Consider the following 64,480-nt stretch of genomic DNA (forward strand, 5'->3'; position numbering starts at 1 on the left):
CAGGCAGAGAGGAGAGACAACAGACAGAGATGAGAGACATCAGACAGAGAGGAGAGACAACAGGCAGAGAGGACAGACAACAGGCAGCGAGGAGAGACAACAGGCAGAGAGGAGAGACATCAGACAGAGAGGAGAGACAACAGACAGAGAGGAGAGACAACAGGCAGAGAGGAGAGACCAACAGGCAGAGAGGAGAGACAACAGGCAGAGAGGAGAGACAACAGACAGAGATGAGAGACAAACAGACAGAGAGGAGAGACAACAGGCAGAGAGGAGAGACAAAGGCAGAGAGGAGACACAGACAGAGAGGAGAGACATCAGACAGAGAGGAGAGACATCAGACAGAGAGGAGAGACAACAGGACAGAGAGGAGAGACAACAGACAGAGAGGAGAGACACAGACAGAGAGGAGAGACATCAGACAGAGAGGAGAGACAATCAGACAGAGAGAGAGACATCAGACAGAGATGAGAGACAACAGACAGAGAGGAGAGACATACAAGCAGAGAGGAGAGACAACAGACAGAGAGAGACAGAGAGACAAACAGGCAGAGAGGAGAGACAACAGACAGAGAGAAGAGACAACAGGCAGAGAGGAGAGACAACAGGCAGCGAGAGAGAGACAACAGGCAGAGAGGAGAGACAACAGGCAGCGAGGAGAGACAACAGACAGAGAGGAGAGACAACAGACAGAGAGGAGAGACAACAGGCAGAGAGGAGAGACAACAGACAGAGAGGAGAGACAACAGGCAGAGAGGAGAGACAACAGGCAGAGAGGAAAGACAACAGGCAGCGAGGAGAGACAACAGGCAGAGAGGAGACAGTCAGAGAAAGAGAGAGAAAGAGAGAGAGAGACAGTCAGAGAGAGAGAAAGAGAGAGAGAGTCAGAGAGAGAGAAAGAGAGAGAGAGAGAGAGAGAGAGAGAGAGAGAGAGACAGTCAGAGAGAGAGAGAGATAGAGAGAGAGAGAGAGAGAGAGTCAGAGAGAGAGATAGAGATAGAGAGAGAGAGAGAGAGAGAGAGAGAGAGAGAGGGACAGTCAGAGAGAGAGTCAGAGAGAGAGAGAGAGATAGAGCGAGAGAGACAGAGAGAGACAGAGAGAGAGAGAGAGATAGAGCGAGAGAGACAGAGAGAGAGAGAGAGATAGAGCGACAGAGACAGAGAGAGAGAGAGAGAGAGAGAGACAGTGACAGAGAGAGAGAGTCAGAGGGAGTTTTGCTGCTGCAGTAACAGCAGATTTATTAGGAAGCAGAAATGGGACCGGCTGCCACTTCGCTCGCTCTGCTGTGCTTGTGTTCTCTGGGTGTGTGTGTTCCTACAGGGACGGACGACGCTACACAGGTCAGGACTGTTCGTGTGTTTGGACTTCATTTATATAAAACTACATTTTTAATCGGAGATGTTGCCGTTGCTGTTGTATGCCTCTTTGGGTTAGGGTTAGTATTCAAATCATTTACTTCAGTAGAAGTAGCAATATTACAGAACAGATATACTCCAATACAAGTAAAAGTACTTTATGTACTTTAAAGTAGATGATGCATTATGCAGAGGCAACTCTCAGTATTATTGTTGGATTAATAATAAGTGAATAATACCTCAATGTTGTTTGTAAAGGTGGAGCTTCTTTTAACTACATTATTTTTGGTAGTTTAATCTGTAACAAAGGATATTTTTTTATAAATTGAACATGTGTTTTGAAAAAATCTTAATTGAATTGCAAGGAACTATAGCTTTAAATTAATGTATTAGGTAGCATAAAATACTTAAAAACATTACTTGTACTTAGTTACTTTCCACCACTGCTTGTTGTTTGGGTAAAGCACTGAGTGTGTGTACTGTACATGTGTGTAGGAGGGAGTCAGGTCTAGATAAACCCGTCAAAAGATAATAAACATGAAGATAAGGTTTGACAAACATTATGCTGATAAGCTGAAGTGAAAACAACTTAATAATAAAACACCCTTCTCCCTCTGTCAGACCATAAGCCACTGAGGGAATACATTGACAAATATATGTATAATGGTTTTAAGCTAAGATAGATAGAGAAATGTTTTGTATTATTGTATTATTTAGGGACAGTTAAGTAAAAACTGCAAAACAAATCTACAAAACAAACATAAAACTGATTATTCAACAACCTGAGACCTGAGAACATCTATTTACTAGGGCTGTCAAGCGATTCAAAAAATTAATCTAATTAATTACAAGCTTTGTGATTTATTCATTAATATTTGCTGCGAAAAGCATTTCAAAATATTCAAATGGATTTTGGAAGATGAATCAATGAGTAGCATTATTAACTGTCAACATGTATTTTATTTCAATACTATTTCTCCAATATCTTGTGTGCCACAATTATCTTAGACAACACAGACCAGTTTGACATAAAGTGCCATTTCAAATCTGGCATAACATCTTTCATTGCACAATAAACAATACGTTTAAAAGTTGTGTCATGTGACGCCATGTGTGAAGCCTCCGTTAGCCCCCTGTCCTCCACCACCTGCAGTCCATTGCAATACATTTCTGATGGAGTTGTTAACGTGTCTCAGGTAGACGATGTCAATGTGTCTCAGGTAGACCGATGTCAACGTGTCTCAGGTCTCAGGTAGACCGATGTCAACGTGTCTCAGGTAGACCGATGTCAACGTGTCTCAGGTAGACCGATGTCAACGTGTCTCAGGTAGACCGATGTCAACGTGTCTCAGGTAGACCGATGTCAACGTGTCTCAGGTAGACCGATGTCAACGTGTCTCAGGTAGACCGATGTTAACGTGTCTCAGGTAGACCGATGTCAACGTGTCTCAGGTAGACCGATGTCAACGTGTCTCAGGTAGACCGATGTTAACGTGTCTCAGGTAGACCGATGTCAACGTGTCTCAGGTAGACCGATGTTAACGTGTCTCAGATAGACTGATGTTAACGTGTCTCAGATAGACTGATGTTAACGTGTCTCAGGTAGACCGATGTTAATGTGTTTCAGGTAGACCGATGTCAACGTGTCTCAGGTAGACCGATGTTAACGTGTCTCAGGTAGACCGATGTCAACGTGTCTCAGGTAGACCGATGTTAACGTGTCTCAGGTAGACCGATGTTAATGTGTCTCAGGTAGACCGATGTCAATGTGTCTCAGGTAGACCGATGTCAACGTGTCTCAGGTAGACTGATGTTAATGTGTCTCAGGTAGACCGATGTTAACGTGTCTCAGGTAGACCGATGTCAACGTGTCTCAGGTAGACCGATGTTAATGTGTCTCAGGTAGACCGATGTCAACGTGTCTCAGGTAGACTGATGTTAATGTGTCTCAGGTAGACCGATGTTAACGTGTCTCAGGTAGACGATGTCAACGTGTCTCAGGTAGACTGATGTCAACTTGTCTCAGGTAGACCGATGTTAATGTGTCTCAGGTAGACTGATGTCAACTTGTCTCAGGTAGACCGACTCATTCTGCGTTTGAACGCCTGATCGAGAGATGACGAGACAGGTCGCTCACTTTAGCATCATCGCGGTGCTAGCTAGCTCCAAGCTAGCTGCTCAGTGCTTTGCGTTGAGGTGATATTTCAGCTTGAAGTTCTCCGATGGTTCGAACATTCTTCACAGAACAGTTACATCCGGGAGTTTATTAATGTAAACTTTCCATTCACGGGGCCAAGTAACGTTTCTAGCGTTCATCATGTTGACAAGGCTGCTGTGGCCGCGTCAGTCACGTAAAGAGTCAAGGGGCAACTAAGAGCGCGAGTAATCTGCGTTAATTCTTTTGTCGCGCTATTTTTTCTGTCATTAATTAATCAAAATTAACGCGCTAATTCGACAGCCCTAGTTTTAAGCTAAGATAGATAGAAATGTTTTTTTGTTGTTGACAAAATCAAATCAAATCAAATCAAATTTATATAGCCCAATATCACAAATTATACATTTGTCTCAGTGTGCTTTACAGACTGTACAGGATACAACACCCTCTGTCCTTAGACCCTCTGTCCTTAGACCCTCTGTCCTTAGACCCTCTGTTCTTACACCCTCTGTCCTCAGACCCTCTGTCCCTAGACCCTCTGTCCTCAGACCCTCTGTCCCTAGACCCTCTGTCCTCAGACCCTCTGTCTTTAGACCCTCTGTTCTTACACCCTCTGTCCTTAGACCCTCTGTCCTTACACCCTCTGTCCTTAGACCCTCTGTCCTTAGACCCTCTGTCCTTACACCCTCTGTCCTTAGACCCTCTGTCCTTAGACCCTCTGTCCTTACACCCTCTGTCCTTAGACCCTCTGTCCTTAGACCCTCTGTCCCTAGACCCTCTGTCTTTAGACCCTCTGTTCTTAGACCCTCTGTCCTTAGACCCTCGCATCGCACAAGGAAAAACTTCCTAAAAGAAACAATTAAAGGGGGAACAATGGAAGAAACCTCAGGGAGAGCAGCTGAGGAAGGTTAATACAACATTTACTTGTTGTGTGGTCCTCATTGGGGACAGTTAAGTAAAAACTGCAAAACAAATCTACAAAACAAACATAAGACTGATTATTCAACAACCTGAGACCTGAGAACATTTATTTACTCATGCATATTGTAAATTTAAAAGATTTGTGTTGAGCTCCGTCTGGTTTCATATTTTATGTTAAAACAAAGTGAATGAACTTGATTTCTTCTTTTCAACTGTAAGTTCATTGTCCACATGCACAGGGAGGTAATTTGCACATTGGATACATCTGACGCTTGTTTGTGGGAAAGCTGGTTTTGATTTCATTACATCTGACGGAACTTAAATGTGACGTGATGTCTCTCTGTCTCTCTCTGTGTGTCAGGCGGAGTTGAAAAAGGCGAGAGGGGACGTTCCTGATATTCTTCCAGAACCTGAACCTGAACCAGAGCCAACCAGCCCGGTGTCAGACTTTGAAAACTCGTACAACTATGTCTGTGAGTCTCCACACACAGACACGATGACATCACTGTGGAAAACTGCATCATATTAGTCTAAATAATAACGATGAGCACTTTAAAGCAGCCCAGTAATGCTTCATATTTCCTGTTCTTCTCACTTGTGTCCTGTATCGTCTATTATATTCTGTTCCTCAGTGTCTAGACTGGCCGATATGGACCAGGCGATCCACAAGCTGAATGTGGGTCATTACACTCTGGATGTTAAAGTCAGTCAGTTAATAGACCGTCTGACCAGGGTGGATGGTAAGACGATCACTTTCTCCCACAAATCCACATTTCTCTTTCTTTATGGACCTTCCCCCCCCCCCCCCCACCTTTCTTTTTTATCCACTAAGTCTGTCAGTGTCATTGTAAAATGGACAAATGAAGGATAAATGCAGCGTACCGGCCCAGCCGCTAAAAAGTGAAAAACCAGCTGTGAAAAACGTCCAAATTAAGTCAAAATTGGTGTTGATATTACACAGGAGGAGAGAAGCTAAATGAATGAAAAGAAAACAATGAATGGGATGAACTATATTCAGCATTTAACTCCACATAGTGCAATCCACTTAAACTTAACATTAACTTAAAACAAGCACACATTTGCAATAGCTGCAACCACGTTCAGGCATTCACACACACACACACACACACACACACACACACACACACACACACACACACACACACACACACACACACACACACACATATACTTGACCTCCGTGGCAAATTTCAGCCTCCTAGTGCGAAAACTGTGGTCTGTGGACCGAACTGACCGAACGACCGAACGAGCGAGCGAGCTATAGAGCTGCTGGTTGAAGCTAACAAATGTCAAGAGGAAGATGCCGTGTTCTGATATGCAAGCCTTTTTTGTTGTTGTTCTCCACCACCAACATGGCAGTGAAAGTCGAGGAGCTGGAGGACAGCATCCGGGAGGTCTACCAGCACAGCAAGGACAACCGCAAGGAGATGGGAAGACTAGAAGGTATCAGAGTTACTTTCATACAAACATGACTCCAAATTAATGCTAATTAATTAGCTCTGTCTGCTGTGTGAAGTAAGCAACAGTTTGCAAGTGTTCACTATAAACTTTATATGTTGATTATATGTCAAAATTGTGTTTGCAACTTGTTGCGCTGCCCTCTAGTGGCCAAAAACAGAAATCTGTTGATTCAGTTTTTATTTTGTCTTTTTTGGTACTCTTATTCTAAACGTGTGATGAAGCATCCGTCTGGTTTCTCTCTGCTTCTTAGGTTGCCAGAAGGGGCACAGGATGGGATACAAATGCTATCTCGTGTACAACAGCCTTGAGGACTACGCCGGAGCATCCAGGAAGTGTCTAGAACGCGGCGGCCGCATGGCAATGCCCCGCGACCGCAGGGAGCAGGAGTCCCTCGCCGACTACGTCAAGTCTTTCTTCCACCCGGGGAACTGGCCCGTCTGGCTGGGCATCAACGACCTGCAATCTGATGGCATGTACCTCTTCGACGATGGGACGCGGGTCTCTTACTTCCAATGGCGCAGACACTTCCTGTCCAGCCAGCCGGACGGAGGGAGGCGGGAGAACTGCGTGGCGATGTCGTCAGACTGATGGCGACTGGTGGGACCACTACTGTGATCGGACCATGAACTATATGTGCGAGTTTGATGACAGGGAGACACTTTAAATGAAACTATTTTTCAAGATTTACTCTCTAACCCCGTTACTTTGACCTCCGTGATTATTAGAAATAAAAGCCCCCTTATATTTTAAAATAACTTATGGCCCTTTAAAAGACTTACATGGATTGGTTGTATTCATAGTCTTCAATTCTCCATATGAAAACTAGAGTTTCAATACAAAAATCAACTATAATTTCATTTCTAAATGCAACGAGTGCAGCACTGCTTAAGTACAGTCAGTGTCTTGCGGGATAAAAACATTTTTATGAAAATATTTCACGTCAAACATACGTCTCAAATGCGCACAAGTTCACGTATTTCTATTTAAATGACTTCATCAGACTATCCCAGTATTATAAATATTATAGTATTCATGCAGCTGTGTTGATATGAATGTACTCTGGTGTGATCTCACACCTGGAATTCTAAATATTTGTTCAAAGTTTCCAAATAAGAAGGGAAAACATGAAAAGCTGGTACGCTCTTCTTCAGAATCAGCACATACTGAACCTCTCGAGGGTATAAATGAATGTGTGTTTGGGCTTAACGGGAATTAAGCAGTGCTTCTCTGTTACTTCTGAACTTTAACAAAGTCTTGTCTCTGGCCAGATCACTTCATGAGTTCATGACAGCATGATGACTGTATGTGAATGTATCCTGAGTCCTACAGTATGTTAAACAAAACAGTTGTACATAAAAAACTGAATGAAAATGTTTTTCATGAATCTTTACTACGTTTAAATAATTGTGAGTGAATACCAAAATGTAACACAACAAAGGAGGAAGTTCTAAAATGCTTATTGATGTCTACAAACATTCAGTAGCAGAACTTTGCTTAAATAAAACCAGCCGGGATCATCAGAAATCTCATTTTATTTATACATATAACAGATCACATTTGTAGAACAGCAATCTTGTCCCTTCCAAAATTAAAACGTTTATCTCTCAATGGCACACAAATCCAATTAAAGACATACCTTAATAAATGCCAAACTGTCTGACATTACAGATTACAGTAATATTGCTAAAGAAATGAACATAGAATTAACTTTATATTGAATTACACCGTGATCCAGCCGCACCATCACAACACTGACACAACAGAGGAGATCAGTTGTCTTCGCTTCACAGTTCTGCATCGGCCACATTTCTTCATGGTGTCATGAGAGCGAGACGTGACGTCATAAACGTGACTCAAAGAGCTGCTCTTCTACTGCGGTGTCAGTGATGTGCCCCCCCCGCGATCACCCCCCCAGGCTCAGTGTCTCCAATGTTCACGGATCAAGTGTCCACGGCCTGCAAGGATGGCCTTCACAGTCGGCCTGTCCATCGGGATTTTAGACCGGTGAGAAAGAAGGACATTCCCTGCTTCATCCAGCAGGAAGTCACCTCCCATCTGAAGAATTACATAAAAACACATTAAAGCTGCATCATTAAATACTTTTAATATAATATCAGAATATTAAGCTATTATTAACTTATTAGCTAATATCAAATCAGAATTAAAATAGTATAAAACAACATTGGAAAGGAAAGAGATCAGAGAGCCAGCTCCTACATGTCAAAGTGTTTGCTGTGGTGTCCATGTATACCTGGTAGATGTCTTCCAGCAGGCGAGCGGGGACGTCGGGGAAGTCTCTGTCCACAGCTCCGTACTCCGAGTACCGCAGCAGGCAGCTGAACTTCAACACCTTGGAGTAAGACGAGCCGAGGCCAAAACTCCTGTATACCTGTGGCAGAGAGGACTTCTACTGCGTTACAAAAGAATGCACTTTTCTTTCTGCAGAAACACATTTTGGCAGCAACATGAAGAGTATTTACAATTTACGATCGCGTCTGTGACATTTGGAATTTCATATTTGGTTCTTTGCCCTCGTTTCCAGCTCACATCTGGTGGTTGACTTTTCAGAATAAATGTTTTGGAGGCTTCAGCTTACTGCGCTTTCCTGACACATCATCAAACAACTGCTAAATCCTCTGCTTCCCTCAGCTTGTTTGTACTGAGTCACAGCCTTTTCTAGTTTCCTGCACACTGAAATAGACAATATAATACAAAACAGACAGACAATCTACTGCAATCTGAATTTCCCTATTATGTTATGAGTGGATTAGAGTGAAGACACGCATCCTGACCTTTCTCTGTGGATCCAGCAGCATGTCGAAGGTACATCCAGTCTGCTCCCGCCACACCTGAGCTCCCTCCACACCGCCGAACGCTACCACCAAGACCTGCACTGACCGAGCCTCCAGGACCGCCTACAGTCACAGAATAAAAGATTGAGACTAAACACTGATTACAAGCCACCTGAAGAATGTTCTTTTGCTTCTCGAGGATCTACTATACTCACGCTTCCACATTTTTAAAAGTCATTTATTTATAGGAAAGAAAATGGCTGCAAGGTCATGGAAATAAATGTTGGATCACTTCGTCGCCAGAAAAGAACATTTAGGGCTTTCCTGCAGAGTGACTGGGGGCTTTCTTTCTATTTAAATTATTCAAAGCTCAGAGGCTTCAAACGCAGCGAACACAGCGACATCTGGTGGCTTCAGAACGTATACAACGCCTCTTTATGATGGTGCGTATTTATGTAACATTTCACATGAGTCATACGTGATGTAATAAGGGAATGACATTCATTTAATGAGCTTAATTCATTGTATTACATGGCATCAGATGGAAACTTCTCTTACTTATGATTATGTCTTTTTATTTTGCTTCCTGATTTGACACAAGCTTCATGTCATTCATCCATCTCTCGTTCGATGAGAAGATCACTCTGTAGGGAAAGTATGAAGCTAAGCAGCCGGTTAACTTATTTCAGGAAGTCACTGCTGCTGCTGAACAATTAGTCCTCGTAAAAACAAAACATCTTTTTTATACATTTTCGAAAATGGGAAAATATTCACATTTTTATTTGTCAAAGTATTTAAGTCGCTTAAATGGTTGCGGCATTTTGGATCATTTGTAGGCGGTTTAGGGAAGTCTTGCTAAGGTAAGTGAAAAGAGAACTGCAGAAGTAATAATAAAATAAATGCATGAATTATTAAAGCCAGCTCAGCTGAGGAGTCAGGACAGAAGAGGCTCATCGAGTGACGGTTCATCTTCCAAACCAGAAGGCATTTAGCAGTAAAGGGATGCATGTGCATGTGCATGTGCATGTGCATGTGCATGTGCATGTGCCAGTAGCAGAAGGAAAGCGGTTTCTCTAAACATGAATGATTCGCATCAGATTGAGGGTGGACTGACCTGGTTGGACTTTAGCTCGGCCACGTGGTCTCGTCACGGCAGTCATCCGTAGTGTCTGATGAGGACAAGCAGCGGCTTCTGCCCCCGACCCAGGTACTGACCCAGAGTCACGCTCCTTCCAACGACAAGAACGTGACAATACTTAAAAGTTGCTGATGAGAAACATAACACTGTTTTTTAATTAACCTTATAAAAACAGAAAGTTAAGGGTCTTTGGCGTCATGTCAGGTGGAAATAAGTAATAAGTTTGTCTTTGAGTATTTTACTGAAAACACTCGACTGCTTTCTCCCACAATGAACACCTAGTGCACGTCATCTTGAGGTCGTAGCTTCTTTTATGATTAATTAATATAGCATTTAATCTTAGGGATATGAAGAAACGCACACAGGTTTCGACTGACAGTGTGTGAACTCACTTTCCACTGCGTCCATCAGTGAACGCAGTATCAGGGCTCAGGCTGCCTGCGATCTGTCCTCCTGACAGCTGTCCGTCTGTCGTCTGCAGACCTCTGTCCACGCTCTCCAGGAAGGAGTCCCAGTCCCTCTGTGCGCACGCACACACACACACACACACACACACACACACACACACACACACACACACACACACACACACACACACACACACACACACACACACACACACACACACACACACACACACACACACACACACACACACACACACACACACACACACACACACACACACACACACTTTATTGGTGAACTTAAACCATAATGTGCAACATTTAAAAACGGTGAAAGGTTTCACACATACAAACCTCCAGCTGCAGAAATTCCGTCACCTGATCTCTCACCGCTGCATGGCTGGAAAAATATACAAAAGCTTGATGAAAATTAGGCATCACCACCACGACAATGATTTACTACATTCACTGTAAATGTTTTAACCGTAGCGTGGGAAACAGGAACGCCCTTTATCAGGTATTATAATGTGGTTTGCACAATAGTCTGTGTTGTGTTTTTTGGAGCCTGGATTTATGGAGTTATAATATCTGTAATATTAAAATGTAATCATTTTGCCCAAGGCCTACTGCCTATTATACTTGAACATAACAACCTGCGTGGTAAAATGGCTTTTTTATTATCATTTTTATCATCTTTTGATGTGATACTCACTGATATGACTTCTGCCAAATGTCCTCCGCTTCACTCTGCTTCTTCACGCCGAGGCTGCTCAACAGCAACGAAACACACAATTATAACATTTTGATTAAAACAGCAGATTGATTTAATTACACTTCAGCCAGTGCGAGATGATTCTGCAGGTGTTGTGATCACTTCACCTTTTGTAGAAGTCTGCGCCGGCTGTGATCAGGCCATATAAAGTGGAGATCTTATGTGGGACAAACCTCTCCAGGGAGTCTGTGTGAGAACAAAAGGAACATAGTTATGGGTCACGCTGCTTTGTGAAATGTCACGGTGTTGGCAATAAGCATGACAGGGATTATATTCCAACTTTAAACAAGAAGCATGTGTTGTAGCCAGTTTAGAGACTAGATTATAATTCATTATGTAATTTAATGTTAAATACATAGTAAATGTGGGTGATTAAAGTGATAACAAATACTTAAAAATACGTTATTCAATTTATTTAAACTAGATTTGACACTTTATCTTAAGTAATGACTATCGACCAGCGGACTTCAATTACATTTCTTGCATTTTAATGCTGCTGTGCTTCTTGAGAAAAATATATATAAAATAAAAATAAAACAAACATCATATTCCAAATTGATATTATCTCTTCTTCAATTCGGCGTGCATATAAGATATTTAGAAAAACGATTTTGAGTAGAATTCTGTCTTTCATTCGGGGTTCACGTTATTCCTTCAGTCATCTCCGGTTTAATTGCGCACGTAAAGCACGTACAGCATTACTACGTTGCACGTTATGTACGCCGTTAGACATAAAACCAAAATAATACACTTTACATAAAAGTCATAATCAAGGTGGTGTCTTCAAACAATAAAGTCACAACAAATACATCCAGATCCGTCTTACCTTCTGCCTCCTGCTTGGCCTGTCTGTAGAAGGACTTTACCCAGGTTGACCAACAGAGTGAGAGCACTTGTTAAAGTCTCCTCTGACACAGACACATCCTCCGCCATGATGCTCTTCTCTCACCTGCACTGGTGACAACTGACAGCAGCCCGACGGTCATGCGAGCTAAAAGTGCACGCCCAGTGACCACGTGACACATCATGTTACTAGCTAAGCTAAGCTAGGACAGGCTAAACACATGGTCACGAGTGGTGACGTTATATTTGATTAATATTATACGAAATGTGTCTGATGTAGCATTGTTCATTTTACATAAATACTATTATAGAAAATAATGGAAGTTTTTATTTTATTTTTTAAATACCTTCCATGTTATAAGACCCGGTGAATCAAACTAAATAACAAAATGTTATCATATACACACTGGACAAACAGGAGACACTTCTTCATATTGGATTATAATGTTTTGGTTTTTTTATTTAATGAAATGTCATGAATTTTTCAAAAAAAAAATCTTGCTTTGAAAGTGTTAATGATTACTGGGGCCATAGAGAACATCTAATTATTGATTTTGTTTATGGCCCCAGTAATTATTAACACTTGCAAAACATAAACACAACTAAAATCCTGATTTTACGTTTTTTAAGTTAAAAGGTTTTACGATTAAAGTTGCTCGAAGCTACACTTATAGATTAATTTACGAAGATAAATGATGAAATAAAGTAAAATGTTTGAGATGCAGACTCAACATTTTAATTTAATAAGTCAGAATGTTGACTTACTTTAATTTCACTTTAGTCATCTCAGTATTTCTATTGTCTCTTTTGTCATGACGTTTTTCCCCGCTCACCTTCGCAGTGACTCCCGTAATAGATTTCACTGGAATATTAAAGGTTTCCCAAAAGAAAGGACAGAGCCGGTTCAAATTATCAACCAGTTTTATTGACTGCTGAACATCCATTCACTCCTTCAAGTTTAAGCTTTAAGAGCGCACCATAGCACTTATTGACCGGGTCAGCCAGTGCAAAACTACAGAAAAGAAAATGACAGTCAGCACAATCATTGACATGAAAAGAAACAAAGCAGAAATAAATTAGATATGTCATTGTACAGATCAGTTTGTTCTTACTCTGTGGATCTAATTAAACCTGGACATTTAATTAAGAACTCCTGCAGCATTGAGATGACTTTCACTGACGACACTTTAGCATTAAAAGGCCTCCAATTCAACAAAGTCGCAAAGAAAGAGAAAAATTGTTCGAATGTTAAAAAGCCAGAATATTTTGAGAGGATTCCAGGTGAGTTACCTGCCGAGCTCGTTTCCTTCTTGTGCTTTCATTGATGTGTCATTAAAGAACACAGGCAGCAGTTGCATTCACGTTAATGTCGCCTCAATATCACAAGTATTTTTGTTTCATAAGTTTGTAAACAGCAAATAATGGAATAACTTCCCCTGAAGGATTACCCCATGTTATCTCGAAAAAACAAAACAAAACATCATAAATGTTAGAATTTGTATCTGTGCGAGTTCAATTTCCAAGAAAGCGTCTTTACTTTTGTGTGGCAACAATTCCATTTAAAATAAATAAACTTTCCCTAAAGAGAACGCCGAACAGACAACCACACAAGTCAAAAACATTTTATAATTTATAGCCAATTTAATGCGTTTCTGAGGATTTACGATCTTTTTATCCAATTATTTTTCTCTAGAGAAATGTGTCCATGTAAAGGTAGCTCAGTCACATATGTAGGGAACAGGGGGGGGGGGGGGACATACAGACAGTATTTGTATGATTAAGATATTTGAGCTCTTTTCTCCCAAAGTAATGATCTTAAAGATCGGCTCGTACAAGAACATTTAATCCATGAGATGAAAAGAAAATGCAGCGCTGTGAGAGACAGACGGCCTCTGATGCGAGCTAAAGGAACGATAGCAAAGACGATAACAGTACGTGGTGTGCTTTTACCGCCTTCTGTAATTAATCCTCTACAAGAGCCAAAAGTCAGAGATGTCAGAGAACATTCAGGAGTCCATATTTCTGTTTTACTCATTATACTTTTAAAAAGAGTGCAGCTTATTAAACTTATTTAAAGTACATAGCTAGAAGAGCATGAAGCTAGGGGTGCAAATTATTATTATTTATTACAAATAATAAATAATTATGAGATTAATCAATTTGTTTCAATGAATCTATAAAATATCAGCTGTTGCTCCTATATACACATTGATTTTATATTTTATTTTGAAAATCTGTAAACATTTTAATTTGCTTATTTTTGATAATGTCCCAATTTCAAAAATATTTGATATAATTTGTTTTATATCCGTCAATGTACATTAATATAATTTTAATATAAAATTACAATTATTTAAAACAAATGGAAATCAGCATTGACAACAATATACTGAATGTATAATCTTTTGGCATTAGAATATAAATTTAGCAGCGATGAGCTTTTATTTCTCTGCTGGATCAAGTTTTAAATGTAAAAGAAAGTATTAAAGAAAACACAACAAACTATTTAAATCAGAAAATATGCAGAAAAGGGAAAGAGACATTTCTTTTGATGTTATGTCACAAAAAGCAACAAGTGTCTCTGAAAACTCTCTAAAAACCTCTGACTGTTGCTCTCATTGTAGTTCAGCAGCCAACCCATCGTACTACCAAACCTTTATTGGTCACTGTTAAAAGAAAGCGGGGTTCAATACCCGATAAGACATAAATGACACGACCGGCGAGTGTCGAGAAAACTAAATAGAAAAAGAGACCGCTTCAAGTATGCCAAGTGGAATTCAATAGCCCTGAAGGTTTTTCTTTTATATCGTTTTAAATCCCAGAACTCCCTCTCTGCTGTGTGTGTGTGTGTGTGTGTGTGTGTGTGTGTGTGTGTGTGTGTGTGTGTGTGTGTGTGTGTGTGTGTGCAACATAAGACCGTTCATGCTGATGGTTCATGAGTTGGAGGAATGTGTTGTTTCAGCGTGACGGCCTATGAAGCAGAGGAACAGAGAGCGAGAGGATGGACACACTGGCTTCTGCATCCCAAACTGTGACGCTAACGTTCTCCGTCATCTTCCCCCAAACTGCTGGAGTGTAGAAACATTTGGGACTAATTTGAGGTAATGTTGTCGCACGCGGGGGGAAAAAAACATTTCAGTATTTAATTATTTATTTTTGAGTCAATATTGAACTTTCTAAACATTACATACTTCAAATCAAAAGGTCTTCTGTGAGCTGAAGTTCGATTATTAAATAGAAATTTTAAAATGTCAGCCGGGACGTTGACAGTTGGAAGAATATTAAATCTACTGCAGAGAGTTGATACACAAGCGTCCAATTAGGAAGACACACGTCAGCCCACAGAAATCCACATTTAGATGGATCTAGATTGTTTTGGTGCGAGTTGCCGAGTGTTGGAGATTTAGGAATCTGTATTCTCTCCAATATCATGGAACTAGATGACACTCAGCTCGTGGTGCTCAGAACATCTCGTTGTGAGCAGTTTCACGTAGGATCTATTTTCTTTCTACTGAACTACACCCGCCTACGAGGGCCACACCTTCCTTCTGCACGGTTGGCGGGTGTAGTTCGGTAGAAAGAAAATAGATCCTACAGGAAACTGCGGACCATAAGGGGTGTGGATTATCTCGAGTAACCCGGTTTGCTGTTGAGTTTGAGTTTGAGGCGCTTTGAGCCCCACGTAGTCCCATTACATTGGAGAGAAGGCAGACGTGATGTGCTCTTGTCCTTTTAACACGTTAACACAACCGAACACAGTGTCTGTGGGACTCTGCACCGTCTGTCGTGGTGCGTACAGTTAACTATGTGTTGTACGAATGATAGAGCGGCGAGCAGTCACCCGCGAGGTTGTGTGACAACATTGGATTTAAAAACATCCAGTAGAAGTGCTGGAAGAGGATACCAAAATAAGATTCATTAAAGCTTTCTAACTTTTAAAAATATGGTTTTGAATTCGTATCATCTCATTTTCTATGGAAGACCAATAGACCTGCTTTCCAAGTGTGTGGGCAACACTAGGGATTTAAAATATAAGCCATTACTAGTGTAGCTCAGAAGCTTTTGGAGAACAGTTTAGTTTGGGTTGCAGAAGCAGATCTTTGTTCTGTGCAGCGGCTCCCTTATTAAGACTTGAAGTTGTGTTAGGACTTCTTTGGACAATGTGAAGACGAGTCCGTGTTGAGAACCTCGATCATCGTTCTGGTGGACGGGAAGGTCTCTGCTACGGACGGAAGACTCTGGTACCAACTGGGTAAACTGTTGAAGGGGGGGGGAAGTATTTCAAAATAAAAGTCTCCGAACAAGAAGAGGAATAACTAAGAAAGAAGAAGTTTCGTCTTCTCACCTCTTTAGGTTCATCCAGTTCTTTGCTGTTTTACTGAAGCTGTCTGGACTGGGTGTGGTCATGGCCTCAAAATCCACCAGCTGAAACATTATTAAACAAACAGTCAGAGGACACAGACTGAGGATGCATGTCCATATCAGCACACCTACACACCTCCTCAGAATGAATTCATTGTTATCGGTTCAAATCTTAAAATAAACAATAGAAACAGATGATCAGTTCCTTAACAGCCAGTTCTAAAATCCATATTCATACATCCCTTTAGAGCAGGGGGGTCAAACTCATGTTAGTTCAGGGGCCACATGCAGCACAATGTGATCTCAGGTGGGCCGGACCAGTAACACCACAGCATGATAACCTGTAAATAACCACAACTCCACATGTTCCCTTCGTCTTAGTGCAAGAAACATTCTGAAAATGTTCAAATGTAAAGAACTATCTTTTTACAACCTGAAAGTTCTTAAGAAAAAAAGTTGCAACTTCAACAATATTATCAGTTTATAATTTACACATGTGTGTTACAACGTACAGATCAGTGTGTCTACAAAGACACAACACATTTAGTCACAGGTATCTGGAACAGGATTTTACTTTATGATCAAAACAACTCATTTTTACATCCCGCGGGACGGTATGGACCCTTTGGTGGCCCGGTTTTGGTCCCCGGGCCGCATGTTTGACACCCCTGCTTTAGAGAAATCCGTAGTTTGACGCTAACCACTGAAATATAAATCTGCTTTAAAAGTAATCTGTGCACACTGAGGCTTGACTAAAAACAAGCAGGACTCGACTCTGTAGTGCAGAGCTGGAGGAAAACAGCCGTTCTAGAACGATGACGTTTTACCCAACTATGGTAACATGTTGAGAAACCACATTTCTGTTGCTGCAAGCTCCCACTCTTTATGTTCTATATACGACACGTGTGTACAGGACACATGGCACACATTGCCGTACATTTAACTACCTTGTTTGGTAGCAAACTTAATTGTGGAAAGGCCGAACAGCATCAACACCAGGGTCACAGTGATTAAGGAAGGTCAGGATCCACAGGACGTCATGCTTTCTACTTTTTTAGTTTTTCTTGTGAAGAGAAATCTACTTCCTCTAAAAATCATTAAAATATAAGAATTCTCTTTTGAATAACCCTAACCCTCGAGACGCTTATAACATGAGCAGCATGTTTCCATGTTTTATTCATCCCTTACGATATAAACTCCAGCTCTCCGACACCTGATCTTCTTGTTTAAGGAACAAAGCGTCTGTTATCAGCTGCAACATAGGTGAGAATTTCAGCCACGCTTCTTTCCCAGACGTCTGGAATAAATGTGTTAGAAACAATCCTTGGAGGAGCTTTGTATCTCTCAATAGAGGAGCATCGGAGGCGGTTATGTAACGTACACCTTTCGTTTGTAGACAAGAACGAAAAGAAGGAGTCACCGATACTAAACAAGTCTTTTCTGTCCTGTCGTTCTTCCTCAGACTAACGAACGCCCTTTCCAGGTATTCAACCACGGCTGGCTGCATGAAGCTTTCTGTGCTTCAGACATTTTACGTAGATGTTGCATAAAGTCTTTATTCAGATAAAGAGATGTGTGTATGAGCAACATTTAAGCATTCTGCTGGAAAAAGTGTGTTATAGACCGATGAGAAGAATCTCATTCTCAGTGTTTTGCAGTTTATGCAGCAGATGAAACATTACTAGGACGGACCGAGGAAGCGCCGAGGTGCACGTCTGACTAAGTTGTTTACGTTTACCTTTCCTTTCGGGATCCTGCCGATGACCTCCTTCCCGCTGGCCATCAGAGCCCCCATCACGACCGAGTAGGCCACCACACTGAGGAGAAGCAGACCAGGAAAGCATCACACACTGGACGGCTCTTTAGCACGCTAAGATCAAGCTCAAGCATTTAGAGCACTAAGACGTGCAGCCTGAAAGATGCAAGAAACACGTTTAGTGTGTAAATGGTTGTATTTATGACAACGGGGATCTCACATGCAACGTATTTTAAAATGACAGTTTCTAACCCAGGGGTGTCAAACATGCGGCCCGGGTTTGTCCCCCGGGCCAGAGTCCAGGGTCCAATCCGGCCCGCGGGACGACTTTGCAAAGTGCAAAAATGAGTTGTTTTGATCATAAAGTAAAATCCTGTTCCAGACACCTGCGACTAAATGTGTTGTGTCTTTGTAGACACACTGATCTGTACGTTGTAACACACATGTGTAAATTATAAACTGATAATATTGTTGAAATTTCAGGTTGGTCATTAGATTTGAACATTTTCAGAATGTTTCTTGCACTAAGACGAAGGGAACATGTGGAGTTGTGGTTATTTACAGGTTATCATGATGTGATGTTACTGGTCCGGCCCACCTGAGATCACATTGTGCTGCATGTGGCCCCTGAACTAACATGAGTTTGACCCCCCTGGTCTAACCTGTCGTATTTAAAGACACGCCTGCAGGCCGTTTCCATGTAGAACTTACCTGGATCCTCTGGAGAGGGGCATGAGGTTGCAGAAGTAATAAACCAATGAGAGGATCAGGTTACACACGGCATCTGCATCCTGAAAGAACAAAGGTTATCGCAGAGTCAACTGTAAAGTCACAACCTGCAGTTTTCCCAGAGCAAGAGTTTGTTCATTTTTTGAACTGTCTTCATTTTCAGTTTATTGCCTCAGGGGAGTCAAAACACAAAGGAGGGGATTCATATTACAAATACCACAACAGGGACAATGTGGGGTGTGCGAGCAGCTGTCAGTATAAATCAAGTCACGCAAAGCTGAACGATAAGAGAACTTTGTATCAAGTCAAAATGTGTCTTCAGTGGTTCAGTAATAGAAGTCAGTCGGTGTGAAAGTCTTCTACAGCAGCTGGAGAAAGCATTCTGCCACAACCCTGTAACGTGGCACTATAATCTAAAGACCAGTTAAACTAATAAAAACATAATTAGCTTGTGATAGATAGAATTGCAACACGAGCTGCCGCTCACAATTATTCTCCCTGTTCATCCATTTATTGTACGTAAAGTGTCCAATCTCTTAATGTCTAGTTTATAAGTGTCAAGCATCTTTATTGCCATCGTTTTAAACAGCGACGCACCTCCCTGAGCCTCGTAGAGCAGAATATAGTAAGAAATAAAGACATTAAATAGAGACATTTATGTATGGAAAGGAAAACATATTGCAGCTAACAGTTACCCCGAGTTCAGTGGACAGCATTAAAGCCTTCCCTTTGGCGGTGAGGTCTTTGTAGATGGACTCTATCTCTGACTGGTACTGCTGCGTCCGGTCTTCTGTCGTCTGAGTCTCTACTGAGAACAACATGTTGCCCACCCTGAAACACAGAACACCATTCACACGTGGGAATTAGTAATACAGTTAATATCCTTCTGTCATCATAGTTCAAACTAAGTGGAAACAACTGGTCACTGCCTGCTGAGATAATGACTTTTAAAATACCTGCCAACATATTTCAATGTCATCAACTCTCCTTTCATTTACATTCATTCAAAGAATGGCGTATTACAGCTATTGTTGGTAAAAAAACAAAAAAGGTTTTTAAAAATGTGGAAGAGAGGGGTTTCCAAGAAAACTCTGAATTTTAAAGATTTAACGAGTAAATCAAATAGAAAAACGTGAATATTCTCTCAGATTATAAAGTTATACCTTATATCACTAATGTGTGAGAGGAGCACTTATAAGATATATATATATATATTTTTTTTTAAAGGAACCACATTGCTTCACTTTGCAAGGTTGGATCACCACAGACGTCGGTACAGGAAGTGCTCCTCTCACACATTAGTGAGAAGGTGCGACCAAATCAGTATGTTGTTTTCTTCTAATAATAACAGCAACATTAATATTAATAATAACAATAATATTAATAATAACAATAATATTAATAATAACAATAACAATATTAATAATAACAATATTAGTATCAATAATAATAACAACAATAATATCAATAACAATAATATTGATAATACTAATAACAATAACAATATTAATAACAATAATATTAATAATAACAATAACAATAATAATATTAATAATAACAATAACAATAACAATATTAATAATAATAATAATAATAATAATAATAATAAGGTGATTCTGGGCTAAAATCACAAGTATTTCCTTATTGCTAAATCTGATTGCAAAGTATAATTTGATTAGTTCGACAACTGCAGGCAGTTTTTCTCACATATTTATGAGTTTTGTTTCTTTGTGTTTTACAAACATTTGTTGTTATGTTTTAACTTCAATCAATAAATGAAATGCTCCGACAAAAAAAGGAAATCAATGATTTAATCTGAAGTGTTTCTGAGCATATTACCTCCACCTGCTCTACAATTTCATTTTATTTCACCTACAATAGCACTTATACAAAACCAAAGTGTTATTTTATTCTCTTATACAAAATATCAGCTATTGATTTAACATATAAATAATAATCTAGAATAGAATCTAGAATGTACTTCAGACAGAAGGGCAGAGCGGGATGTCCTCGTACCTGTCTCCAGTGATGGTGATAGTAAAACCGTCGTACTCTTTCCCAGGATCCTTCATGCTCGGCACCTTGGAGTTGACCGTGAAGCCATCTCTAGTTTTACTATTGAACTGCTTCAGGAAATAAACACACATACAAACAACCATCCTGGGATCGCTGAACTGGCCACGAGACATAAAACAATAACGAGATGTTGCGACAGTAAAACGCTTGTCGTGATAAACCAACTAAATGTTGAGTCGAGAGCGAGATGTTTAAACCTTTTTATACGTCGCTAATTCATTTCGACATCTGTCCCGCTCCACTAATGTTCCCGCTTTTCGTCCTTACCTTCATTATAGGAAGCAGATCTTCTACTTTATTCACATTCTCAAGAGCCTGACGGACGTCTAAGAGTCCTCTGGGGTTGTACGCCCTGACACACAAAACAGGACAAAGTGTGTTAAAGTGTGTAAAACTGATGAAGAATAAATATTCATTTATACGTTGTGCATAAGACACGACCTCAACACCCTCGTGCAGCATTAACAAAGCCGGGCGGATTCTGCTTTGTAGGCAGCACACAGCAGGAAATAATATTAATTTAGTGGAACACGCTGATGCTGGCTGCAGTTACTTTGATTCAGTTTATCAATGAATGCAAAGAAAAGAAATAACAGAACACATTGATGCAACCGAGAAAGAATATTACGAGATAAAGACAGAAACTGGATGAAGTGTTGGAGTGTTTTACCCGTGATACACCAGTATTCTGTCTTTGATGAAGTCGAGGATGTTGTCAAAGTACGCCAGGTATCTGATGTTGATAATCTGTCCCCTGAGGCAAAGAAAGGGAAAAAGGATTTCAACAAACTTTCGGTAAAGCTCGTCAAAGTCAAGGCGACCTGAGTTAAAAACTGAAGAAACTGGGTCGTATTACAAAGAGTTAAGAGAAAGAAAACCCCCAAAGCAAGGCCGCGTGGAAATTCAAGTCGGATGACGGCGTCTGACTCCTTCAGGGACGAAGCTGTTACCTGATGAGATTGATGTGATTGTTGAAGCCTCGACTGAGACTCCTGGCGGGCATCTGGTCCAGCCACAGAACCGGCTGGTCCGGATCTGCGATCCTACAGGAAACAGGAAGAGCCCGGTTACTCTCTCAACACTGAAATCCAAACAGCTGAGGACAAAAAAACTCTTTGCTGGAACGTTCATGACGGAGGAAAAGTTATTTTTGTGAATGGATCAGAGTCTATAGAGTTCCTTACAGCGCACATCATCAGGAGCAAAATAGTCGTTTTTAAGGCACAAGGAATTTCCTTGGTGTTTGTTGCATACAATTAATATATTTAGATTAAATACAAATACAGGCAAAATACTGCAAAAGTCAAAAAAATAAAAATAGAATAAAAGAATGACAATATAAATGTGAAAAATATGCTTTAAAAAATACAACAAATATGAACAATATAAATGTTTTAAAATGAGACTTGTACAGTTTGTTTATTACTGTTTATTTGTCTTTTTCCAAAGAATATCCAGTAATAAACATAAACATAAATATAAATATATATATATATATATATAATATATATATATAAATATATATAATATATATATATATAAAATATAATATAATATAAAATATTTATTTAATTAATATATATATAATATTATATTATATTATATTATATTATATTATATTATATTATATATATATATATATATATATATAAATTACTTGTGTTTACCCTGTATGGTTTGCTTATTATATTACAATAAACAAACCAAATACGGACATAAAACAAAGTAAATGTTATTTCTGGTACTCTTTAAAAGTTCTCACCTCCTCCATTTGACAGCTATGTCGAACATGTCTCTCCACTGCATTTGCCTGGTCTTGCCGTTGACTCGTACTTTGGAGTTGCTCCATGTTCGATGCATGGCCTGCATCACCTCCAGAGTTGCTAAACCCATGGCTGAAAAAAGCACAAACTCTTATTTTTCACTGCTGTTGTTAAATACTTCACATATCTGTATGAAGTGTATTCATCAGTGGTACCTCTGTGTATTCTCCTGTTAGGTAGGAAACCAGGAGTGTCGTATTGCATTAGCGCCCCCAGGTGGTCGGCTGTGCAGATAAGCTTCTGAACTTCACTGCTGTAGCTGTCAAAGTTCTGCGGCAGCACGTCCCTGCAAACCACAAACACAGGGAAACATAAAGGACGAACTTCATCAAAGCTCTCATGCTTTTCTTTTCTGGACTGTGGCTTCCTGTCGACCTTCTCAAACGTCTTTGTAAAGCAGAAGGAAAAAGTTTCAGTCTGCTGACATTGGCATAAAGCAATCTGCCTGAAGGACAGTGGAGCTTTCATACCTTGTAGAAAAGATGGCAGGTGTTAACTTTCAACCACAAGCTCACTCAGCGCTGGGCTCGCGAAAATGGCTACAAACTGCAGCGCAGGAAATTAGGGAGGTGATGGATCCTGATTTCTGAGATGATGACACACCTGAGGTGAAGTGTAAGACGCCCGATATTAACTTAAGATGAAACCAAGAAAATGTATGAATGTTATCCGTTAGTAGTTTTGGTTTAAACTCATTTGATATTAAATCTTCAACAATATCTGATGTTTTGGTCTCAGAAGGATATTTACAGGACTGTAATCATTGAAGCTTACTGTCGTGAATCAGCTGTAACGAACCCGTCGAACCTACTTGATGTGTGGCTGCAGGCCGGGCTGCTCTTCATAGTCTTCTATTAGGAAAGGAAGATTCTTGGCCCAGTGGTTCTTAAAGTTTCCTGGTAAGTCCTGGTCCACGTTGTACTCTGCTACTGGGATGTCAAGGTGGGAGTGCAGGTAGCGGGAGTACTCTGGTAGAAAAACAGGGAAAGACCTTTAATTAAATACCGAAATATATAAAATAAATATATAAAATAAGTGGTGCAATTCATTTAAAGTCACTTTTGACAAATATGCACAAATAATAATGCATAAAATACAATTTATTAATAAAATAAGTGTATATCTGTTAATTATTGCTCTTAAAACAAGTCGTGCATGATGTTGTTATGCAGAACAAACATTTATATCAAAAGAAATAAAAATGTATCCACACCTGCCAGCCAATCAAAATCTGACACTCAGGAGGTTTACACAGGATTCAATACTGAACATACACAAAGTATCTCAGTTGTGTGAGTAAAACATGTGCAATAAGATATTTGAATGTGTCCATTGCGGTTTCTTCTTCTACGTGTTAATGTGCGTGCGTGCGTGCGTGCGTGCGGGGAAACCGACCTCTGAGGTATTTCACTTTGAGGTATTCAGAGCTGGCCTTCTGTCCCAGCAGCGGGTCGTTCAACATGACTTTAGTCTGAGCTTTGATGCCCTCGTAGAACTGACCCATCGCCACGTGACTTAAGCCCTTCATGTACTGACACACCTCGTTGTAGGGCTCCAGCTGAAGACACCTCTGGAGGAGAGGAAGTCAAAAAGGAACCAAAAAACAGAAGAAAGGTGAGAAGGGTTGGAGTGAAAGTCTCCTCATCGCCAAAACAAACGTTTGAGAGTAAAACAGGTAAAAACATTTTATAAAGCAGTTTTGCATAAAGAAATGTTGTGTGTCTGCGACGCTGTTCGACGGACACAGGACGTCCTGCAGGGGAACTAATCACTAACGCTTGCTCAGCTTCTCTGATGACTTAAGATCCAGACGTCCGATAAATAAAAACCTTCAGCTTCTCTCACACATGTTTGAAATAACACAGCCGTGGATTCCCCCACCTTGAAGTTGCCGATGGCCTCCTGCAGCGAGCCGTGGTGGTACAGCATCATGCCTCGGAGCTGGAGAGACTGGATGTGGTTCTGGTTCAACATGAGGGCTTTCTGGAAGCTCTCCATCGCCGACTCAAAATCCCCCAGCTCTCTGGAAAGAGGAAGAAGAGATACCGAGAAAGCAACAGTGCACATGCTGTTAGCAAAGCAGAGGGGAACGGTAGGTACTCTCAATTCCTTAAATACAAAAAGGACATATTGTGTTCATCTGTGCTTTATGTCACGTAACCAGGAAGTGTACCTGTAGGCCTGTCCGAGGCTCTTATAGGCGTCTATGAAGTCAGACTTTAACTTCAGCGCCTCTTTGAATGTCTCAATGGCTTCCTGGAGAGAAAAGACAGCAACCTTTCAGGGTTGACAGGAAGTTGCAAAAGGGAACATGTGGATAGAGCTCAGACTCAGACTCAGCAGAGCGTTCAGATACCAGATACAGACCTCACACTGTACTTCACAAATGTCATCACAGCGTGACTCACGCGGGGCACACTGCAAAGTATTTCCATGTAGACGTACAAAACAATGTTGTGTAAATACTAATTAAATGTCACTCTGTAATCGTTACCAGGCGTGGAGGAAGTATTAAGAGATTTCATTTCACGTAAAACAAACGGTTATTTAAATGAAAACATCCAAATCTGAAACGTAAGTAAAGCTGTTAAATAAGTGTAGTGGAGTAAAGAAAGTACAATATGTGAGATGTAGTGGAGTAGAAGTAGCATAACATGATACTCAAGTAAAGTACAAATACCACACGATGGCATTTAAACACGCCTCTTAGAATGTAAATGTCCTTGTGTTAGTTGATCCTTGCTCTCATGACGTGAACAGGGAATTGTGCACCTACTGGGTCAGCAGACAAAGGGCGCGCGCACACACACACACACACACGCACACACACACACACACACTATTTAGATATCAGTCACAGGTCGCACAGATAAAAAGCAGATTGTGCAAAGTTGATTCTGTTAAGGACGACATGCCGCAGTCGTATCTGAGCATCAAATGTACGACTGCCTCTTTATTCCAGTATGTTCAGAGTGTTGTTGTTGTTTGCAGTCAACTGTCAGCTGCCTGTGGGTGCTGCACAGGGTTTCCCCCCAGGAAATCGGTTAGCCGAGGGTAGTCGAGGCGATGAAAAAGCCCAGACAGACATGCGACCGGATAAAACACAGCAACTGAAGGAGCTTTGCAGACGAGCCTTGCAGCAAAAACCCCACAGATTAACTGAACTCCACTTAATCAGACATCAGTTATCAAAGCATGAGAAACACTATAAATGTGCTGTAAACTAAGTCTAGACCGACGACACAATTAAGAGCTAGCGATATTTTATCTAGAGGATTTATCTTGAGGCAGGATTGGAGACTTTCCTTATGGTGCAGACAGCGTTGGCTTTATTTGAGCTGCTGCAGGGTATAAGAAAGAGATTTCTATCAAAGGACTAACTGTCCAGACTGAGATGAGCAGTCTACTATGTATCTGCCCTGCACAGCACTCAGGGAACCCTCGTGTCATCAGTTTACAGCAGCACGCATTTCAAGTACGGCCTCTTAATGTGTGAAATAACCCCCTGAAGGGTCTTTGAGGTTTCTTATGACATTAGACGACCTCCACAACAAGCAGACGCTCTTGATATTGTAGATCACGCCTCTCGATTTAATCTCAACTGTTGTAAACATATTAGCAATAAGAAAGTGAGGAAACAAATGGGAATGCAAAGCACAGAGGAAGTGCTGACTATGCACTCGAGTACAAAAACAATTAAATGGGGAGTTTGTGCAACGAACGGTATTTAAAAATGATATTCAGCTCTTTTTCTTTATTCATAGAATCACAACATTCACAATCCCAGATTTCTGCTGTAAAATAAAACCCCCCACGTACCTTGAGCATGCCTCTGTGGAAGAAGGTGAGGCCTTTATACAGCATGGCGATAGGCTGATTCTTCTTCAGCTCTAAAGACTGCTGGAAGTCTTCCATAGCTGCCACATAGTCCTGGTGGGAAAGCAAAGCACAGACTCAGCACATGGAGGTATGCGTGAAGGTATGCGTCTGCGTACTGAACATTTGATCGTCAAACCTCTGAAATGAAGAGAAGTGTTCCTCTGTGTCTGTAGAGTCGGGCCGAGGGCTGCAGCTGGATGGCTTTGGTCAGATCACCCAGAGCCTCACTGATACGACCCAGAGGAGACAGGATCTAAACAAATGGAAATAAATAAATCAATTAAAAACAAAAACACAAACACCCTGCGTGCAGAAATCCTGTTTTTATTAGTTTATTTAACAGCAGTCCCTGTGCAGGCACATCCACCATTATGGTATAATATTATATTTTAATGCAATCACACGAGTCGTTTTACTATTTAATTGTCAAGCTCAGTTAAATCAGAGCGTAGTCTGCACCACCTCAAGCGAGCGCAGAACTTTTCTCAATTGTTAAAATGTAAAAGTCCACACAGCTTTTCTGATGCGATGTGTCAACATCTGTGTAAAACTACATGTATGGAAACACGGTTACTGATGTGCAGCTGAAGAGGACAGACAGATGAGATCCACCGCTTCTGGTCCTCTGAGACGACTGAAGAATATTCTTCTGCAGGAAAAAAGGTGTAGGATCTCGAAGAATAGGATTTAAGGACGGCTCAAACTAATCTAAATCCTTTGGGTTGTACAATGTTTAATACGTTTAATAAAATGTAGCTGCAGTGCATTAAGTGGCACACAGTCAGGATGAAGACGGTGTTGTGTAAGCACTTTTGTGCGACTTGATGTCACATTGATTTCACCAGAGATGTATTCAAGAGGCTCACAAAGAGGAAACAGCCCATTAAAGCCTCAGAGTGAAACCTGGGGGAGAAGATGTTTTCTTTTAAACTGGCAGAATGATTCTTCAGACTGATGATGAAGCATAAACTCACAGCATACGTTTCTTCACAATCCCGTACGCGTGTGCTCCTGTGCACAGGATTACATCCTTGTAAGGTTTCCCCAATTAGCCACATTTTAATGCAACATCTCACACACCAGCTCGGGCTATGACTGCCTCCTTCTTTGCCACACTACAGCTTCTGACTGCATCAGAAATAGACATCACATGTCACAGAGAAGCAAGTCATGCTGACGGACATGTAAACATGAAAGCTTCAGAGGCCAAACCAGGATAAAGAAAGTGACTCTCTGTTCACGCCTCTCTGCACGGGGTCTCACCTCTGCTCTCTGTTCGTAGACCTCCGGCCAGTTAGGCTCCAGGGTGATGACTCTGTTGAGCTCGTACAACGCCAAGTCAGCATTCTTTATGTCCTGGCGTGGAGAGGCGGTTACATTTCACTGACATGAACCTTCATATATAGTGAACAAAAGTAGGAGCAAACGAGTAAAAAGACAAAGACTGCCGTGCAGCCGTTTCTCTGGAGGGCACACTCTCGTAAGCGCAGAGTCATGGCAGGTTGCATTTGTATTCATTAGATGACACACTGAGACATTCTGCGCTTACCTGAAACTGCTGCTGTCACTAAACTGCAGGAGGAATGAATACAGACAACTTCTTATGCTGCCACATTGTTTTTAGGCTCAGTAAGCTGATAAACTAAGGTTTCAAACAGCAGAATCACCTTTCAATGCAGAACAAGGAAGTCGATGAATATAGAAAACAGACAGCAACATGTAACTTGTAATGTAAAGTATGAGTCATCTGCTATGAACAACCTGAAGACCTTCACTGCAGCACAATATTAAATGCTGTTTCTAATCAATAATCAAGCTGCAACACATTATTTAGATTAGAAACCCTTCATAGCTTCATGAGGTTAATGATAACTTTAATTATTTTATTGATGACACTGTAAAAGGCTGCTCATAATGCTAACTAAGGAAGTAAACTTTATTTTTATTGCACATTTCTGAGCCAGTGTTACAAGTTGCTTCACATGTGCAGCGAAATAAAATCACTCACCTGTAGACTTTTCTTCCCGTAAGCGATCCCCCTCCCATAGATGGCGCTGACCAGCTCCGGGTCGCCCTTTAATATCAAAGACAAAACACGTGAGGAACATATTGTTGGCTTCCACGCAAAGAAAGGATGAAGCTATGCAGAGGGTGACAGAACACACCTGTAATAAGAGGGAGAAGTGTTTGATGGCTTCATCATAAAGACCGTTGCCTATCAGAACGTAGCCTATAGCTGCAAAGATGAAGAAGATGAAGATGAATAACAAAGTCATGGAAATCCACAAATATGGTTTGTATTTAGAACAACATGCAAACTTACCAAGTTCTTCGTTTGTGTTGTGGTTATCTACGGGGAACGGGATTTTCTTCTGCTCTATAAACAACTTGGCCTGATTCTGTGAGAGGTGGAGACACAAACAAGTGAGTGAGAGAAGAAAAGAGGCAGCACTCACACGCAAAGCTAATACAACTATTTAAACAGCTATCGAAGCTTCCTGTGTGAAGCCAGACAGATCGACCGCATGGAGCAGAAACACACACCGACACGCTCAGAGGGGGACCAGCTTTCACCTGTTTGTGACATTTAGAATCTAGTAGCGACGCTTTGCTATGTAAACAAAGTACATTTATAAAGCAGGAATTAAAACCTTTGTCAAGAACATTTTCATGAGTTAAAAACAAGTTATCCAGCATCTCTTAATGTTGCTGTGAGAAATCTACCCCCAGAGAAGAGAGAATAAAATCCTTAAAATGTCAAGGACGTTCACGAACACCAAGCTAAAGTCTTTTGCAGCAATACATATTCAGTGTATCGCATCGAAAGGCTTTCTTCCTTTCTCCTCGTGCTTAATCCCAAATGGAGAATGGCAGCATGACATACGCCATCACAAGATGCAAATTTGACAGCATGCAAATGTTGCTGTAGGCAGCATTTTGGGTTTACAAAACTGCAACAAGAAAGACAAATGTTGGCCACAATAATATCATCAGACAGCCTCACATGGAAAGTTGCAACATCATCAAAATGACAAACTCAGTTACGGGCATTTCGTCAGAAGATAGCAGTCCTGCTTTTCTTATCGCTACATTATAAAGCAGATATTCTCTTCAATGCCCAGATGTGCACATTACAGGGTTTTTGAATTGTGTCAGACTTTTGTGGGGAAGAAACGGCTCCAAGTCTTCACCATGATACCCTCCAGTGGGGCTCACCTTGCAGCAGTGCTGTACTCAGAGTGTGCTCAGTACATTTTGACATCACTGTTGGGTGTGGCTAAATATGCAACAGACTTCCAACTGTCAACCGGACGAGGGTATCGTCTCTTTACAGCTTGGTGATCAAACATTATGCTTATTAATCTCTTTGATGTACGTTTGTTGTTGTTGTTTTTCCTCAGAAATAAAGAGATTCTGTGTCTCACAATTTTTCATTCATCAGTATCAAACCAAGAATGTGAACTGAAACATGAGCATAGTGTACTGGTTCATCGGTACAGCTGAGGAAATAAATTATTAATGAACAATAGGGTTTCCCGGTTGTTGTCAAATGAAAGACTGCGGAGCTTGTCACACAGAGATCTAGAACAGTGCGTAGTGTTGTTGTGCTATCATGAGAAACACAAGCTGTTAATGCTCGACTAGAAACCACACTTTTCCCCCCAAAGCAAACAGATAAAGACTGAGTGTGAGTGTGTGTGTGTGTGTGTGTGTGTGTGTGTGCGCGTGAGAGATCTCACCAGGATCTTCTCTGCGTTAAGTGAGAAGACTGACTCGCAGGGGGGGTTGCTTCCCTCCTCACAGTCTGGGTCCTCCAACTGTAAAATGGAGGACTCTGAAAAGGCAAATATTCTGAGCATTTATTACGGGAAACATTTAGCACAATAGTTATTACCTGTAGGTATTTCAGACCATGCAAATGTATATGCAAATAAATGTTTCATCCTGCCAAACCATAACCTTTTAAATTACATTTCAACCGTCTTATGTTTCAAAGACAATAGCCACAGATGGCGAGCAGACCTGACCTCACTTATAGTTCAAGGTTAGCAATGTGGTTTGAATGACTGCACAAAGTTCTTCACCACTATTGAGTAACTCATTCATATGATGTTGGATTCTTTGAACACTTTTCACTGCACAGTTTTTGATCTTCCTTTAGAGAGAACCACACAGCAAGCACCAATACAATCTTGGGAGTTCAAAGTTACATTTTCAGCTTAGAAAGTAAATGACTTAAAAAAGGGCCAAGCATGTTTTAGTCAATTTCCTGCAAAAGCACATTCAAGTTTGTGGATATTTCATGACGCCATCACAGTGAACACCATGTCTCTTTTAGATTTTGTCAGAGTGATGTAATTAATGAGTTTAAAGCACAGACAGGGACTTATTTGTTAAGTCTCCATTGCATTACCACAAAAAGATAGCCTGACTGAACCTGCTGATTGCCTAGGAGATTGAAACGGTCAACATTTGTGTTGTGCTTGAGCTAAAACATGCAAGAACGCAGCTTTAGATCCTTCAAATAGTTTAGAAAACGCACAGAATATCTCTTCAGTTCAGCACACACATGCATTAAGCCAAACAGCAGTAAATTGAGCACAATGTCAAGTTGTACAACCAGTTCACCTGTCATTTATCTTAGTCCTCTGCCATCTCCATGACTGTACAATCCAAATGCTCTCACCATACATAAATCTTTCAACATTTTTAAATGGTCTGATCCATATCTGCACTACCTTTACAGTATAATTGCATTACATTTTGCAATACTTGCACCATGTCCACCTCACATGTATGTATATACTGTATGTACATTAAGGTAAACTATATAGCTGCATCAGTTGTATGCGGAATCCATCAGAAGCTAATTGCCATCACACAAATGTTTCAGTTATGCTCTGTTAAATTTTAAATTTAGCTGTCGAACAAAGAAACACCAAAATGATGCACTTTCTGAATGGAGTTTGGTGTTGACCTCTTGGGGTAATCTAAAATATGCAGTTTGTAAATGAGTTTTTCGTTGACTTTCCTTACTGGTATGTACACATGAACATACGCTCACTCCTGCGTTAATACGCTCTTTCTTTTATCTCTAGTTTCAAATCCTATTTAACCTCTACGGCAGTAAGAGCACGAGCTTATCTCCCATTATCTCTTCTCGGCTGTCACCGTTTGTTGTTATTAGCTCATCGGAACGTTAGCTTACAAACGGTTAGGCTAGTTCCACAGTGACAGTTGAATCGCGGAGGACGTGGCAAAGTAACAGCGAGAAAGAGAGACTTTTTTTACCGCAGTCAGCCGCGTACTCTTCCCACTCGGACAGCGAGCTGCATCCCTGCTTGTGGAGCTCATTGTTGAACAAAGTGAGAGTGGAGAAATACTCGGAGGAGAAAATTTCCCGGCTCAGGTACAGCAGTGAGAGCGCTACCACAACAGCCCGGCTGGCAGGGGCCATGTTGTGCTACATGTGTGACGCCAGCGAGAGCGGAAGCTGCGGCAGTTCGATCAGAAACGAACGGACACGCCCCCCTCACGCGCGAGGGAGGTGAAGAAGAAGACCGCAGCCGGGTAGAATGATTAGACTACATTTCCCAGCATCCTCTGCGGCTGTCAAACCGGTTCGGTGTCAGACGTGTCAAGCCGTCAAGACGGACAGAAAAAAAAAAACTTCTCCCGTTATGACTTTCAAATTAAAACCAAACTCCACAACTTTCAGTTATAAAAACTTTTAATTAGATACGTTGGCAAATAATCTAGAACGGTTCAATGCTCTATTTGATGTATACATATAGTATTATTGTATAATATTCAAACCTCCATCTTTGGTACCGTATGTCATTATGTAGGCCTACATTTCTACTATCTTATCCAATTATCGAGGTATTAATTACAGTTCATATTGAAGGAACTCATTTCCGTTTTGTTAGATTGTTTAGATAGAGTAAAGAATAATCAAATTAAAAAATATATTCTACTGGTTGTAAAAATGAAAAAATAAACAACAACAACAAATTAATAAATATATTCTCAAAAAGCTGACAAATCTGCAATTTTATTTTGAAGGCGGATCTGTATTGAATCCTCATACTTCCGCTTCGATTGGCTCACATGCTAGCTGTGTTTTGTAGTTAGTTAGCAGTTTACAGGTTGAAGAATGGGGAAAGATGAGTTTAGGTGTGTTGAATGTAACGAAAAAGCATCGGAGTTACACCGGGATTACAGTAACGAGATCTTGAAGATAACCATATGTGTGCGTTAACTATTAACTTCTTAGATTTGAGTCGTTTGGTTACTGTTTATGAAGAAGATGCTAGCTAACATGGGTAGCCTCTAAAATGTAACAGCTAACCTCTTATTACTTATCTCTGAAACTAAAGTATTTGTGCATCTATATAAGGCTATAACAACTTGGACAACGTCCTTTAACGATTTTTCTTCACAATTATTGTCATTCCAAAGCTGCAAAATGAAAATCACAGATTCATTAGTAATCTTTACTAGCACGAGTTGACGTTACCTGTTTGTGTGTGTCTGTGTGTGTGTGTGTGTGTGTGTGTGTGTGTCTGTGTGTGTGTCCAGGAGTCGTGCCAGAAGCCAGTGGACAAATACATTGAATATGACCCAGTTATCATCCTGATTGATGCCATTTTGTGCAAGACGCAGGCTTTCAGACACATTTTGTTCAACACAAGCTTGAATGTAAGTCTAACTCCCTTGCACATGTACACGTACATTAATAGATCTAGACTATGTCATACACACTTAGTAGATTTGTGCATGCTCTGTGTTCACAACAGACACTTTTACTTAGTGGAGTATTTTCACAGTGTGGTATTAGTACTTTTACTTCAGTAAAGGCTCTGAATACTTCGTCCTGCACTGGTGTTCAGGGATGATTCATGTGTGTGTTCATCTTCTCCAGATCCACTGGAAGCTGTGTGTGTTCTGCCTGCTGTGTGAGGCGTACCTCAGGTGGTCTCTGCTCCACGGCGCCGAGCAGAGCAGCGACCCTGCTGACATTATCAGGTACACCAAGGAATGGGAGTTCTACGGCTTGTTTGGACTGGCCGCCCTCGGTAAGATCATAAAAGCGGAGCTCCTTTACACATCTGTTACTGTTTGTGTCACTATGGTTGTGTGTGCTGGAGTGTCAACACGGAGCAGCAGAGACATCGAGCCACTGGGAACACATGGATGATGACAGTCAGTGGAGGAATGTTACTGATGAGGTTCTACATTAGTTACTCTGCAGATTCAGATTATTAATACAAAATATAAATCAACTAATACATTGTGATGTGTTATTACCGGCAGTATATCAAGTAATTAAAATGAGCTGCACCATTATATATTATTCTGGTGTACGCTCTTTACATATACACTACATGTCACTTTACCCTGTAACTTTGTCTGTATTTGTTCTTGTATAGTTCATATTTTTACTTCTATTCTTTTGTTTGTTTAGTCTTTAAATCACTTGTTTCTACCAACCAACATTCCAAGTCCAAGATATTTAATTTACTATTATATAAAACAGAGAAAAGCTGAAAAACATTACATTTGAGAAGCTGGAAGCACAGAACGGTTGACGTTTTAGCTTCATAAATGACTGAATCAATAAAAACAAAATGTATTTATTAATTTTCTGTCAGTCAGTCATTTAAAAAGTCCCCTTATTGTTTCTCTTGTTGGTATTACAGATTTAACATATTGATGCAGATCCTGCTGATAATACAGCTTCATCTACACCTTTTGTGCTAAAAAAAAGTATCATTAAGTATCATTAAATACACGTATCTGTGTCTGACATGTAGAGCTGTCAGCGTTCTGCGGCGGCGTGCTGTGGTTCCTTTGGGTGGCGGTGGGTCGTCTGCAGGGAGGGACCCCCGAGCTCAGCCTGCTCCTCCGAGCCCTGCTGCTGTCCTGCTACGGCAAAGTCCTCCTCATCCCCGCTGTCATCTGGGAGCACGACTACTCCCCGCTGTGTCTGGGCCTCATCAAACTGTTTGTGCTCACCTCTAACTCGCAGGCTATCAGAGGTGAGAGAACATCCCTCACTCTCCTCCGGCGTTATCAAGTTTGTTGATAGTCTTTTATAGAACAACTCTAATGAAGAACACGTGAACATATTTGGCAGATAAATCTTTTACACACTGTTAAATAAAAGTCTTAATACTGAACAAGAAAATACCATCATTGAAATTAGAAGTATTTTCTTAATCTGAAAAATGACTTTGTCCCAAGGTCGTATAGTCCTAATGTTTAATCCTTCAAACAACATTTGAAAGCTCCAGCAGGTGGCAACTAACTCCCTCTTTGTTTGAATCCACCTCGCTGCTGCTGCTCACTACAAAGACCCCCAGACATCTAAAATAAATACATTACATAAGCGAAAGGTTTTAGTCCACGATTCTTGTGTCTGTATAATTATTTCCTCGGCAGCAGCAGCAGCTCTGGAAACATAAATCTGCTCCTTGTATTTGGCAGCTCGCCTGTGAGCTGCAAACAATGAGATATTGTTGAGTGAGTTATGGTCTGCTGCTCTGATGACATGTTTCTGTACATCACATTCATCCGGAGCAGAGTGATGTCTGATAAATGTAGCCTTCATTTATCCAGGAGGTCACGACCCCCGGGAGACAGAATCCCACAGCCATTACATTGTGCAATCAATGCAAACTAACATGAAAACAAATGATGTATTCACCATTTTCTTCTTCGTCCCTCTCTTCCGCAGTGATCCTGAACAGCAGCAGACGTGTGTCGCTGCTGGCCGTGTGTTTCGGCCTGCTGTCAGAGACCTGCGTCGCTCAGGCGTGTAAAAAGCTTCCATGGAGCATCCAGGACATGTTGACATTTGAGGGAACATCATGAGACCGAGAGAAATGTGTGTTATCTCAGGGATAAGTGGGCTACCTGTGGCAGAGAGAGGACACAGAAGGAATGTTTTGCACCTTTCTATCGGAGCAGAAGAGACTTTAATATCTTTCTGTCCTCGTTGTAGAGCAATGATCCATCTTCACTGTGGAGGGATATTAAGCAGGTGGCAGTGTTCCTCCTGGTTCTAAAGTGCACATTGACCTCAAAGTGACCTTTTTCTTTGATTTGATGACTTCATTGGGAACAGACGTGCAGCGAGGAGCTGCAGCGAGGGAATGTCCCGGGATATAAATGTTTCTCAGGGCGACACGCTGCGATCGACACGAACACAGACCCCGAGGTTGTGATGCGACAATAACTGCTTCTCTGTTTGGACGAGACCCGGACAACACTCCTCACATTCATTTGCTCATTGGTCAAATGCTTCGCTTAACTCACACACACACACACACACACACACACACACACACACACACACACACACACACACAGAATTGACTTTCCCATTATTTATTGCAGTGCTGAAAGTATACGTGTCACTGTGACAGTCGGGACAGTCACAGCTGATGTTTGAGTTCAGTCAGCACTCTTTTGTGACAGAGAGTGAAAGATGCCCTTGTTTCCTTGTTTTGTCTGACCAACAGTCCAAAACCACCAAATATGTCATTTACAATTCTAAGAAACACATAAAAGCATTTTAGAAGTTGGAAACAGAAGAATATTCAGCATTTTGCTTGATATTTGACAAACTGTTAATCCTCCTCCTCGTCATCAGCTGTTTATTTGTTGCAGGTTTTACAGAAATAATTGAGATAAACATTGTTAAGACCAGTTTATGCCACTGATGTAAAGACATCAGGGTTATAGTTTGGGTTTTACTTTTTTCTTTTGGGTGTTTGCTGTCTTTATCAAAGAGATAAGAAAGTGCCAAGTTGTTTTATGGCGGTGTTAAGAGCAGTTATGTAAGCGGATTTCTCAAAAAATAATAAATGGGTGATAAAAGCCTTTTAAATTAAATTAAATACATTTTCAAATGACCTCAAGCTGCAATAAGTTCTCCCACTGCGCCTCCTGAATATTTCTTGTTAAAAATGGACTTTTTCTGTATTATTATTTACCTCTGTACTTGTAGAGCGAGTTTGTTACTGAATGTGATGAATGTTGCAGGATGAGCTCTGAACCGTCTGTTTGCATCAAGTGATGACGAGACTAAAGACAAATATTTAGTATTTCCACAGAGTAGACTCGTGATTTGATTTTGTGCATTTATGTAAGTGTGTGTGTGTGTGTGTGTGTGTGTGTGTGCGCCGCGTCTGCACATGGATACATGTTATTACAGGCCTGTGAATAGTTGAGACAGCACACGAGTGAGGAATGTTTTGTTAGGTGTCCTCACCCTGGGTGGATCTGCATCACGGTCTCTGCGGAGAACAACACCGTCTGGATTGTTTTAAACTTCATACAGAAATGTAACACACTTGTTGTGCAGGAGATAATCTGCTGTTCTCATGGAACTACACAGTAACAGTGTGGTCCAGTTTGGAGCTCAGTTGTGCAACGTGGAGCCTACATACAGGCCCAGGGAGCCCCGCCGTTACGGGAGACTCTTCTCTGAAGCGTATCGGCACAGCGACCGCCCTTTCAGATGTCTCGCCTACCTGTTTTTAATCCCATCTTTAATTGATGCAAACGTGTTGTGTGTGTATAACTTGTTGATGTAGTGTTTAATTGTCTTTGTGAACACACCTCTGAGGGAGTTTCTAAATGTGGCATCTGGAAAGTGTCTGTCAATTACTGTGGCATGCAGTGGTTTACTCTGACTAATCAGATTACTGCTTGTTGAACAGTCTGGACCAGAGGGAAGCGAGGAGCTGAAGCTGGAGACTGTAACTCCAACCTCAAGTCAATTTACCCTCCCGGTGCGTCGCCTGGAGTTTTCCTTTCTAATAAATTCAGACTGAAGGTTGATGTTCATTGTCATCCAATAATCCCTCATTATATTCCCAAATAAAAGAAATGTGGGCAACAGTGAAGCTCAATAAAAGCGCATTGTAAAGAGTCTTAACGAGTTTACGCTTTGAGCTCGCTCGTCAAATGCTGATAATGTTGAGAAGCTGTAACGCTCATGGCTGCCATCTTCACCACTTTAGCGTGCTACCATGCTAACGTTAGCTAAGGCACGGTAACTTCATTTATATACTGTAGCACATTTCATACATCGGGGCCTCCATTGTGCCCCTGAGCAAGGTACTTAACCCTGAGCTGCTCCAGGGAGGCTGCTCCAGGGAGGCTGTCCCTGGAGCTCACTGTAAATCGCTCTGGATAGACCGGCGGCCATTTGTCTCTTAGTCAAAGAGACGACAAGAAAGATCAACACAAATCAACCATTTGCAACTGTGTGTTATTCTGAAAGTGAAGCTGGTCCACACAGCCCGGCTCTGATGCGGCAATCTGTCCCACCCCTCCCCGCGGAGAGAGTGATGCGCACCTTGGATTTGCTCTCAATCAAGATTATGTTAATCTGCTCTAATCTCCCAACAGACGCTCAGACGGGCAGAGACCAGAGAGATGAGCTTCAACTGTCGGCTACAGAGGGCCTTTACCAAGAATATAGAAACACCCTTTCATGAAGCATTTACATGTTATTATTATTATTTAGTGTTTATTAAGCTTTAACGTCCATTTGGAGTTTTTGAACACACGTTTTATTTTTGCACTGAAATGCGTAAATATATTGTTGTTATTGCAGAACCAGAAATCAAACAACAGTAAAAAGATAAGTAGAATTATTCAAATTATTAATAAAGTATAGAAGTAAAAACATGTGTTATGCATGCGGAATGCCCTCATGTCCACGTTACATTATTATACATTATAAAACTGGATTATTAACATTTTATTTGACGTATTTTATATTTTTAGATTTAATTTGCTGCATAACAAAGCCTCATATTCTTTTATATATATTTATATATCAGCGTTTTGTATTCTTCATCTGAAAAGTAATCAGTAAAAGGTCAAACATTGACCTTTACACCGCTGGTTCACTACAACAGGCTCCACTGCCTTCACCAGCCGTCTGTTAGCAACATTTAAACGCTTACATTTACATTTGAAGAGCGACCATCACACACACATTTGTCAAAGCAGTGGCACCACACCATGCCTGACCCATTTCTTCAGTCTCACAGGGAGAATTTAAATAGAGTCTCCGAGTATGAAGATATAAACAGCGTTATCATCATCAGTAATTCATCTGAAGCTCGCAGCATGAGGAGGAGCTGCTGCTTCAAAGCCGTCACATCCTGCTGCAGTAATGATCAATTACAGCGGAACTGCTCCAGCACGGCACACACTCCAAAATGCAGATCGGTGCATTGAAATGCAGGTCAGAGGGAGATGCATTCAGGAGGAAGACACAAGAAGTAGGGCAGCAGAGAGAAGAGGAAGAAGAGGAAGAAGAAGGCTGCAGTTTGGGCTGAGAGCGAAGATGACGGTTGATATGTATGAAACGTGATGCAGACGTTTACTTTGCATGTTCAGGAAGGAACACTTACAAACCTAATGTATTCCCAGTGGTGGAAGAAGCACAGATGTTTCACTTAAAGTAAAAGTACCTCACACATTTAGCTAAATGTCCCATTTCAGATGAATATATATTATATTAGTGGATTATTGATGCATTCATCTGTTGGTCAGGTTGCAGCTGCTAATCTGAGTCTGCAGAGTAACTGCAGCTGTAATGTAGGAGTAGTAACAGTACCTCAAAACTGTAATTAAGTGCAATGTACAGAGTTATCCCAGCTGTAAATACATACAGGTATACACCTATATTTAGTTTTCCTTTCTCTCCTGACTTATGGCCAATTTAACCCCAAAATATTGACCCAACTAAAAACTTCTTTTGGTTCAGCTTCATGTAAAAGAATAAAAGAGTCCAAACCTGAGAAGTATGGAATCACTTTATTAAACTCGTATCAGTATAATAACTGTTTGTATATATATATATATATATTTATTGAGACTAAAGAAACAGTAGTCTGGTCATTCATGGAGTAATGATGGACGGTAACAACATGACACATTTACCACTCGAGTGATTTAATGAACGATACACAGCGTGAACATGAAGTCAGATCCAAACAGACTCAACAGCCGGTGATTAGAAAAAGGTGGATAATTACGAGAACATTCAGTTTGTGGAGGCCAATAATCGGATGTTATTCTTAAGACCTCGACGGCTCTCGTGTTTTTCTTGGCTGATCCACGTGAATTAAACACAAGTGAGCTGAACGGGAATACGTTTGTGCATTTTTTGGGGCTTTTAACAACACGTGTCATGAATAAATCTCCCCTCTGACTCATTTAGTGTCTCCATATTTCCCAGAATGCTTAGCACCAACCACTAATTCAGGGGTGTGAGAGGAACACTGAGGCGTGACAGTGATTACAGTAATGCCCCTCGCTTTAGTGCAAAACACATCTTTGTGGTTGCATTGCATTCTGGTCCGTTGAGGCCACTTGAAGTAGAAAACGTCCCGTCTCTTCTCCCGATTGATTTCTTCATGTGATTGTTCAAAGCTGGTGCAAAATGGCGTCTTTGAGAGACTCTCAGCAGAACTTTCACATCGACGTAGAAATGAACCCGTCGGTGAGAGAGTGGGGGAGGAACATTTACAATCGTGTTCAAAAGGTTTTAACATCCCTCCAAGGTAAAAAAACATTTGTCATCAGGAGCCGACAACAAAAACATTTTGCCACGTTTACCCTGAGATGACATCGCCACATTACACATCCAATAATCACACGAGGAGGAGGGGGGGGGGGGGGGCTGTGGAAGCAGGAAACACAATTTGCTGGTGTTCAATTTAAAGCACGTTTCTCTCTTGTGCTGGATCTAGTTACAGAAGGAGCAGCGTGTCTGCGTAATGAAGACGTGTAAAAGAAGGTGTAAACCCCCCCCCCCCTAGTTGAACTAGTGGTTAGTGCACCCTGCTGTTGATGTTCAAGTGACATGCCTGACTGATCAATTAAAGCTGCTTCATGTAGGAGATTAAATTAGATTGTGTCGCGGTGTTGACGTGTGCAAACGTCTGGAACACATGAAGCAAGACAGGAAGAGAAGTGCACGAGCAACTCAGAGGGAGGAAGCGTCAGGAAACACACGCCTCCTCGCTGCTACAGCTGCTTCCTCGCCAATGAAATGAGAAAGGAGCCATTGACAGCAGGGACCTGGAATTATCTTCGCACACCTTTTTAAATCAGCTCCTTCTGGGATTCTCTAGATTTGAACATTGGGTTACCCAGACGCTGACTTCTACACGCAGCAGCTTTAAGAGCGCAGCGCAGGTCAAACGAGTCCAACAGAAACCACGAGTCTGAACCCCGATGGTTCACAAAGGCACTAACTGTGTAAAAACCTCTGGGGGTCAAGTGCGTACACAGATGTTTTACACTGCATCAGTCATGTTGCGTGAGGAGCTTCAGATCAGGTTAAATGGGTATTTCATTTATTGCATTATGACAACAGCACAAGATTTAAAGTGAGGAAGAAAAACGGAAGTGATGAAGATTATTATTGTTTGGGGGGTAATATGCTGATTTGCTTTGTGTCTAGTCCTGCACAGCAAAACCATGTTTTTAATCTTAGTTTTTTGTACAGATTAAACAAATGAAATATAGTGTTAATTAGCTAAGTAGGTTCATATTTAAAAAGATATAAGAGACGCTTTGATCTCTCGGTAAGAAAGCAAATTAACGCATTTTGTAAAATGTTTTCCTTTAATGCTACGTCTGTGTGATAACTACTGACTGCAGGTCACTATGACATGATGGTTTGTAGTGACTGATATAATTGTGACACACACACACACACACACACACACACTTCAGCACCTTATACCAAATACATTTCATTTTGAGTGCTGTACTTTCTTTGGTTTGTGTTCCAAGAGCCAACAAACAGGTGACATCACACGAGCTACACAGACACAATAACACTGACACTGTCCACACTCTCTCAAAAGGTGTGTGTGTGTGTGTCGACAGTCGTCTCACAGTTTGAGTGACAGAGCGGCTGCTGTGTCGCCCGCTACAGGTTCAGCTCAAACCTTTGCTGTAGAGTTTTACAGGGAAGACCATTGATGTGTGTAGCAGAAACATTTGCACATCCAAACGTCTGTTGCAAGATAGACGGTGCAGGACTTCAGAGTAGAAAGAAAGGCTGCATTTGTGGAGAGTTTCAATCAAAACCAGCAGATGCACCAGGATCTCTTGGATTAAATACATTTGCGGTTACAATCTTGTTAGTGCGCAGGACTGCGATGGAAGCTCCCCATCTTCGGTTGTCAGATGAGGCTCCTGGAAGGCTTGTTGAAACGCTGTGATATGACCTCACATCCCTCCGACGTGTCATGAATAAGGTTCAGCCTGGTGTTGCTGGATGTGTTGTTAACGTAACATCGGTTTAGTATTATAAAGTACCCTGTTTTCAGCGTTGTGTTTACACTGCGAGCGACATTTGAAGGCCACAGTGAGCGGTCGCAGAGTCCAACAAAAACTGAACCTTTTGAACTCGTTCACAGTCACAAGCCGATCACATTTATGTTCTGTTCCACTTCTCCGTCTCTGTGATTCACGATTCATTCAAGTAGCACGTGCAAGTCACTGAGAAGTTGATCAGTTTCTCAATTCTTTGCAACATTTATTTGAGTATATGAAGAAGAAAAGTCTCAACGCTGGTGTGGAACACGTCTGAAGTCATCTTTCACTCGATGCTGGCTACTAAGCACTTGCTACCTGGCTGCTGTTATTGATTACAACGTGAGCATCATCTTCATAGTCAGTTATGATGACATTGCATACGGCGACTTAACTTTCCCCGTCTGACTTCCCGATCTCAGAGAAACTAACTTTAACAGCAATATTCTTATCGATGGGAATGACGGCGGCGGATCGAAACCATCTCCTACACCAGTGACACGTGGAAGTCGCCCGTGTTGCGTCTCAGCACTAACAGCGTTTGAGGGTTCAGGTTGAAACTGTCTCCAGCATTTTGAACATTTGACAGAGCAAACGTCTGCTCCATCTGAAAGAGGCAGAAGAGTGTCGCTCTCTCACTCCTCCTGTACCAGGACCAGGACTCTCATGGTTCCACTGGACTTCACCTCTTTCCTCCATTCTTCAGGTCGGACAACTTTTGTTCTGGATTTATGCAAATAAATGATTTCACACACACACGTACACACACACACGTACACACACACGTACACACACACACACACACACCGTCTCCATCAGCAGTCGATCGTCTCTTTGCTCCTGCAGAGTTCAGAATCGACTGCGTTCACGTTTGAAGCCCCAACTTCTGGGATTCCCAACCTGTGAGTTGCAGTACAAAACGTCCGTAGAGAGTAACAGGAAAGCAAATATCTTGTTATTTATATTATAGAATAAATAATACAACTTTGTTCATATATTTTGTATATGTAAAAAAAAAAAAAAAAGTTCCGCCAAAAAAGGTGACCGGCAAAACCACTTGATATAGAAGCAGCAGTTGAGCCGTTTATAAGAAGAAAGAAATATATATATATATATATATATATGGCCTAATTTTGAGTATGTGGAGTCTTGGAATATAATCCATCTCAACTTTGAGTTTGAGAAGGTGTCGGCAACACCCGGCCTCTCAGCTCCGCAGTCTGATGAAGCTCCTGGTCACGCAGCAAAAAGACTTTCTGCAGCACAAGCAGGGGCGTGTTTCACCTGAGGAGGAGCTGGACTGAAGCTCGAGTCTACTATACAAGCTGCTACCTCTAACAAACCAGTTCCTTCTTGGACTTCAACTTTTCCTCCAGCTTAACTCAAGTCTCTCCCCCCCCCCCCCCCCCCCCCACCCTCCCCCGAAATACGCATCCATCTGCAGAAAGATGCTGAGAAAGAGGCCTCAGATGGTAATGTGAAAAGAGTCCCAGCTGTCGTCTTTGCCGATGCTGCTGCCATTCTTGCCCGCTGCCATTGTTGCCGTCCCGTCTCCGAGCTCTCCATCCGGCTTTTCCCCGGTGGGCGTGGCGCCAGGCTCCGTGTAATACTCATCATCCTCGTCGAAGTAGCCGTTCTCCATCAGGCTGAGGCTGGAGGCGGCGCTCAGGTCCTGGCAGCTGCCCTTGTAGTCCTGGATCGACTCGTGGAGCGACCACAGCTGGCACAGCAAGGACATGTCCTGCTGACGCAAACCCACCTGGAGGAGGCGGCATTAAGATCCGGATTAATACACGATACCTTTGACTCTTTTAAAAAGGAGTTTTCCTTCTTTTGAGATAGAGTTTGCTGGTTCACAAGGAATAATGCAAAACAAACTGCAGAAATCAAATGTATGCACATGCATGACCACAAAGAACGGAAACACCTGAGCTAAACAACTAAAAGTATACTTTTCCACAAAGCTTAAAAATGTAAAAGTGATACAAGATCTTTCTTGAGACAATCGGAGACTGAGCCGGAGCTAACGTTTCATTATTTTGTCCAAAACCTAACAACACTTAAGAAGCTGGAAATAGCAAGTTTTGGAAACTTCACAATTAATTGATTATCAAAAGAATTGCAAAACAAAGCATTAAATTGATTAATAGTTACAGCTCTAGACAACTATAGGGCCAATAACATTAATAAAATGACATCCCTGCTAAAACAATTGGTCGATCAATTGATTATCTGATCAAAAGCCAAATTGTAAACAAAGTGCTGATGATGCTTTAGGTTATTTAACAAAGAAAAACACCAAACCTTGACTGGTTGCAGCTTCTAAAATCTCATAATATGCAAATGTAATATATATTTGGGACGTTGGTCAGAGAAAACAATTGAGGCCTGTTGGTCATGATTTTAAAACTATTTTCTGTTATTTAAAAAAACAAAACAATGCATTAATCTCTAAATGTAATCAACCAAATAAATAGGAGAAGAGTATAATCCTCAGCTGCGACCCTAACTGACTTCACTAATTCTAGGGAAAAAACAAATATCTACTGGCTGGGTTGAAAAGGGAATTTGTACTGCATACCACTGAGCTGACCGTGCAGTGTGAACTCAGGGTCACTGCATTGTCTTACAGCAAGCAGACCTGCAAGTCAGAGTCTGTTCAAAACAGCTGAAACCGAGCACTGTGCTCCATAAACTGGGGAGCGGCTTACAGATTCCAACATATAGGACGTTGACAACTTAGACAATGTGAACTACAAAGTAATACATTGACAGCAACAAAGCAATACGCCTGGAGTAAGGGACATGCTGCAGGGAGAGTACAGCATGTGAAGCAGAAAGGGGATTTAGTAAAGCCTGTAACAAAAAACCAAATGGCAATTATCAGTTTTACCCTTTTCATCTACATTACTGGGGAACAGGCTGTTGATATGTATGGGGGAGTCTATATAAATACTGAAGTCTATATACTGAGTGTCTAACTCTGTTTACAATTAATGTAATAACATGCATCAGATCACTTCAAGATTTTAGGCTAGCTCATGAAAAAAAACTTTTATAGTGGAGCTACAAAAGGTATTAAATTGAGCTTAGAGTATAAATCAGCACAAGCCTAATGGCTTAATTTGTCTCATCCACTGCAAAGCTGATCCTGATCCTGGTTTCTCTTGTATCTGGTATTCTTAATGCCAGACTCCATTTTTTTTATCGTGTTTTATTTGATCAAGCTTACAAACGACTTTGTATTCTGGGTAGCATATACAATATACACTTTGGGAATCAATAGGGTCTTTTCATAACCTCGGCAAACATACAATTCACTAAACTGAGCTGATAAATGCACAACAATACTTGTCATTTTGGGGCATGTACTATCCATCTAAAACATTTAAGTAGTCTGCTGCGAAAAAGCAAGATCCATACCTGAAAGTTGATATTTTATTTATGTAATGTGGTGTATGGTAAATGGTATGCGTGCCGAATTTACCAGGAGACTGTAATAATTTGTAAAAAGCCTTAAATTGTGTGCTAAGAGGTGTGTACATATGACGAAACGCCAAGAAACATCAAACTACCAGAGTTTCTTTGGGGGGTTTGGCTGTATACAAATGTACAGCGCGGAGGGATTAACGGTCGACAAACCAAGGGTGAAACATTAAGCACTTTCTTTTCGTGTAAAATGAACACTCGTTGAGATGTTACCATTTCTTTCCGGAGGAGAGCCAGAGCAGCGTCGAGGTTGGCCGGCTTGTGGGCCAGCATGTTGTCGGTGTTCCTGCCTCGGCTCAGGTCGTCCTGGATCATGGTTTTCTTTACGTACATCCTCTCCATGTCTCTCCAGGAGCCGCCGCTTGAGTTCAGCAAGCCGCTCAGGCTCTTCGGCAGCGGGGGCAGACCCTCGATGCAGGCCATTCCCCCCAACGAACCGTTGGTTGACTTACCATTCATCGTCCTGTGAGTTACTAACCGAAGAGATGTCGGTATTAACACTAAAGTTGACTGTTCAGTCCTTAAATCCTGTAAACTCTGAGAGTAAACAGCCGTCTCACACACACACACCAAACAAACTGAGCAACAGCCGTGGTTTTCTCTGCCCAGGGCGGACAGCGACGCCAAGTCAAGGTACCCGGATTAAAATAATTGAATTTCCGGTGTGACCATCAAAATAAAAGCACCACTGCTGAATATAGTGTATTTTGATTTTTTTAAATGTGTTTTACTAAAATATATAATCTATGAGTTTTGAAAGCATTTTTTCCATTCTACAAAATGTTTCATGTTGGTTTGCCAGTAAACCGTTGGATATATATGATATAGTATAGTTTGATTGGATTCATATAATTTAATAATTTGGGAGCTGATCTCGCTGGATGCATTTAAATGAATTTTGAATGACTTGGAGACCGACACATCTGGCTGTAGATGTTTTAATTAATTGGCTATGTTGATGACGAATGTTGATTAATGTTTTTGATATTTTATGATTATGTAATTTGTTTTTTGTCTTCATTTTAAATAGTTTTGTGTTTTTGTGACTGCAACATTTTTAATTGTGATGCTGCCTTTCTTGGACGTGACGATCTTGAAAAGGAGATTTTTAATCTCAATGAGACTTTCTTGAATAATGGTTAAATAAAAACAATACTGATACTGAATAAAATTAACTACTTAATTAGAAAATATGGACTTCAAGTTTTATTTATGCAGTACTTTGATCACAATCCCACTGACAAATAAATCGTAATTTATTTTCCAAACAAATACTCAATTACATAACACAACTAAAAAGAAGCAAAAGAACAAAAGGCAATGACAATTAAAAAAATCATTAAATTATTTGGAAAAAGAACAAATTAAAAGATCAAACCAGACTTTGTAGTACAGACCATACCATAAACAATACTCCGCTTTTATTTAGAAATGTAACTTCCGGTATTGTTATAGTTAGTTGTAACTTGACTTTGCTGGATTGTTTGAGAAGTAAAATCCGCTTCCTGTCCTTTTAACACACTGGCTGCTGGGCGTCTCCCTGCCAACACTTAACAGGCAGGAAAACATATAGAATCAAGTTCATTCATGTATAATTTCGTACTATATATACATTTTTATTACTATACAAATGTATTTGAAAATCAGAAAATATTTTTTTTATATATATATATATATATATAAAATCAGGTTTGTTGTAACCAGACGAGAAAAGATTACTGACAAATATTTACGATGAGAAATAAGATACATAAATTCCTTCTGTGAGTAAAAGACATTTGGCTATAACATCTACAATACTGATTAAATGATACCAACTTTCTATTTACACACATTAATAATGAATTGAAGAAACATAAAAATGACCTAATAAATCCAAATAAAAATGACTTCTTTACACTTTGAAGTAAATCTTGAATGAGAAACTAGTGTTTATAAACACAACATGTACAAATATTATCAATAGATGCTGTCTTTTCATAATTCATTCAAGTTTATTGAATAAACTCTGGAGTGTATGATCTTTTGAATGTGTTCATCTTTGTTGCCTGCCTGCCTGTATGTTCTGTATCTAATAATGAAACATTGAACAGTCAATACTTTTTAGCATTAATTTAAAATCCTGTCTATCAGTTTATTGTAAGATTGTAGACATCTGAGTCCCGACACTAAAACTAATTGATAGATTTCCCCCCAGGAGAGTGAGGATAGGGGGTTTGAGGTCATTATGGGAGTGTGTGTGTGTGCAGGACAATAGTTTGGAGAATAATGGACAGATGGTGGGCTTCACTTCCCGCACCCCCAGCCTGCAGCCCCGTCACAACAATAACACAACAATAACCTTGAAATCAACATCACAAAAGCATCACACATGCTCCTCTGCAAAAGAGCAGCATGTGCTGTACCACACACACACACACACACACACACACACACACACACACACACACACACACACACACACACACAGATAGAGTGCTGCCTGAAGCCTGGTATTTCCAATCGCTCCACTGATATGAATTAAACCTGACTCATTTCCTGCAGACAAATAAGACATAAGCTCTCATCATGTGCTTCTTCTAGTCACCCAACAGCCAGGTTTCAAGCTTAAAAAAAGACACTTATCGCAAAAAGAAATTATAATTTGATTACATTTTGGTTTCATATAAGTAGGCTATTGGTCAAAATGGTGCATCTGTCAGATATTGTGATTTATTTTAATAGTATATTCACTTTCTTTCTTGGGAGTGAGATGAGAAGTTTAATATTAATTTTATATCTGTGGCTGTTGAAAGACGTGAAGTTGTTAGCTATGGAGCCCTGAAACTGACAGAATGTTGTAAAAGGTCCTGAGACAACAAGTCAGAAATATAACTTAATAAAATATTAATAGTTGAGTAATTAAAACAGGAGCTTAAAAAGAAATATAGCTTTATCCCTTTCCTCAAACCTCAAATCGGTTAGTAAAGAACAAAATAAAAGCTATACAGCTAATGCTACTTGGAAGAAAACGCTAACACAGTTACTCCCTTATGGTGTGTTCACACCAAACACAAAGCAAACTTTTGTTCGCAAGTTGTGATTACATACAAAGTCAATGCAAGTGACTGCGTGAATAGATGCGAAAAGAAATGAAGTTAATAATATGAAGAAAGAGGCACAGAGTCTGTGAACTTCTAGTTAGCCTTAGCTAGCTAACTTGGTTAGCGTTAGCTTAATGGCAAACATGTTTTAGCTACTGTTAACATAAATCATACCATAATGCTACAGTATTATGCAATACAGTATATTAATGATTAACATTACATGCACTAGGTAGTGAGGTTTTATGAGTAAAATGAGCTAGGTGGCTAGTTAGCCTTTTTATTTATTATTTGTTCGTGTTAGCTATTAAAATAAGGAGCTATCTGCAGCTCAGTGTGTTAGCTAGCTAGTTAGTTAGCTTGTTTGCTCCACTGATGCTAAACACATGAACCTTTTACTCAATTTAGTCAGATCCAACCCTCAATATTAGGCTACCTGTCATATTGTTTTATATATATTTATTGTTGTGGTTCTTATGTAGCGTACAGTCCTGTTGTACTTTATGAATTAATTGAATGCTCAGTGTTGACATACAAAATAAAACTCCATTTACTACTTAATAGGTGTGTTTTGGGATGGATAATCAACCATGTGACTTTTTAACTGTTAATTCCATGCTATTAGTCGCAGCAGTATCATATGTTATATTTGCCCTTGAAAAGCATCTGTACAGCCTAATCCTGCTCTCAAAACAATTAGCTGTCAGCTGACCACAGCTGCAGACTGATCAAGGACAATCTGTTTTGTGTGAGGGTTTTATGAGCAGAAGGACCCCTCTATAAGCTTTTATCACCACCAGCACCACCACCATCACTGCCTCCTGAGATGAAATGATTAGGCGTATGATTGCACCCCCTGGGGATGCATGTAACCATAGTAGGCTCGTGTTAATCTGCCTTGCTAAAAAGCATCATTTATGGTGTATGGAGGCTAATAATGTTTTAAAGATATCCGCTTATGTCTCTGTTGGAAAGCGATACATCTTGCTAAAGGCCAAAAACAAATTACAGTAAGTACTCATGTACTGTACATGTAGGCACAAAAGCAAACCAGACCTTTGCAATAATAGATAAAAAAAACATTTTGCTGAGAAAAAAATAGAACTTCTACCAGAAATAATCACCCTAAAGCGTGCTCCAGTCCTATCTAGCTGACGGATCAACATTGCATTGAACTTGGAGCTTGTCTAGGATGCATCATTGTCAGAGAGACACAATAGTGTCTGAAGGGAAAAAGGGAGGGTGTGTGTAAGTGTGTGTTTGGAGTAGGTCAGCTTCCTATAGTGTGTCAGTGTACAGCAGGTCAAGGAAGAGGAGTGTCCGGTAAGAACAGCTGCTGTGACTGACATGAGTTTTCCTCTGCTGAGGGGCCTCTGGAGGGGATGATGAGAATGAGGTATGGTAATTGTAGTGACAATGGGCGTATACTGCTATGTTTAGTAGTTGGAAATCACAAAGAAATCTATGTGGAAGCCGTGTCAACAATAAAAATATAATAAAAAACACATCAATGGTGCGTTCAGGTACCAATATGTATCTTAAAAGCTCCTGCCCAGGGGCTACTAGATTGTAAAACAGCCTCTTCCTCTTGTTAAAGACAGGAAACAATGAGTAATTTCTCACCGTGGGAATGTGTGTGCTCCCCGTCATCAAGTCAGTGGGATTTACTGCTTTTTACTTCTACTTTAATATATTTATTTGTCTCTTTCTGCCTCAACTCAAGCAGTAAAGACTGATTTACAAACTGAAATGTTGTATATTCCAGGCCCAAAGAGGTACAATAATCCATTATTTCACAGAGAGGAAGATATTCAGTCTTTGCTTTTTCGTGAAATATTGATTAATTTACCAAAGTTAAAGAATTAAATACAAATTTATGCACTCTTTTTGAACCCATTCATCTCACGACTCCTAAGATTAATCTTGTTAGCCTTTATCTAAAATAGATACATTAATTACATATTATCCTTAATAGAGGATATAAAGTAATTAAATCCTCTAGTGCATATAATATACAGCACTAATATAATATGTCAGTCAGTCCTTTTACTTTCGATAGACACATTTAGCTGTTATTGTTGTAATGAGTATTGTTTTTACATTGTTGTATTTGTACTCAGTAAGTAAATGATGTCTTCTACACCATCATGTCATATTAACAGCTGTGTGGGATTAAAACCTCTTGACTGAGATAAACAGAAAGTCCTTCACACTGTTAACAACAAATCAAGTGAAAATTAACTTTAACAAAACTTGTTGTGCTTTCAAATTGTAATCTGTTACTTCCGAGTGCAGAAGTCAGAAATCCAACTTGTTATTCATTCAAGCACTGAAGGAAATAACAAACATCAGAGAAGATCCCATGCTTTCTTTCCAAGATCAATTCCTCACTTCAAAGTGTGATGCACGCGCTGTCAGATGGTAATCAGAGATGTGTGCAGCCGCAGCAGAATGTGGTGACAGAAATGGGATGGGTGTTTGCTGCCAGGCTTTGTCACCGTCCCTGGCCTTGCTCCAGTCTGTCCTGCAGTGCAGGGACAGGAGGGCGTAGTCCTGATCAGCAGCTGGCCTCCCGCTGTCTGACCTCTGCCCTCACGCTCCTCCCCCTCTGTATGCTCACCCACCTGCTCTGTTACACCCACTTTCTGTTGGCCTTTTCCTCTCCCGTCTCAAGTACAACTCCTTTTACTATGAACCGTTTAGGGCAGGGGTCTGCAGCGTCTTTCAGAAGGACCCCTTAGCTAAGAGACAGAACAGCCTTACTACATGTATAAAGTTGAGTTGCATATTAAACTGGGCCTACAATAAAGTGAAAAGGTCAAATATTAACTATGCGTCAGAGATTTAGCACAGGTTAGCTTGTAAATGAGATTACACAAGGACTCGTGGGTAACAGTTAGACGATCATCGACGTTGTGCAAATTACATGTGGTTTTATTTTCAGACATATTTACATTTTTAATATGGGGGCGATCACAGCGGGCTTGTTGTTGTTTACATGCATTCTAAAAGACATTTAGGTCTGATGATGCAGATACCTTAAGCCATTTATTATTTTTATCATTAGATGTGATGACTAATTGTTAGATGAATTACTCTCCTTACAAAATATTAAATAGAACAATAAAAATGTTTTATTTGGCAACAAAATCGAAACATATTTCCTCAAAAACAAACAACATATAAAAATGGAATATACATAATAAGATTCTCATGTTGTAGCATTAAAATCCACATTTTGAACTCTAAACATACAGAAATGTCAACAACAGCATCCTCAGAGTTAAAGTACATCAGTATCACTGCAGTACGAGTCACGGTCAGAGGCCCGTGCACGGCCCGACTCCTGTAGTGTAAATGCAAAGACGCTGCAGAAATAAATAGCTGGCACGCTTGAAATCTGATTCCCACAGATCAGCAGAGGTCAGGCAGCACATGCAGATTAGAGGTGGAGGATACATCCCACTACAGGAACCAGACAGCGTAGAGGAAGTAAAAATAACCTTCTACACACAGAACACGGCAGCGACTGGATTCAAACCACAGCTGGTCGACTCTCACATCTACTGAACTCTCATTAATGCGTCGTTGGAATACTGTGATTATAGCTTTCAAATATAGTCCAACGTAAAGGAGACCAGCACCCACAGAACTGATCAGTATGATAGAAAGTAATGTAATGTACGCTTCAGTTTCCGGTACACCAACTTGTACTCGCCCCCTAAAAAAGTTGCGTTTTTTTCCATTAATTCAAGTAAAAGTCAATTAACTCACTGAATTATCTGTTAAACCCGGCTGTTCTCTAAGGCACTTAACGTATGTGTAGTCAGCACAGTGAGGTAATACTGACGACCACAAAGAAAACAATGCAGTCTGTTGCTACAAAATGTCCCTTTGTTGAGAAACTAAAAAGTAGATTCAGATGAAATCACTTAAACTTCCTGCTCATTCAGGAGAGGCAGGAGTCGAGATGTGCGTTGATCTTTGACTCCTGCACCTTCGCTTGGCACGCAGGACAGCTGACCATCAGCGCAGAGGAGGAAGACGAGGAAGACGAGGAAGAGGAGGGGGTAAAACTGTGCAGCCCTGCAGAGGAATGGAGGGAGGAAGTAGAGGAGGAAGTAGAGGAGGAGGATGTGGTGGCAGTTCTTTGCTGCATTGCGGGTGATTTGGTCTTCCCCGGCTCCCTCGACGCGGCTGAATCGCTGCCTAACGTCTTGTGGAAGAAGTCAGAGATGCTGGATGAGTTTCCCCGGTCGTCCCACGGCCTCTTCCTCGACACCTGAGTGGCGGCAGCAGCTCCTGATGTACCGTCACTGTTAGAATGACTGAAATACGTGGACTGTGTTGGTTTAGCAGGGCTGCCTTTGGCTCCTGTTGAAACTACAGAATGGCTGGATTTACTGGGACTAGGTTTAGATGTTCTGAGAGAGGAAGCTGAATTGTTATTTGGCCGTTTAGTGAAGATGGAAGACGCAGAGGTAGCACTCACTGCGCTGCTCGGTGAATCTCTTTTAAGTTCTGTGTTGGAGGTGGAGGACTGACTCGCTGACCTTGTGCTGCTGAAGAGTTCTTCAATGGACTTCTGTTTGATTTGATCTGCTTCTTGGTTGCGGTTGCTGCTAATGTGGGATTTGGTGATTCTCACTGGCGAGCCGTTGATGTTGACAAAAGCTCTGGTGTTGCCGACGGACTTCTTCCTAGGTGGCTTCTTCCCCGTGGAGGTAGCTGGTCTGATGGAGGGAAAGGTGCTCGGGAATCCTTTGTTAGCCAGGCCAACAGGAGAATTGAGAGATGAAGGGGTGAAGAGCTTCTTTGGAGAGGAAGGTGGGGAGGAAGACGTGGAGGACTGCGACTTCCCTCCCAGTAGAAAGCCTTTGCCACTAAATGGAATAAGGTTCCTTATGTCCTGTGATGCAGAACCTGGGAGAGAGCAAAGTAAACATGAGTCAGACAAGAGACTTTCTTTCACATGTCTGACCAAATACATCATTACATTATGCTTGGAAAGGATTCTCCAAAATATGTTTCCTTCATTTTGTCGTCATTTATGGCGATAAGCGGTAATTGCATGTGTTTTTGAATTTAATTTCTTTGTTCAGGCCGTAATAACATTTACTCGCAGAGACCGAAAAAAAAAACCAGTACGCTGCTTCACACACAGGTGAGTTGAAGAGCAAGTCATCTCATTCGCCGATAGATAGTGACTTATTTAAATTAAAATCTTTGTGATCATTACTTTTAATTCAACTTATAGCTATTAAAACAGAAGCTCATTACCTGTCGTTGTACTTGAAGGCTTTCTTCTGGCCCTTCTCTGAGGCCACCTTCTCTGAGGTCTTCCCGTCCTTCTTCCCGTCCTTCTTGCCTTTTTTACCGTATCCTTCAGGCTCCTTGACCTTGGCGTAGGTCCCTCCGCACGTCCTCTTGTGATCCTCCCACCAGGGATCCTGAGCAGACGGCGCTCGGTTCATGGCCCTTTTCACAAAGCCCAAGTAGGGCTTTCGATTTTGACAGGGCCCGTTGCATTTCCACCAGTGCTGCCGGTACACATCGACCTCATCGTGGAAACTGTGGTAGACCTGACCAGAGGACACGGGTCATTTTATGATTACAATCTCTGTAAAAGGTTGTGAAGATGAGACAAAGAAGATGCACCTACAGAAATCTTTGTCCCAGTGGCGCTGTTGATCCTGTTCATGTGTTTGCAGAACTCAGGGCCATGACCGTCTCGGTCTCTGTTGTTCTGGGTCACAAACAGCAGCGCGTGAATCATTTCATGAAGCAGAGTCTGTGGGGGGAAAGAAAAGATAAAGTATAATGATGAATGAAGGAAGGACATGAGTTTATTTTATGACGTCTTTCTTGAACTGTTTAGGTATTGTGAATGTTTTGTTTTTCATTTATAATCCCACTATTAGTAAACGGGTTATATACATTTCTAGCCTGATAATAAGCAGTGTTACCCGTGTAAAGAAGACATCAAGTATATACTCAGTTGTCTGGTCTCTCTTCAGTGCTTTTTAAATAGTGTTGTCTTTGAGAGATGATTGCAGTGATTCTTTGTACTGCCAATTAAAGTATTTGAAAACAGTTGTACATGATTTAATAAATCAATTGCTTCTGAAAAAGCAAGACATGTGTAACTATCCACCTCACCTCCACCAGGTCTTTTCTTGGTCGAAGCTTCAGCAGAGGTTCACTGAGCCTGATGGAGCACAAACCACCTCTGCCCTCATAAGAACAAACACCAGCACACCTACACAGAGAGCATAAAAGAGACGGAGACTTAGCGACAGACAGCCTTTTCATGAACTCTATTTGCACCCAGCAGCACTGGATTACTGGGTGGTTTAAACCAGTGGTGCAGAAGCATGCAGGTCCTTGACGTCAGTGAAAGTACTAATACCACACTGTGCAAATACTCTATTACGAGTAAAATTGCTGCATTCCAAACCTTACTTAATTAAAAATATGTAACTATTATACGTAAAAGTACTCATTGTGCAGTAAAATGCTCCATGTCTGTGTTTTACTATTGATGTTTTTGTATTAATATTACTGCTGCATTAATGTGTATGTTGCATCGTACTACTGTAGGGGTTTAAGGTTGTGCTAATGTTAACTACTGCATCTCAGAAAAACACTTAATCATTAGGTTTATCGCAAACATTCATATAAAGAAATCACCAAATTTGAAAGATATATGGTTTTCACTGGACAGGAAAGGGTATTAAATATTGTAATCTGAAAAGTAACTAGTAACTAAAACTGTCTGATAAATATTTAAATTAAGTATAAAGTAGCATAACATGGAAATACCCAAGTACCTCAGATTTGTACTGTAGCAAATGGTCGTTACATTGTACCACTGGTTTAAACAATGACCCCCCATGGTCACATGGTCACACCAAACCCCATACAGAAATCTGACCGTTTTATTGTTGTGAGGGCATTACTGCACAGGTCAGCGTGGCTTTGGTCTTCCACAACAACAACACAATAAATCCTAAAAAAAAAGATATGTTACTCACAGTGTCATTCTTGGGCTCCACTTAACCTCGACACCACAAAGCTTCCCCCAGAAGAACGTGTTGTTGAACTCCTGAAACATGGCTCTGACATCGGGATTGGGGTCCAGCGTCTCCCAGGTCGCGTCCACGATGGACAGCGGCCTCTCGGGCTGGGCAGTCGGCTTCCAGTAGGGAACAACATCGCTGCCACCTCCAGCAACCTCCACTTTCCGTTTCTTACTGCTTTGTCCGAAGCCATTATCATCAAAGACGTTTGATGAATATGATGATGTCTCGTATTCATTGTCAAACTGCTCCTGAAGCCGAATTGCGAGCAATAAATCGTCATCCATTATAATCGAAACACTAAAATAAGGTGACGCAAACTGAGGTAGCTAGCCACGTAGCTTTGGTTACCGTTAGCGTCAGATAGCTGAAGCTAACTAGCTAACGTCTTTTGTACAAGGCTCTCAAAAGACAGAATCACCGGAGCCGGAATACTGTCTGACACATATAGTACTCTGTAAAAAATACTCGGATTTGTGTCATGATTTCAATAAAACCATTGATATCTTCATGTTGGACAAAGGTGTTAAAGTTAACTGTCAGTGCAAAGCTAGCGCCATCGGTTGTTGCATCAAGTCAATCACAACGCTACCAAAGAATATCCGTTAAGAATTTCAAAATAAAACTTCTAAAAACTATATAAACGACTCATCTATTTTTTTAAGAGCAGTGTGTGGTTAGTATAGCACATTTGTGGACTGGAACTGATAAGCAGATACCATAACAAATTGCAGTGGATTAATGAAAACGTACGAACTGTTGAAGGCTGTCAGAGAGTGCTGTTTGATTTAGTGCAATACAACATTAAAAACATATATTTTAAATAATCAAAGTACGATTATGTGTATATACTATGTACTGTTCACATACTATGCTTTTATCATATCATATCATCTCATAACATATATCATATCATCGTTGTTATAGTTCTAGTGCTCTTGTTATGACACTTATTTCCGGCTTTAGGTTTGAGTAATTCTCGCAAACTTGACAAAACGTTCGCAAGTTTCAAATCAGAGCAAGGAATTCTGGGAATTGTTGTCTTCTTTATTTCATGTGGTTGGCCAATATAAAATGCACCCGGAGTTTTTCAGTTGTAGTTTAATGATTACATTAAGGATAATTAGCAACGATTCAAGTCTTACATACAATTCATATTTAAAATTATGTTAATATAGAGAGATTTTGACTCATATTAATCACCAGATTTATATTAAATATTTGTTTTGATGAAATTTGTTGGCCACTAGATCCCGTGACGTTTAAACTTTCAGGGTGTCAACTTCCTGTTTGGTTTGCAAGCGGACATGAACCGATGAACTCTTCCTCTGTCGACATTTATCACAGATTTGTCAACGTTTTGTCTGAATAATCAAGCACACAGACGATAGAAGATGTCGGAAACGGGGAACCGACTACGGAAGCTCCTCGAATCGCCTAATTTCGACCCGCAAAATTACGTGAAGCAGCTGTCACAGCAGTCCGATGGCGACAGAGATCTGCAGGAGCATCGTCAAAAGATCCAAAACTTGGCCGACGAAACGGCTCAAAACCTGAAGAAAAATGTCTACAAGAACTACAGACAATTCATCGAAACGGCCAAAGAGATTTCCTACCTGGAGAGCGAAATGTACCAGCTGAGCCACATCCTGACGGAGCAGAAGAGCATCATGGAGAGCATCACTCAGGCCTTGCTGTCCACAGACAAGGATGAGACCTCAAAAGAGATGCAGGCTGCTTTCCCCAAAGAGACAGAGGAGCTGAAGCAGAGGACACTCACCTCACTGCTGGAGAAAGTGGAAGGGGGTAAAAACATCATGGACACCCCAGGGAGGCACCTCGTCTACAACGGTGACCTTGTTGAGTTTGATGTTGACAACATGTCCCCCATTCAGAAGGTGCATGCTTTCCTCATGAACGACTGTCTGTTAATCGCCACCTGGCTGCCGAACCGCAGAGGAACCGTGAAGTATAAATACAACGCTCTGTACGACCTGGAGAGCTTCGCCGTGGTCAACGTGAAGGACAACCCTCCCATGAAGGACATGTTCAAGATCCTCATGTTCCCGGACAGTCGCATCTTCCAGGCGGAGAACAGCAAGATCAAGAAGGAGTGGCTGGAGATCCTGGACGAAACCAAGAAGAACAAAGTCACCAAGGACAGACACAAGAAAGAGGAGGAGACCCCCGTGTCTCCTGTAAGAGTCGAGGTGTCCACCAATCCGTTCGATCAGGAAGAGGAAGATGAGCGATCAGGCGCAGCTGAAGAAAGCGTGGACCTCAGCCTCGAGTGGATCCAGGAGCTGCCGGAGGATCTGGACGTCTGCATCGCCCAGAGAGACTTCGAGGGCGCCGTGGATTTGCTGGACAAGCTCAACGAGTATCTCAAAGAGCAGCCCGTCACCCAGAGGGTCAAAGAGCTGAGGGTGAAGGTGGAGGAGCGTGTGCGGCAGCTGACGGAGGTTCTGGTGTTCGAGTTGTCTCCGGATCGGTCACTTCGTGGTGGACCTAAAGCCACCAGGAGGGCCGTGTCCCAGCTGATCAGACTAGGTCCTGCTTTGTTTTCTGTTTTCATTTTCTCCTTAATAACAGAGACTTCAAACCAGAAGTTCCACCGCCCCATCATAGTTCATTATCGTCACACCAGTTCAACCAGTGCTTTCCTGGTTACTGGTTGACAGTAGTTTAGGGAGTGTTACTCATTCACTTCACACTCTTTTATTGTTTGCAGTAATTTTGCATGTGGTAGTTAAATCTGTTATCTTAAAGTGTCCCAGCAGAACCCCTGAAAAGACCTCAGCACCACCCACACGCACAAAACTTCACATTGTATTTATTCATTTCACTGTTAACATATATTGTCTGTGAATGTTATCTTCCTAATTATGTTCTAAAAGTCAAACTTAAAGATATTTAGTCAAACATGTGTAAGAATCAGCCTTAAACCCCATATGTATATGGATTAGAACATGTTATTAATTCTCTGTTTTACAACATCAGACCAAATATTTGAATTTGAATACGGTGTTTTTAGGCCAGTCCACCAAAGCCTGCGAGTTGTTTCTGAAGAACCGCGAAGCTGCAGTCCAGACGGCCATACGGCAGCTTCGCATAGAAGGAGCCACGCTGCTCTACATCCACAAACTCTGCAACATCTTCTTCACCAGCTTGCTGGAGACGGCGAAGGAGTTCGAGATGGACTTTGCAGGGAACACGGGCTGCTACTCCGCCTTCGTGGTCTGGTCCAAATCAGCCATGAGGATGTTTGTGGACGCCTTCAGCAAGCAGGTGTGTAGAACTTCACGCAGACGCTTTTATTCTACATTACTTGTGTTTACAATTTCCTGGCAAGCTTGGCATGCAAAGCACAAGAGGTAATATATGGTAACATGATATGGTAACCAGAGGGTGTAAATATATTTATTCTTGTGAAATTGCAAAGTAACATCGTAACAAAGTGAGTTTCCGTCTCCATCAGGTGTTCGACAGTAAGGAGAGCCTGTCGACGGCAGCAGAGTGCGTGAAAAAAGCAAAGGAGCATTGTCAGCAGCTGACTGAGATCGGCCTGGACCTGACCTTCACCCTGCAGTCCCTGCTGGTCAAAGACATCAAGGCGGCCCTGCAGAGCTACAACGACATCATCATCGAAGCCACCAAGCACCGAAACTCTGAGGAGATGTGGAGGAGGATGAATCTCATGACCCCCGAGGCTCTGACTAAACTCAAGGTGCATTTTGTGTTGTGTTGATGCTCACAGTTACCAACTGAATAGAACAGTAATATAAAGATTACACATTTACCCATACACACACATGCACCCGTACATTTCTACTCGTACGTACACATTTACAAATACTCTTCGGTTCAAGCGTGCGTACATAAAGCTAGCTTCTCCGGTGTGAGGATTCACTTTTCTGTATTTCAAACTTCTGGGGAAATTGTCACTTTTTCACTATTATCTGAAAAAACAACCTTTGCTGCAGCATAGTTTACTTATTTAAAGGTCTGCAGTGATTCCTTCCCGTGTGCAGAGGATTCTTCCCTGTAAGGCCCTACCAGGTGTTGAATAAAGTAAATGTTGAATCACTGTTTCAATATGAATCCTTTTCCCTGCAGGACGAGATGCGCAGCTGTGGCATCGGCAGCTTCGAGCAGTACACCGGCGACGACTGCTGGGTGAACCTGAGCTACACCATCGTGGCCTTCACCAAGCAGATGATGAGCTTCTTGGAGGAAGGCCTGAAGCTCTACTTCCCCGAGCTGCACATGGTGCTGCTGGAGAGCCTGAGGGAGATCATCCTGGTGGCCGTGCAGCACGTGGACTACAGCCTGCGCTGTGAGCAGGACCCGGAGAAGAAGGCCTTCATCATGCAGAACGCCAGCTTCCTCCACGACACCGTGCTGCCGGTGGTGGAGCGGAGGTTCGAGGAGGGCGTGGGCAAGCCGGCCAAACAGCTGCAGGACCTGAGGAAGAGCACCAGGCCGGTTCGGATCAACCCGGAGAGCACCACGTCTGTGGTGTGAGACTGCAATACGGGGAGGGTGGACACAAAACACTTAAATGCTCTTTTACTGAATGTTCTGGCAATTTCAACTCCCTTTTTAAAAAATAGATAAAAGAACGGCGAGATGTTGGTTGTTTTGAGATGGCAGGACAAGAATGAGCAGGATGCATCACGGAGGACAGCAGAACACGCTACCTCAAGATGCACACTAAGATGCTTTGCACCTGCGTTTGTAGCGACGCTCACAGAAATGATCTGATATTAGTGTTGCTCAGGAAAAACCCTATAACAAGAGCACTGTTTCTGACTCCTGTACTCGTGGAATGGATACAGATATTGGCAAAAATGAGATCTTAACGCCATGAAAAGCTAATGTTTGTGCGTAGGTTGGAAGTAATAGAATAAGATATTTGATTCAAACTCACCCGCTTTGATTTGCCGCTCCTGTTATTAGACACTAAATAGTATTTCTAGGACTGATTTCAAAGGGATGACTGAAGATACAATGCACTGGTTAATGTTCACTGTTGTAATAGTCAAAGATTGTGTCGACCGAAAACACAAGAAACTGAATAAAGATCGTTGTGCACATGCACATTCTGTGTTTTCTGTATTCACACAAAGATATACGTTGCACTGAGGATTTCTGTTCCCACTATACACAACGTGTTCAGAGCCTCGCTGCCGTAAAGACCAACTTCATCCAGCTGGAAGTTGATGCCCACATTTGGAAGCGAAAAGAAAGTCCAACTCCTCTTTGATGCATAAACTGCTTGTTATTGTGGCTCACAGCAGAAAGTAGAAGAGCCAATCATGTTTCCTTCTCGTTATTTCTGCCGTTGTGTTGTTTCTGCAAGTTAAACCTTGCCTCAACAGAAACGAGGCTCTCCTTCTGCGCTGACCGTGAACTGGAGAGCCACATCTGAATGTGACAGATGTGGTTGCTTGATGAGGATCACCAGCTTTTCCTTTATTTCCCTGCCAACAGTATATTTGGCACTTTTACACGTTGCTCTTCTGTCTAGCCTGCACCAAAGCACTCCTCTTCTTTTTCTTTGTTTCCGATACAGCAGGCATTATGTCTCCACGAGCACAGGTGGAACTAATTACATTAATGATGCTGACGACAGTCACGCCAAGAAGGTATTTTAGCACTGTAATTAGTTGCACCTGTGCTTTCTCTGCTTTGACGAGTCAGAACGTGTGAAAATGCTCTAACTTTAGCTACACATCATTGCACCTAACAGCTCTGCACCCTCACAGGGGAGTCCGCCAATTTGGGAACTGATGAGTGAAAGGCTGCGGAGGATTTGATAAATCTAATCCTCAGATTCATATTTGGCAGACCAATCATCCTAGGTGTTCATTTTACTGGGTTTGATTCACTTAGTGGAGGCCTGCGACGAGGTTTCACGTTGGATCGCTTTCAAAATCATCTTTAATGGATACAGAGGACGACAGAAGCATCTGATGTGCCTGCACGTTACAGAACATTGTAAAAAAGCAGGTTTCTGGGATTTAAAATAAACCACAGACTAAAACAATACAATGTAAACATCTTGATCCTTGTTTCTTGGCTATATTGCCCTCTTGTGGCTGTGAAGAGTCAGGAAATCTTAAATTATGTAGATATTTATAGTCATTTCACTCAAAAGAATATGAATAATAATGTTTCATCTTTAATAAATACTGTTAATAGTTCTAATGTTAAACTGTATTTCCTGGGAAACATCCAACAATCCTTACTTTTGGTTATACAGATAAAAATCTACTCAAGATTCTGTTTTGCTAGAATTTGGCACGAGAAGATTCTACATACAATAATTAGAATGTCTGAATTTATTCCTGCAGTGAAAGCAGGTTGAGTTGTCGCATCATGAAATCAACTGCTCCTCTCTCTGTTTAACACATTTCCCAGCAGTGACAGGCACAATGTCAGACGCAGATATTTTTAGACTCCATTCATGATTCAACACATGATTGTTCTCTCTGCTTCACAGCTCATCTTGTTATAATCACTGATGTGACCGAGGGCTCGAGGAAAGCCTCCGGGTGAAGTTATCAGCTTATCCTCAGAGAAGAAGCATCGGGCTGTTGGGATTATTCGAGAGGAATTCATTCAGTCAACACTGAAGGAAGATACAGGAGACGTGATGAATAGATGGTAGTTTTGATTCTTCATCTGCAAAGACTGAATGTGCTGTATTTGAATACTTCCTCTCAGCATCATCATCTAATTCCTCTTTAACCACAGAATAAACACATCTTATTGTTTACAAGTGTTTCTGGCTTCATCTTGCTTCACATACATGTAGCGATATATTACATTATATATTTAACAGTACTGGAAAGTAACTTAGTACTGGAAAGTAACTTAGTACATCTACTCAAATACTAAACTTAAGTACATTTATTATGTATTTCCATTTTCTCCTAAATTATACTTCTACTCAAATAGGCCTATTTAACTTTTTACTCAACTGCATTTATTTGAAACTAATTTGTTTTATTTAGTTGCTAGAACATTTGCAGATTTAAATTAATAACATTACATTTACAAATAAATGATGGTAATTATTATAGATTAAAATCAGACTCTATTAATCCCCTTGAGTAAATTCACAAACTACATACCAGTATATAAATTTAGCGGAATCCAGCTGCAACATTAAAGTGATTAATGCAAAGCACCACCTGCTGGCAGCAGTTGTTTTAGTGGTACTGAGTAACTTGTAAATTAATATAATTATGTGTTAATGCATGACATAAATCTTCATTTTGCTGCTGCTGTTATTTGACATTATTCTACATTATTCTTTAAGATATGTGGCTGAATAAAATAGTTTTAACATTGTACGAGGCTGCTATATGTGGCTAACCCCACGCTGCAATGTCCCACTTGTTAAAATTGTTATCTATTGTTCTAAATGCACATTTTGACAATAACAAAACATTCATACAGATTCCAACGCTGCAATGTCAATGTCAGTGTGGGGAAAACAACATTGCGCATGCGCAACGCTGATTGGCTGTTGCCCCGCCGCAATTTGATTGGCTATTTGATAAGTGCGCATGCGCAACGCTGATTGGCTGTTGCCCCGCCGCAATTTGATTGGCTATTTGATAAGTGCGCAAACTGTTGTTTGTTCGGCAGAAGTTAACTTCGGTCACCATGAGCGATGTGGATTATCTTCTACAGCACACATTCAAAAGTCTTCTTTTTGGAGAGAAATGTAAGATTGAACACCTCGGTACCAACCAGTGGCGGGAAGTTGTTATGAACCGAACCTGTGGTCAAAATAATCACTTTTACCGTCGAGTGGTTCTACACGACAACACGGCTAACTGCTAGCTTGTCAGAGAAGAAGCTTCTTTAGCTTCCGGTGTGTGTTTTTATTCGGACGGGATGGTAGTTGGTTAGGAACAGGCTTCTAGGGTCTCAAGAGTCTTTCTGAGAGGATTAGCAAACATTAAAGCAGCAGGACAATGTGTTTAAATTGGGCAAACATAGTTTACTATTCTGACTGCATAAAAACAGGGAGTTGATCAGTAGCCTACAACAGCACATTGAGAAGGACAGGTATGTGCAAAATATATAAGTACGTTTTAATATCTCAATACTGAAATACATTTAGTCAAATACTTTACTTAAGTAGGCTACTTTTTTGAGCTATTTCTGTATACTTTCTACTTCACTATTTATTCTTTCAGATGCAAATATTGTACTTTTTACCTCACTACATTTCTAACGTTACTTTAACTTTGCAGATTCATATCAATAAAACAACATACAATCAACAAATAAATTGTGATTTATTATTATTATTATAGGTAAAGATAAGACTTCATTGATCCCTGGGCGTAAAATCACAAACTGCACTTTTGACGAAATGGAAAAAAGTACAGAAAATGTTCCTATAATGCAGTCTGAACACGTCGTTTTAAAGGAATAGTGCTCTTTGGCAATTTGGATTTTCTTTAGGAGCATTTTACAATGATTGCTACACTTTCAAAAGCCATTTAGACTTCTGCATTACTGTCAAAGTGACACTTTAACTCAAGCTTTTATCTCTAGTTATCAGACTGATCCGTCTTGCAGAGATGTGCAGCCCTGCCTTTAATTTTTTATGAGTACATGTCCTCAAAATGACTGGAACAAGAGGAAACTTTGCTCTCACTTGTAAAAGAGTCCTAGATTGTTGCTAAAGGTTAAATCAGGCAAGTAATTTTCATGTGCGTGTGCATATATCCTTTTTTAAAAGTAGGTGTTCACACTCATTTCTCCACAGAACAGATCTGAATCCCAGGTAATGCGATGCTAACAGGGATAATATTTGAAAGAGCTGTCCCAGTGGGTGGGATTAATGCTGCACCCTGAGGGACTTCAGTCACGGCTGCTGTCTGGTTAATTAAACGTTTAGCTAACACACAAAGCTAATGTCACACAACACAAAGGTTACTGGATCGAACT

General features: G+C 41.0%; 7 protein-coding genes across 8 annotated transcripts; 3 read left to right on the forward strand and 4 right to left on the reverse strand.

Moving 5' to 3' along the window:
- Window positions 1-1,166: 1,166 nt before the first annotated feature.
- Window positions 1,167-7,345, forward strand: clec11a (C-type lectin domain containing 11A). The gene is given in 6 exon segments (XM_029462846.1): window positions 1,167-1,340; window positions 4,793-4,904; window positions 5,064-5,171; window positions 5,812-5,895; window positions 6,164-6,498; window positions 6,500-7,345. Coding segments are annotated over 6 exon segments (804 nt in total). The 5' UTR covers window positions 1,167-1,253; the 3' UTR covers window positions 6,578-7,345.
- An 82-nt stretch (window positions 7,346-7,427) lies between these two features.
- Window positions 7,428-11,970, reverse strand: selenol (selenoprotein L). Its single transcript, XM_029462860.1, has 9 exons — window positions 11,856-11,970; window positions 11,130-11,208; window positions 10,963-11,016; window positions 10,605-10,650; window positions 10,236-10,363; window positions 9,820-9,934; window positions 8,706-8,828; window positions 8,165-8,302; window positions 7,428-7,968 (listed from the first exon to the last, which is right to left on the reverse strand). The coding sequence occupies exons 1-9, from the start codon at window positions 11,953-11,955 to the stop codon at window positions 7,831-7,833; spliced, it is 921 nt and encodes a 306-aa protein (XP_029318720.1). The 5' UTR covers window positions 11,956-11,970; the 3' UTR covers window positions 7,428-7,830.
- A 798-nt stretch (window positions 11,971-12,768) lies between these two features.
- ttc13 (tetratricopeptide repeat domain 13) lies at window positions 12,769-32,007 on the reverse strand. 2 transcript variants are annotated; one of them, XM_029462804.1, is made up of 23 exons: window positions 31,783-32,007; window positions 30,231-30,325; window positions 28,814-28,889; window positions 28,656-28,726; window positions 28,499-28,564; window positions 27,754-27,846; window positions 26,627-26,743; window positions 26,431-26,541; window positions 24,785-24,867; window positions 24,493-24,634; window positions 24,007-24,181; window positions 23,423-23,579; window positions 22,767-22,897; window positions 22,551-22,683; window positions 21,739-21,831; window positions 21,459-21,542; window positions 21,056-21,140; window positions 20,729-20,835; window positions 19,408-19,543; window positions 18,695-18,774; window positions 17,966-18,044; window positions 16,211-16,290; window positions 12,769-16,122 (listed from the first exon to the last, which is right to left on the reverse strand). In XM_029462804.1, exons 1-23 carry the CDS (start codon window positions 31,946-31,948, stop codon window positions 16,008-16,010), a joined length of 2,475 nt encoding a protein of 824 aa, XP_029318664.1. In that variant the 5' UTR covers window positions 31,949-32,007; the 3' UTR covers window positions 12,769-16,007. The 2 variants fall into 2 exon arrangements, with proteins under 2 accessions (XP_029318664.1, XP_029318663.1); XM_029462803.1 differs by having other exon boundaries at window positions 20,729-20,838.
- Window positions 32,008-32,582: 575 nt separating this feature from the next.
- Window positions 32,583-37,479, forward strand: arv1 (ARV1 homolog, fatty acid homeostasis modulator). Its single transcript, XM_029462847.1, has 5 exons — window positions 32,583-32,743; window positions 33,073-33,192; window positions 33,416-33,569; window positions 34,308-34,532; window positions 35,231-37,479. Exons 1-5 carry the CDS (start codon window positions 32,648-32,650, stop codon window positions 35,365-35,367), a joined length of 732 nt encoding a protein of 243 aa, XP_029318707.1. The 5' UTR covers window positions 32,583-32,647; the 3' UTR covers window positions 35,368-37,479.
- Window positions 37,480-39,321: 1,842 nt separating this feature from the next.
- fam89a (family with sequence similarity 89 member A) lies at window positions 39,322-45,968 on the reverse strand. The gene is made up of 2 exons (XM_029462854.1): window positions 45,556-45,968; window positions 39,322-43,612 (listed from the first exon to the last, which is right to left on the reverse strand). Exons 1-2 carry the CDS (start codon window positions 45,799-45,801, stop codon window positions 43,319-43,321), a joined length of 540 nt encoding a protein of 179 aa, XP_029318714.1. The 5' UTR covers window positions 45,802-45,968; the 3' UTR covers window positions 39,322-43,318.
- A 5,373-nt stretch (window positions 45,969-51,341) lies between these two features.
- sprtn (SprT-like N-terminal domain) lies at window positions 51,342-56,097 on the reverse strand. The gene is given in 6 exon segments (XM_029462819.1): window positions 51,342-53,348; window positions 53,706-53,737; window positions 53,739-54,007; window positions 54,088-54,216; window positions 54,585-54,684; window positions 55,460-56,097. Coding segments are annotated over 6 exon segments (1,836 nt in total). The 5' UTR covers window positions 55,792-56,097; the 3' UTR covers window positions 51,342-52,374.
- A 680-nt stretch (window positions 56,098-56,777) lies between these two features.
- On the forward strand, window positions 56,778-60,604 carry exoc8 (exocyst complex component 8). Its single transcript, XM_029462814.1, has 4 exons — window positions 56,778-58,054; window positions 58,539-58,792; window positions 58,983-59,231; window positions 59,621-60,604. The coding sequence occupies exons 1-4, from the start codon at window positions 56,899-56,901 to the stop codon at window positions 60,026-60,028; spliced, it is 2,067 nt and encodes a 688-aa protein (XP_029318674.1). The 5' UTR covers window positions 56,778-56,898; the 3' UTR covers window positions 60,029-60,604.
- The last annotated feature ends 3,876 nt before the right edge of the window (window positions 60,605-64,480 follow it).

The sequence above is a fragment of the Cottoperca gobio genome, chromosome 24, assembly GCF_900634415.1.
Source record: "Cottoperca gobio chromosome 24, fCotGob3.1, whole genome shotgun sequence".
Lineage (NCBI taxonomy): Eukaryota > Metazoa > Chordata > Actinopteri > Perciformes > Bovichtidae > Cottoperca > Cottoperca gobio.

What these genes read in the sequence shown, in the direction of transcription:
- ttc13 (XM_029462803.1), bottom strand. Translation starts at nt 31,948, where the DNA reads ATGGCCCCTGCCAGCCGGGCTGTTGTGGTAGCGCTCTCACTGCTGTAC. An exon ending in AGGCCATCGGCAACTTCAAG is followed by an intron (nt 24,182 to 24,492) that starts GTGGGGGAATCC and finishes CCTCTCCTCCAG; the next exon opens with AGGTGTCTTCAGCTGGAGCC. An exon ending in AATCACATCAATCTCATCAG is followed by an intron (nt 21,543 to 21,738) that starts GTAACAGCTTCG and finishes TCTTTGCCTCAG; the next exon opens with GGGACAGATTATCAACATCA.
- arv1 (XM_029462847.1), top strand. Translation starts at nt 32,648, where the DNA reads ATGGGGAAAGATGAGTTTAGGTGTGTTGAATGTAACGAAAAAGCATCG. An exon ending in TGTTCAACACAAGCTTGAAT is followed by an intron (nt 33,193 to 33,415) that starts GTAAGTCTAACT and finishes CATCTTCTCCAG; the next exon opens with ATCCACTGGAAGCTGTGTGT. An exon ending in TAACTCGCAGGCTATCAGAG is followed by an intron (nt 34,533 to 35,230) that starts GTGAGAGAACAT and finishes TCTCTTCCGCAG; the next exon opens with TGATCCTGAACAGCAGCAGA.
- fam89a (XM_029462854.1), bottom strand. Translation starts at nt 45,801, where the DNA reads ATGAATGGTAAGTCAACCAACGGTTCGTTGGGGGGAATGGCCTGCATC. An exon ending in CTCTCCTCCGGAAAGAAATG is followed by an intron (nt 43,613 to 45,555) that starts GTAACATCTCAA and finishes CGCCTCCTCCAG; the next exon opens with GTGGGTTTGCGTCAGCAGGA.
- exoc8 (XM_029462814.1), top strand. Translation starts at nt 56,899, where the DNA reads ATGTCGGAAACGGGGAACCGACTACGGAAGCTCCTCGAATCGCCTAAT. An exon ending in TGGACGCCTTCAGCAAGCAG is followed by an intron (nt 58,793 to 58,982) that starts GTGTGTAGAACT and finishes CGTCTCCATCAG; the next exon opens with GTGTTCGACAGTAAGGAGAG. An exon ending in AGGCTCTGACTAAACTCAAG is followed by an intron (nt 59,232 to 59,620) that starts GTGCATTTTGTG and finishes TTTTCCCTGCAG; the next exon opens with GACGAGATGCGCAGCTGTGG.